The sequence below is a fragment of the Triticum dicoccoides genome, chromosome 3A (genome assembly GCF_002162155.2).
Source record: "Triticum dicoccoides isolate Atlit2015 ecotype Zavitan chromosome 3A, WEW_v2.0, whole genome shotgun sequence".
In the NCBI taxonomy this organism is placed as follows: Eukaryota; Viridiplantae; Streptophyta; class Magnoliopsida; order Poales; family Poaceae; genus Triticum; species Triticum dicoccoides.
In genome coordinates this window covers 256,506,971-256,579,059 of record NC_041384.1, presented here as the reverse complement: position 1 = coordinate 256,579,059, position 72,089 = coordinate 256,506,971, and positions in this window count along the sequence as shown.

The window sequence follows — 72,089 nt, the reverse complement described above, 5'->3', positions numbered from 1 at the left end:
CGGATCTCATGGCCTCCAGCCATGACTCAGAATCTGGGCTCACCATCACTTCTACATACGTGGTCGGCTCGTCGCTTTCTAGCAACAATACATCACACACTTTGTGCAATCTTTCCGACCTCCGTGGTTCTGGTGCCGCTTCCACTACGAGTTCCCTGACCAACTTCGGTATGATCTCATCACCAGCCGAGCCGTCCCCGAGTGGTCCTCGAATTTCTTCGAGTCGGACCGTCCTCCCACTGGCCTCCCAACTAAGAAACTCTTTCTCAAGGAAAACCCCGTTCCGAGCAACAAATGCTTTGTTCTCTTCCCGGTTGTAGAAGCTATATCCCAAGGTTTCCCTCGGATATCCCACGAATATGCATTTATCCGACTTGGGTGTAAGCTTGTTTGACATAAGTTTCTTGACAAATTCTTCACAACCCCAAATCTTTAGAAAGACAAACTGGGACTCTTCCCGGTCCACATCTCATGCGATGTCTTGTCTACGGATTTTGATGGTACCCTGTTAAGTGTGAAAGCTGCAGTTTCTAGAGCGTATCCCCAGAATAACAAGGGTAAATCCGACTTGCTCATCATAGATCGAATCATGTCCAACAAGGTACGATTCCTCCATTCTGATACACCATTTCTCTGTGGCGTACCTGGAGGTGTGAGTTGAGGTATTATACCTCTGCTTTTCAGATGATCATCAAACTCCTGGCTCATGTACTTCGGCGCAGCGGCGGAGGTTACCGTCTCTATGCCCTTTGCCTTAGCCTTTTTCTTAGACCAACTCTTCTTGAACTTAGCCGATATTTGCACCATCAACACTTGATGTGTGCCTTTCTTAATATCCTGCTCTGCCACTTTGGGCATCCCATGCAGTTTAGTGAGCTTCTTATCCATGCCATGCATATGATAGTTCGAGATGAACATCCCATAGTTGGGCGAAAGAGAACCCAGAACTGCATCAGTAGCCAGCTCATCCAAGAGCGGCATGCCCAACGGGTCCAAAGCTTGCACATATCCGATCATCTTGATCACATGCGGGCTCAGTGGATCACCTTCCTTCAGCTTAGAATCCATCAAGGATCGCCAGACGTTGAACCTTTCGGTCCTAGCCTGCACCTGAAACATGCTCTTGAGACTCTCAATCATATCGAAAGCCCCAACGTTTTCGAAATGCTACTGCAAATCGGGGTCCATACAAGCCAGCATGAGGCAGCTGATCTCGTTTCATTCATCAACGAGTTTCTGGTAGGCATTCTTGCTTGTGGTACTAGCATTATCGGCAGGTTCCTCTGGAAGCGGATCCTCTAGAACATGTTCCTTTTTATCATGCTTGAGAACAATTCTCAAATTTCTATACCAAGTAGTAAAGTTTGTTCCATTCAATTTATCCTTTCCCAGAACTGATTTCAATGCAAAGTTTGGTTGAGCAGGTGGTGCCATTGATCTACAACAGAAAACTATGCAATCACTAAGCAATGTGTTTATGTAGAGTAATTCTAGCCTTAAACAGAAATACTCCCACTGAAGTCAGCATCCCTCTGCAAACTCTCAGTGATTCAGGATCTGACTAGCACATGTGACTAGTGAGCTTTAGCATCATTGCTAGACAACATGCCTATCCGGTAAGCAACTCCTTACTAATCGTATCTCTATACGACTCCTGTTGGTCGGGTAGATATCTCATACCCCGGCTCCCGACCTCTTTTGCCACAAGGCCCAAAACCTTTTTGATAGCCTTGTCAAGTTAACCTAATGTAGTGCATGTCCGTGTCTGACACGAACCCTTCAGTTCAAGGACACCTAGCAGCACCCCAATTTTATGAGCCCACTACTAGACGTACTTGACGTGCGAAGGTGCAACATCGGGAATGGCAATTTACTTGATATTCATGAGGGATCTTTCTACCATCCTAATATCCATAGAAACAAATAAGCATAACAATCACAAGTAAAACATATATTGTGAAATAGTATGGCTCCTTCATGGATGTTCTTCCAGGTCGGCTCCAACTCCGATGACCATCTAGAAACTCCATCTTGTATGTCACGCCGGGCCGCCAAGCCACCAACCTAATCTCTATTATCCAAATACTACAACTAGTAGTGAATTTTACATAGAGTCATAAGTCAACACGCAGGTCGTTATACAATAAAATGACAACACTTTGGCTCCTGCCGGCTGACAAACATGACACGCATGCCATGTATAATTTACACACATGCATCTCATACACATGAGCCATACTATTCACATCAAACCCTGCAAAATAAAGTTATGCATAGAATCACATTCTACCGTTTTTGAGTGATCGTGTATGAAAAACAAGGCGCTACGCACATGGCGGTCCCACTAGCCGGTTAGCGCCCGACATTTTCAGAAATCAAAGATCACATCTGAACTCCGATCACGCCAAATTTTCCGATCTGACCGATCTTATCGATCATCGCGAGCCCGATTCAGATTTACGTTTCACTGTTAACCCCGATGGCGGATACCAACCGGTAGGGGTAGGTTGTGTCACGACCTCATCAACTCCGATCATCAAAAAACATAGCCACATCGATCCCCATGCGCAGTTGATCTCATCAACCGTGCACACAACCGATCTTATCAACGACAACAGATCTCATCTATCGCCTCCACATATCTAATATGCATACAATCTGAATCCAAATCATATAACCCGGCTCTGATACCACTGTTGGGTTCTACGGTAGGGTGCGTCGACTAGAAATTATAATTTTCCTATGCGCACAACAACCAAGAACATGCTACGGGAGATGGATCATAGTTGGGTACCACTAGACGCGTAGTGCCGTGCAGCGGAAGAAGAGTTGGGGCAGTGCGTCCGCATGGATCGTCTCCTTCTCGTCCGATCTCCCTCGTACAGCCGGTAGTCGGTTCCAACGTATAGGTTCGCTAGAGCAGCGCAAGTGCATCGCCTCTAACGGTATCCGCGCATGCAGGAGGAACATCGTGCGGTGGACTACTAGGTTCGATCACACAATCGGCGGTGAGTGGAGGTGTCTATTCGCAACACATGCAAACCCTAGTGACAACGCCGAAGCGAACAATCGCGTGAGTGTGCGACACCTCAACTTTATATAGGCGTCCGTCATGGGCTCCACACTTGGGCCTCGCACTTTTGATCGAACTCTTTACCATTGTCGTCGGGACCCAGATGATGTTTGGCTGGCATTGGCGTCGTGAAGCCTTTGCAGTCTTGCATCCCAAATTTCTTCAGGCAATCTTTGAGGTACTTCTCTTGAGATATGAAGATGCCGTTGCGTTGCTGACGTATTTGAAGACCAAGGAAGAACTTCAGCTCACCCATCATGGACATCTGATATTGCTCTTGCATCATATATCCAAACTCATCTGTGTATTTCTGATTGGTGCAGCCGAAGATAATGTCATCCACATATATTTGGCACACAAACAGTTCACCATCATATGTCTTCGTGAAGAGAGTGGGGTCGAGGGAACCAGGTTTGAAGCCTTTGCTCTTCAGGAAGTATTTGAGTGTGTCATACCAAGCCCGAGGGGCTTGTTTGAGGCCATATAGCACCTTGTTGACCTTGTACACCATGTCAGGATGTTTTGGATCTTCAAAGCCAGGCGGTTGTGCAACATACACTTCTTCGTCAATCTTGCCATTGAGAAAAGCGCTCTTCACATCCATTTGATACAGAAGAATGTTATGATGATTTGCATAGGCCAGCAGTATGCGTATGGCTTCAAGTCTAGCCACAGGAGAAAATGTTTCATCGAAGTCAATCCCTTCAACTTGAGTGTACCCTTGAGCAACGAGACGAGCTTTGTTTCTGACAACTTGACCATGCTCATCTTGCTTGTTGCGGTATATCCATTTGGTGCCTATTATATTGTGCTTGCGAGGATCAGGATGCTTAACAAGTTCCCATACATTATTCAGCTCAAACTGTTGAAGCTCTTCTTGCATAGCTTAAATCCATTCAGGTTCCATGAAGGCTTCTTCAACTTTCTTGGGTTTAGATATTGAGACAAATGCGAAGTGCCCACAGAAATTTGCTAGCTGTGTTGCCCTTGAACGAGTGAGTGGACCAGGTGCATTGATGCTATCAATTATTCTCTCAATCTGTACTTCATTTGCGACGCGAGGATGTACAGGACGAAGATTTTGCTCTTGCTGATCATTGTCATCGTTAGAAGGATTGTCTTCAGGCTGAGCATTGTCTTCAGGTTGATCATTGTCTTCAGGTTGATCAGGTGCAGAGATGATAAGTTCCTCTTCAGGCTGAGTTTCAGAAGGTATGATTTCTCCAGTTCCCATAAGTTTAATTGATTCACTGGATGGAACTTCATCTAGCACATTTGGCAGGTGCTCTCTTTGTGAGTCATTAGTCTCATTGAACCGCACATCCACTGTTTCAACCACTTTATAATGAAAGAGGTTGAAGACTCTGTAGGAGTGCAAATCCTTTCCATATCCAAGCATAAAACCTTCATGTGCTTTTGGTGCAAATTTTGAAGTGTTATGTGGATCCTTGATCCAGCACCTGGCACCAAATACTCTGAAGTAACTGACATTTGGCTTCTTGCCAGTAAGGAGCTCATAGGATGTCTTGTTGAGAAGCTTGTGAAGATAAACACGGTTGATGATATGGCATGCAGTATCAATGGCTTCAGGCCAGAACTTTCTTGGAGTCTTGTATTCATCAAGCATCGTCCGGGCCATCTCAATAAGTGTTCTGTTCTTGCGTTCCACGAGGCCATTCTGCTGTGGTGTGTACGGAGCTGAGAATTCATGTGTAATGCCCAAAGTATCAAGATAAGTGTCTAGACCAGTGTTCTTGAATTCAGTGTCGTTGTCACTTTTGATGTGCTTGATCTTGACACCATAGTTGTTCATGGCTCGATTGGCGAAGCGTCTGAAGACATCCTGCACTTCAGTCTTGTAGAGGATTATATGCACCCAAGTATATCTTGAATAATCATCAACGATGACAAAGCCATAGAGACAAGCAGTAGTAGTAAGAGTTGAGTAATGAGTGGGACCAAAAAGGTCCATGTGGAGCAGTTCGAAGGGTTGAGTCGTTGTCATGATTGTCTTCGAGGGATGCTTGGCCCTCGTCATCTTTCCTGCTTCACAGGCACCGCATAAGTGATCCTTCTTGAACTTGACGCCCTCAATGCCTATGCCATGCTTCTTCCTTGCAAGGGTGTGGAGGTTCCTCATGCCAGCATGCCCTAGCCTCCGATGCCAGAGCCAGCATTCAGAAGCTTTTGCTAGAAGACATACGGCAAGTTGTGGTCCTGCTAAGAAATCTACCACGTACAAATCATCTTTCCGATACCCTTCAAACACTAGAGACTTGTCAGATTCCATTAGAACAAGGCAACGATATTTTCCAAACATCACAATCATGTTTAAATCGCAAAGCATTGAGACAGACATTAAGTTGAAACCAAGGGATTCAACAAGCATGACTTTATCCATGTGTTGATCCTTTGAGATTGCAACTCTACCTAGACCCAATACCTTGCTTTTACCAGTGTCAGCAAATGTGATGTGACTTTTGTCAGATGGACGTAAGGTCGAGTCCATGAGAAGGCTTCACTTGCCGGTCATGTGATTAGTACACCCACTATCAATAATCCATTCTGAAGCAGCTGGTGTCGTACCCTATAGTGCAGTTAGGGGGATAGGCTTCACGAAGAGAATTGTGAAGCATAAACATTTGACGAGCAAGTGGATTACGAAAGCTTAGATCGAGGTTAGGACTGATAGGGCAAGTGGCAAGCGACTCAGGAACAAAATGCATAATAAGACCATTTGGGCATTTGATCTTGCGCCCTACAAGATGTTTAAGGTCCCCAGCAATGGCTTCAGACGATTTTGGTTTTCGGCTGGAGACCTTTCCCTGCAAAAGAGAGTTAAGCTTTCTTAGCCACCCACATCTTCAAGGGTGGCTTCGAAGCAATGCGTCTAAGTGCAGCATCTGAGAACTTTGGCTTTGGAGCCCTAGCAAAAAGTCTTGCAGGTGGACAATAGTACTCATAAGAATAAGTTGAATAGTTCTTGGTCTTATGAACATGGTGGTTTGATGAAACGCGCTCATATTCACAGGCCTGAGTACGGTTTCCCTGCAAAACATTTGCGTTAGTGCGACTCAGGTGAGTCCTCTGTCTGTATGAAGCCTTTGGACCGTATGAAGTCTGTGGTCTCTGGTTTGTCTTCTTCACCTGTGGTGTCATGATGACATTCACAGGAAGATTCTCCAAACACCTTTTCAGCACCCAAACCTTCTTCATAGGCGGTCCATTCCTGCAGTTAGTACCAATATATCTGGCAAACACTTCACCATTCTGATTCTTAAACAGTTTATAGTTTGCATCAAAGGATTCATCAATAACAATGGGATTAGCACAAGTGAAGCCAGATAGAGTGGATGGATCCGCTGAAGGTTCCTTTGCAGCAACCCATGTGGTTTTGGGGTACTGCTCAGGTTTCCAGTAAGAGCCATCAGCATTCATTTTCCTTTCGAACCCAACACCATCTTTCCTAGGGTTTTAGTTCAGGATCTGCCTTTTGAGGACATCACATAGTGTCTGATGCCCTTTGAGACTTTTGTACATCCCTATTTCAAGCAATGTCTTCAACCTAGCATTCTCATCAGCAATAGCAGTGCTATCCTCAACAGAGGGGTTAGTTACCACATCAACATTTGAAGATATTGCAATAGTAGCAGTAGTAGAACACTCAGCAACAGAAGTAGCATTGTCATGCTCGATGCATTTAAGACATGGTGGTTCAAATCCTTCCTGACCGGAACTGATCTGTTCGGCGCGAAGTGACTCGTTTTACTTTTGAAGATCTTCATGAGCCGATCTCAATTTCTCAAGATCTTGCTTCCTTTGAAGATAATCATAGGAAAGCTTTTCATGAGTTGTTGAGAGCGTTTCATGACGACTTTCAAGTTCCTCATACTTAACGTGAAGATTTTTTATGTCTTCAATTAAGGACTGAGATCAAGTCATTTCAGCGTCTAACAGATCATCGCTTTTGTCTAACAGTTTTTGAATATGTTCCATAGCTTTCTGTTGTTCAGTTGCAATTTTAGCAAGTGTTTTGTAGCTGGGTTTGGAACCACAATCAGAGTCATCTTCACTAGATGTTTGATAGTGAGTAGTGCGTGTGTTTACCTTGGCACCGCGTGCCATGAAGCAGTAGGTAGGAGCGGAGTAGTCCTTGTCATTTGCATCGGTGTCGGTGATGAAGTCATTGTCATCAGTGTTGAAGATGGACTTGGCAACGTATGCTGTAGCCAGACTTGCAGTGCCAGAATCGGACTCCTCCTCAGACTCCACCTCCGCCTCCTCAAAAGCAGACTCCTCCTCTGAATCCATTTCCTTGCCAACAAACGCACGTGCCTTGCCAGATGAGCTCTTCTTGTGTGATGAAGACTTTGAGGAAGACTTGGAAGAAGACTTTGAGTATTTCTTCTTCTTCTTGTCGTCAGAGTCATATTCCTTGCTCTTCTTCTTCTTGTTCTCATTGTCCCACTGCGGACACTCAGAGATGTAGTGGCCAGGTTTCTTGCACTTGTGGCATGTTCTCTTCTTGTAGTCATGAGCAGAAGCTTCATCATTCCTTGAGCTTGATCGTGAAGACTTTATGAAGCCTTTCTTCTTGGTGAATTTTTGGAACTTCTTCACAAGCATAGCAAGCTCCTTTCCAATGTCTTCAGGATCATCAGAATTGCTGTCAGATTCTTCTTTAGATGAGGAGACAGCTTTTGCCTTCAAGGCACGAGTTCACCCATAGTTGGGACCGTAGATGTCTCTTTTCTCAGAAAGCTGAAACTCATGTGTGTTGAGCCTCTCAAGTATGTCAGATGGATCGAGTGTCTTGAAATCAGGACGTTCTTGAATCATCGGGGCTAGGGTGTCAAACGAGCTGTCAAGTGATCTTAGGAGTGTCTTGACGACTTCATGCTTGGTGATCTCAGTGGCGCCGAGAGCTTGAAGCTCATTTGTGATGTCAGTGAGTCGATCAAACGTAAGCTGGACGTTCTCATTCTCATTTCTCTTGAAGCGGTTGAAGAGGTTGCGAAGGACACTGATTCTCTGATCTCTCTGGGTTGAGACGCCTTCATTGACCTTGGAGAGCCAGTCCCATACTAGCTTAGATTTTCCAAAGCACTCACGCGGCCATACTGTCCTTTGGTCAGATGACCACAGATGATGTTCTTGGCAGTGGAGTCCAGTTGAATGAACTTCTTGACATCAGCAGCAGTGACACCTTCACCAGCCTTGGGAACGCCGTTCTTGACGACATACCATAGGTCGACATCAATGGCTTCAAGATGCATGCGCATCTTATTCTTCCAGTAGGGATATTCAGTTCCATCGAAGACGGGGCAAGCAGCGGAGACTTTAATTATCCCTGCAGTCGACATAGCTAAAACTCGAGGTGGTTAAACCGAATCACACATAACAAGGGAGTACCTTGCTCTGATACCAATTGAAAGTGCTAGTGGTCGACTAGAGGGGGGGGGGTGAGTAGGCGATTTTTATGGAAGTCTTCAAAACATGGAAGTTTCGAAGACAAACGATAGTAATAAACCTATTACCATACAGCGGAAGGTAGACTACACTAGGCAAACCATAGTCAAGTATTCAATGAAGTGAAAGCACAATGACTAATAGCAGCTAGGCAGTAAAGATCAGGTAGGAAGATATTGTGAAGCAAATCAGAACAAGCAGTCACTCAGTGAAGACAAAAGACAAAGCAATCATACAATGACTTCACAAGGACCAACAATAAGCAAAGGGAAGGGAATGATGAAAGAAGTAACTCGTTGAAGACAATGATTTGTTGGACCAGTTCCAGTTGCTGTGACAACTGTACGTTTGGTTAGGGAGGTTGAGATTCAACTCAGAAGACCTCGTCTTCACCTTATTCCCCTTGAGCTAAGGACACCCAGTCCTCGCCCAATCACTCTGGTAAGTCTTCAAGGTAGACTTCCAAACCTTCACAGACTTCATTCTCCGGCGAACCACAATGACTCTTGGATGCTCAGAACGCGATGCCTAACCGGCTGGAGGATTCACAACCCTCAAGTGTAATAAGTCTTCAGATCACATAGACAGGAAGACTTAAGTGATGCCTAACACTCTTTGGCTCTGGGTGTTTAGGGCTTTATCCTCGCAAGGAATTCTCTCTCAAAGGCTTCAAGGTGGGTTGCTCTCAAACAACAAAGGCCGAACTCTAACTCTGAGCAGCCAACCATTTATGGTTGTAGGGGGTGGGCTATTTATAGCCACTAGGCAACCCGACCTGATTTGTCCGAAATGACCCTGGGTCACTAAGGAACTGACACGTGTTCCAATGGTCAGATTTCAAACACACACGGCAACTTTACTTGGGCTACAAGCAAAGCTGACTTATCCAACTCTGGACAAGATTTGCTCTCATAGTCTTCAGACATAGAATTTTGGTTAGGCATCACTTCAGTCATTCTGATTGGTTCTCTTGGACCCCACTTAACAGTACGGTGGTTCCTATGACTCAACAAAGAAGAAAAAGAACGACGAAAGAACTAAGTCTTCGCGCTCCATAGTCTTCACGCGATGTCTTCTCATGTCATAGTCTTCAATGTGAATGTCTTCACATACCACCTTTGACTTCAATGTCTTCATACATTTTTAGGGGTCATCTCTGGTAGGAAAACCGAATCAATGAGGGACTTCTACCTGTGTTATCCTGCAATTCTCACAAACACATTAGTCCCTCAACTAGGTTTGTCGTCAATACTCCAAAACCAACTAGGGGTGGCACTAGATGCACTTACAGCTTTGCATGATGCACGGGGGATCCAGAAACTGGCTTGGACCCAAGATTAATGAAGAAGCAAAGGAGACCTCAAGAGACCAGCCTCTTCAGCACCCCCGTCTTGCACTTATTAGGCCCTACCCCGACGACACTCGGTAACACGTTCGGGGCAGACCTGGGGGCTTCTGTCGGTTCAACAAACCCTGGGTCTGTTGCCCAGACTGTGGACAGGCACGGGAACAAGATCAAGGCTCCAACCCAAGCCAGATTACAAGGAACCAAGAGCTTAGAAGGACCAACATGCAGATCAAAAGGACCAAGATCAAGCCAGAGAAGCAAGACACCTGTTGGGGATATTACCACTAGGCGTAAACCGGCCTACTTGGGCCGGGTTAACTTCATTAGTGGTGTAAACAGATGAAGGCCCAAGGCCTGTAGTCGGTTAGAACATGTAGCCGTAAACCGGCCTGATGTATGACTTGTATTGTAAGTAAGGAATAGAGAGATACCAACCGGAATACGAGTATGAACCGGTTAGGACTCTATGGACCGATGGGCGTCACCCGTGTATATAAGGGGACGACCCGGTGGCGGTTCAAGACAGACAACCACAACTCGAGCCTAGGCGAAGCTTGTTTGCTCCCTAGCCATCGAGATCATATCAATTCCATCACAACTAGACGTAGGCTTTACCTTCATCGAAGGGGCCGAACTAGTATAAAACCCTCGTGTCTTTGTGTCCGCTTTAACCCCTTCAAGTAAACTCGTAGCGATGGCTCCACGACTAAGTCCTTTCGCTAGGACATCTGCCGTGACAAATCCACGACAGTTGGCGCCCACCGTGGGGCTATCGCACGATGGTTTGACGATCTTGGAGGGCAAGCTAAAGGGACTCGAAAGCTATGTTGTGGGCCGGATGACCAAGAGTCGTCGGGGCAGGATCTACATCGATGACGCAGGATGGGGTCCCGAGGCCGATTCAATCGAGCACGGGTACCGGGTCCCCTTTGGTGGCATACACGTTTTCATTGGCAAAATCGGTGAGCCTGGGCCTGAGCCGGACATCTGCACCAACCTCATCGAGACGGCTCAGCGTGCGAGATCTACCCGGGCTAAACCGGCTGTAAAGCGTGTCTTCGTTGGAGTTGTCCACGAAGGAGAGCGTGAGGACAAATCAGAGCACGGTAGCGAGACCGTCGTCTATTCCGACGATGAGTCCTCGACCGGAGAGACCGAATCGCTGTACCAGTTGCAAGACGACCAGATTAGGGGCTGTTCCGATGGCGACAGTATTCCGGACCCCCCGGGCCAGGTCAACCGGGTTGGAATATTCATGGCCGGCACACAGGCGGCGAATCACTCTTCGACCGCCGCAGCAATGCTCTCCGGATCAGCAGCGGCAGCCGCAGCAGGGGCAGGAGGCCTTGTGCACCCGCCGGTTCAAGTTCTGTCTGAGCTGTTTGATGCACTAGCCGCGCTTATGGCAGAGGACAATCCGGCAGAACAAGAGGCCCATAATGCAGATATTGCGAAGGTGAGAGAGCAGATCGTGCAAGCCAAAGCGGATCTGGCAGCAGAAAAAGACCGGATGGCTGCAGAGCGGGCCGCTTTGGACGCCCAGGCCTATAAACTCATGCTTGACCAGAACGCATCACAGGAGGTTTTGAAGCGGAAGCACAGATCACGCCTGCCGTTAGGGTTTGACCCCCGGAATCTCTTTCACACTCCAGGAGCTGGACCCAGTAATCCGCCGCGGTACCCGGAGACAAACCGGATTGAGGCACCAGGGCCAGGAGCGACGGTCCAACCTCGCCTGATGGAACCTCCTCACCAAAACATTGCGGTTCCTCCGCCGGTCCATACACCCCCGGGTCATTATTCGAATCCTATGGACAACCTTGTTGCGGCCGCTGTACGGCTAGAGGCCATCCCAGTCGAAGGGGATTCTCCGCAAGCAATAGAGACGCGCCGGGTTAAGGACCTTCTCCGGACTGCGCTAATTCAGCAGGAGGCATACTCGTACATCCGTGATCGGGTTCATTCTACGCCCCGTCCAAGCCGGAGCTATAGCAGGCGCATGGATGAACCGGCCATATCAAGCAATGCGCGAGGCCGTGAAGCGGCCCATGGTAATGACCCGGCAGGTGGTGTTGGCGATGCTCGGGATATGGTGGACCGGGCCCGGGCACAAAGGGAGGCCGAGTTAGCAGCACAGGATAATGCGGGCCAACTTACACCGGTTCATTCTACAACCTTTGCCGGACCAGGAATCACATCCGCTTTGGGAGTGCCTTGCTTAATCCCAGCTTTACGTAATGTGCGCCTGCCCAAAGATTTCAAGGGTCCACGCAAGGTGCCGAATTACACCACTGATTTACCCCCTGAAGCATGGGTAGAGAGTTATGAGATGGCCATGGAAATGCTGGACGTGGATGAGGCCACATGTGCAAAATACTTCACCATGATGCTTGAGGGCACGGCTCATACTTGGTTAAAGAGCCTGCCACCCAATTCTATCAGCTCATGGGCCCAGTTGCGGGCCCAGTTTATACAGAATTTTAAGGATACCTGTAAGCAGCCCAAGTCCATAGTAGATCTGGCAGCTTGTGTCCAGGAGGAAGGAGAATCAACGACCCGTTGGGTGCGCCGCGTTTCGGAAATTTTGCACTCGTCTGGCAGGATTAATGCCGACTCTGCAATCTTAACTCTGGAGGGCAACTGCCGGTTTGAGCCTCTAAAATTGAAGTTGGGACGCATGAAGCGGTTCTGTAATGACATGGGAACCCTCATGGCCGCTTTAGTGAAGTATGCCGATTCGGACAGTACCAAGGATCCCGAGCCTAATGATGATGAAGCAGGGAAGGGAAGGAAGAACAGCAACTCCAAGCAGCAGCAGTACAAACTAGCGGATCATGGAAACGGAGGCAAGCGCAAAGCGGATGGCAGCATGGACTTTGTGGCCAACACTAATGCACAGGACGGGGGGCAGCGGCGCAGAGGTAAAGCGGCAAATCGTAATGGGGCTCCCAATCCTAACGCAAGCCGTTTGAACTATTTGTTGAATCAGCCTTGCCCGAAGCACGGGACGAAGGAGGCGCCGGCTAACCATCTTTGGAAAGATTGTTATATCATGTAGGAGTTTAAAAACTCTAATGCCTTCCGGTATGACCATGGGTCAGGTGGCGGTTCAGGATCCGGTTTACACGGTCCGGGTCACGATGGAGCTTCCGGTTCAGGTTTCAATCAGGGCGGTCACAATGGCCAGAATAATCGGAGCGGCCAGCAGTAGCAGCAGTCAGGTTATCAGAGCCAGCCAAAGCAGTTGAGCAATGGGCAATATCATGTTTTCACAACTAGTTTGGATAAACGCGACCGAAAGCTCCACAGGCGAGCGGTGAATTCTGTTGAACCGGCCTTACCACGTTACTTGCGCTGGTCGGAGCAGCCTATCGTGTGGAGCAGAGAGGATCACCCGCCCCGGATTGATAATCCGGGCCAGCTAGCATTAGTGGTAGACCCTCAGGTGGGGGGTTATAAATTCACCAAAGTACTCATGGATGGAGGAAGCAGTATTAACATATTGTACTATGAGACATTTCGCCGCATGGGTTTAACAGACAAAGATCTCAGACCGTCGAATACGGTGTTCCATGGTGTGGTGCCTGGCAAATCTGCATATCCTATTGGTAAGATAGCCCTGGATGTGGTCTTTGGGGACGAGCACGACTCCCGGTCGGAAAGCTAACATTTGAGGTGGTGAAGATCCGGAGCCCGTATCACGCCTTATTTGGCCGGCCGGCTTACGCCAAGTTCATGGCGCGGCCTTGTTATATCTACTTGCAGCTCAAGATGCCGGGTTACAAGGGGACCATAACGGTTCATGGGAGCCGTAGGGTCGCTTTGGAATGTGAGGAAGGTGATGCGGCTTATGCGGAGTCAGTCTGTGCCACAGAGGAGTTGAAGTATTATAAGGACAATGTTGATCCGGCGGATATGACCCCTTTAAAGAAGCCAACTACAGAGCATGATTCAGATCTGAAGTTCAAATCGGCAGCTGAGACCAAGCTTGTTGACTTCGTGCCCGGCGATTCGTCCAAGCAGTTCACTATCAGTGCCAACCTGGATCCCAAATAGGAAAGCGCGCTCATCGAGTTCATCCGTGAGAATCGGGACATTTTTGCATGGAAGCCGTCTGACATGCCAGGTGTACCGAGGGAACTCGCTCAGCACACTCTTAATGTGGATCCTAAGTATAAACCGGTGAAACAGTTCCTCCGCTGGTTTAACGAAGAAAGACGCAAAGCCATTGGAGAGGAAGTGGCCAGGCTTTTAGCAGCTGGTTTTATTATTGAGGTGTTCCATCCAGAGTGGCTTGCTAATCCGGTGCTGGTTCTTAAGAAAAACGGCACTTGGCGTATGTGTGTGGATTACACAGATCTTAACAAAGCCTGTCCGGCAGATCCTTTTGCCCTCCCCCGTATTGACCAGATCATTGATGCCACGGCGGGTTGTGAGCGTTTGAGTTTTTTGGATGCATACTCTGGATATCATCAGATCAAGATGGCGGTTAAGGACCAGGAGAAAACAGCATTTATTACTCCCTTTCGAGCCTTCTGCTATGTATCTATGCCCTTCGGGCTCAAGAGTGCCCAAGCCACCTATCAACGGTGTGTACAGAATTGCCTGCATGAGCAGATCGACCGCAATGTGCATGCCTATGTGGATGATATTGTAGTAAAATCAAGACAGAAGGAGACGCTGGTGGATGATTTGAAGGAGACCTTTGACAACTTGCGAGCTTACAGGATGATGTTTAATCCGGCCAAGTGCGTTTTTGGTGTTCCGGCAGGCAAGTTACTGGGTTTCCTGGTGTCTAACAGAGGAATTGAGGCTAATCTGGAGAAGATTACGGCTATTACATCCCTAGCTAAACCGAAGTGTATCAACGATGTTCAGCGTTTGGCGGGCCGAATGGCTGCACTGAGCCGGTTTATCAGCCGCCTCGGGGAGATGGCTATCCCTTTGTACCAAATGCTGAGGAAGACAGACAATTTCGTCTGGAGTCCAGCTGCTGATGAGGCATTTGAGGACCTGAAGCGGCAGTTAGCCAATCCGCCTGTTCTTGCAGCTCCGGTCGACAAGGAGCCACTATTATTATACGTAGCGGCCAATGCTCGGGCAGTTAGCGTGGCTATTGTGGTGGAACGCAAAGAGGCAGGCAAGGAATATCCGGTTCAGCGGCCAGTTTATTATATCAGCGAGGTGCTTATTGAATCCAAGCAAAGGTATCCGCATTGGCAGAAGCTGGTCTATGGTGTTTTTATGGCTAGTCGGAAGTTGAAGCAGTATTTTCAAGGGCACCCCATCACAGTGGTCAGTTCAGCTCCCTTGGGTGATATTATACAGAATCGGGAGGCGACTGGCCGGATTGCCAAGTGGGCTATAGAGCTTGGGCCACACGGACTGAAGTACGTGCCTCAGACGGCAGTGAAGTCTCAAGCACTTGTTGATTTTATCAATGATTGGACGGAGTTACAAGCACCAGAGGAGAAGCCGGATCACACATATTGGACTATTCATTTTGACGGATCCAGGCAATTGGAAGGCTCGGGGGCTGGAGTCGTATTAACTTCCCCACGAGGTGATAAGTTTTGTTATGTTCTCTGCTTAATGTTCCCTTGTACTAATAATGCAGCTAAGTACGAAGCCTTGCTCCATGGTCACCGGATGGCTAAAGAGATGAATTTAAGCCGGGTTAAGTGCTTTGGTGACTCGGACCTAGTGGCTCAACAGGTGTCTGGCACTTGGGATTATAAGGACCCGCTCATGGCTGCATATCGTCGGGAAGTGGATAATATTGCAGGTTGTTTCAAGGGTTATCAAGTGGATCATGTGGACCGTCGGAAGAATGAAGCGGTGGATGCTTTAAGTCGGTTGGGCTCTCAGCGTAAACCGGTCCCGCCTAACATCTTTTTGGACGTGTTGCACAACCCGTCAGTCAAGCTCCCAGGTGAGGTGGATTTGGCTATCCCTGATCCGGAGGCTCAATTGGTGGCAGCCCTGCATGTTATTCCGGATTGGACAGTTCCTTATCTTTCATACATGAACCGGGGGGAGTTACCAGAGGATGAGATTCTGGCTAGGCAGATAGTCCGGCGATCCAAGTCTATGACGATTGTCAATGGTGAATTACATCATTGCAGTGTATCAGGGGCGTTTCAACGTTGTGTTTCTCCTAAGGAAGGCTGTGAAATCTTAAGAGAAATCCATGAAGGGGATTGTGGACACCACGCCGGTTCAAATTCTCTGGTGGCAAAGGCGTTTCGTCACGGGTTCTACTGGTTGACAGCGCATGCTGATGCGGAGGACTTGGTTAAACGGTGTGATGGATGTCAGAAATTTTCAAGGCGTGCTCATGTGCCGGCTCAAGAATTGAGGATGATCCCAATAACATGGCCGTTTGCAACTTGGGGGCTGGATATGGTTGGGCCTTTTAAAAGATCCAAGGATAAGAAAACCCACCTTTTGGTGGCAGTTGACAAATTTACCAAGTGGGTTGAAGCGGAGCCTGTCAGCAAGTGTGATGCAGCAACAGCGGTGCAGTTCATCAAGAAGGTGATTTTCCGGTTTGGTTTTCCACACAGTATCATTACTGACAATGGTACCAATTTATCCAAAGGCGCTATGAAGGAGTTCTGTGAACGTGAGCACATCCGACTTGACGTGTCATCAGTGGCACACCCCCAGTCCAATGGACAGGCAGAACGAACTAATCAGGAAATCTTACGAGGCATCAAACCCCGACTTTTGGTCCCATTGCAAAGAACACCAGGATGTTGGGTTGAAGAGCTACCATCTGTATTATGGAGTATCAATACTACGCCAAACCGGTCCACATGATACACGCCATTTTTTATGGTCTATGGAGCAGAGGCAATTCTCCCTAGTGACATCCGGCACGATTCGCCTCGTGTGGCAGCTTATGTTGAAGCATACAATGAGACAGCACGGCAAGATGCTTTGGACCTATTGGACGAGGAGCGTGATATAGTGGCTGCCCGTTCGGCGATTTACCAGCAAGATCTTCATCGCTATCACAGTCGCCGGGTTAGAACCAGAACTTTTCAAGAAGGAGATTTGGTGCTTCAACTCATCCAAGATCAAACGGATATGCACAAGTTATCCCCACCTTGGGAGGAACCTTTCGTGGTCAGCAAAAATTTGCACAACGGGTCGTACTATCTGATTGATATTCGAGGACATCAAGACTCACGTACATCAGAGGAGGAGACCAACAGGCCGTGGAATATAGCTCATCTTCGGCCTTACTATACTTGAGCCATCGGCTCTATCTATGTACATATCATGACAATGTATATATTATCTTTGATATATCAAACCGGAGCCTCAGCTAAAGCGGGGTCTCTGTCTTTCTCATCATGCGAGGTTACACGGAGTGGTTCTGTTTAAAGCGGCCTCCGGTTTACCCCTTGACATTTGTTTTTTATATATCACTGGGGGCCTTGGTCGTGTCCGAACCAACGAACACCCTTTGATAGGCGACAGCCACCAGATCATTTGGGGACTTGGTCAAGTCTGAACCAGTCACGCCTCTTGGTTGGCCTAAGGCCACAAAATCACTTGGGGGCATGGTCGAACCCGAACCATTGCCACGCCTCTTGATCTGGCATATATGCCACGAGTCATTTGGGGACCTGGCTGACTTGAATCATTGTCACTCCTATTGGGGGCCTTGATCCTGTCCGACCATGGTAATACCATCTGAACAGCTCAGTATAGCATATTTTTGCAAATGGTTTTTATCATTGCTTTTGCTTCCATGTTGTTTTCATGGTTTGTTCGTTCTTTGCTTTTGTTGGATTTTTTTTATGTCAACAAGCATATTTTTTCCGGTTCAGCCAATGATTTTTTTTGATCCCCCTTTAAATCCGGAGGAGTCTGCCTGGTTTACCTTTTCCCTGTTAACATCATGGAGTAACCAGGGGGCTCGTATTAAGTCAGTACGGTCTGTACGGGAGCTACTTTCTCCCTTTTTGACGGTAATGGTTTATAAAACCTCCGCTTCAGGCTTGGCTAAAGCCATCTTTATGATCAAACATGGCAGGTATTTATGTATCATCTATTTGTTGTATTACTGATACACATATCAAGATCATAATCCGGCTGACGGTATAACCGCCACCGAAGTTCAATTTTTTCTGATTGCAGGAAATATGAATTAAGGTTTTTCAAGCAAAAGCTTCAGTACTTATGCACGAAGGCATATTCCAGGCAGAAGTTTTAACTATCCTATTACAAGGCAGCATGGTGCTCAAACAAAATCATTGTTTTCGTGGAAGGATGTTGCAAACAGCTCTTCAAACCGGCTTCCGGTTCAAGCCTGCTCCTCATCCTCCGCCGCTTCAGCTTCCTCGTCTCTACCCATTGGCTGGAAATCAACAGTGGTCCAGTCGATTCCCATTAAAGCTTGGAAAACAGCCTCTTCATGGATCAGGGAAGACGGTTCAATATCAGGGGCGTAAGTGTGCTTACGGATTGGAGGAATCAGATTCTCCGCTTCAACAGTTGGGGCAGGCACTCGCTTATTTTGATTATTATATTGCTCTTGATAATGCGTCAAATCTGCTTCTTCAGCTAGCTGGCAAGCCAGAGGGTGCACTACACGGTTTATGGCCCTTAAATCTTCTTCGTTGAATTCAGAGCCATCTTCTTTCAGACTGGGATAGCCTTGAGCTGCTTCCACAGGATCAAAGTCAGGCACCCATGCCTTTGCCCGGATTAAGGCATTGATGGCTCCGGTTCGGGCAGCGGATTTTTTCAGCTCCTCAATCCGGGCTGGAACCATTGACAACTTGCTAAGAGTGTCCTGGATTAAAGAGGGCTCCGGTTTGTTGTGAGAAGCTGTGGTGATGATCCGTGGGGCTCCGGTATACAATTGTTCCACCAAGGTGTAGGCAGCTTTCAATTTCTTCCGCACATCATTTCCTAAGTGCCCAATACGTGTGCCTACAACAAGATTGGCATGGTCTCAAACCGGATTTACGATACAGCAGATTCAAATTTATCACAGAAGTTACAAGGAGCTTACCAAAGATTGCAACAGTCATGGAGTGTATTTGCCGCTGTACGGCCGTTAGTTCATCCACCACCGGTTTAAGGGCCGCTTCGGCATTTTCCGCTCTTTTGGTTAAACCGGCCTTTTTAGTGGCCCAGTCAGCCCGCTCTTTCTTGAAGCCTTCTTTCAGCCGTTCAGCAGTGCTCAAAGCGCTAGTTAATTCTTGCTTGGCCTTATCTGTCTCAGCCTACTGGGTCTTCAGGGCCTCCTGCAAATCGGCAATCTGGTCCTCCTTGATTTTCACCGCAGCCTGCATACGGATGGTATTTTAAGCTTTGCACAGGCGATCCACGAAATGGAAGTATCAACCACATAACAAAGTTATATGCCTGATACTTGGGGGCTAATGCACCTTCAATTTTTTGTGTATTGCTAGATTACAAAGTCCCAAGCTCAATACAAGTATTCAACTTGGCACTTGGGGGCTAATGGCTATTTGATCAAGTTATGTTCTAAGGACAGCTTTTTATTTTTGAGCCCCGGTTTACTTATGCTAAGTTAGACCGGCCCTCGAGGGTTATGCCGACGGATTTCAAAAAATGTTCAGGATCAAGTCCCGGTTTGACCAAGGTCACAAACCGGCCCTTGGGGCTACAAGGATGAATGCAATGGCAGAAAGGAAAGAAGGAATTTACCTCAAATTTATCCCTCATCATTTTGACCAGGCCAGCTTCACAGTCACGGCTAGTGTAAAGCCGGTTTAAATAGCCAGAGTGAAGATCTTGAGCATTCAGAGCGGCGTATGTCTCTAATTCAACATCCCATTTTCCTTTGTTCAAAGGGGAAGAATCCTCTTTGATGGTATGCCTGGTAAGGGTGGCAGGATTCCCGGGTTCAGAGCGGCCTACGCCGGTAATCACAACATCATCATCTTTTGACTCGCCAGTTTGGGTTGGCGCGGCCGTTTTGTCAGCAGGAGTGTGGGATTTCTCAATCTGGACAGAGCTGGCAGGCGAATCAGCAGAGGCTGGAGTATGAATAAGACCTTCTTCAGGGATAATGTCGTCTTGCAGAGGAGGATCATTGGGGATATCTTCACAAGTAAACACTTCATGATCCGGTGCTTGGTCATGTTCTGGGCTACATCCTCTTCAGCCGCTTTATCCAGGCGGGCCTTCTTGCTTGGTTTCGGTTTAGCCCTGAAAGGAAAACAAAAAATCAAGAAAAAGCATAAGCTATTATGCGGTATACTAGAAGCATATGTTCAGTTTAACTTACCCAGCAACTGTTTTCAAAGGTGGTAGCTGAGTGGCTGACGATTCACCAGATGATGAATGAGAAGTGACCTGATAATCGGAGTCGGATGGATTAAGAGGTTGACGGAAGAAACCCGCTTTACGATTTAAATCAATAAAAAGGTCGGAGACCTCGGAGCGGCGTTTTCAAACCGGACTGTTTGGTAAACCGGCAGAGGTAACTACCTGGCCACTGTGTCGGGTTGTGCGACGAGCTTCGTGTTGCTGGGTCTTCATAAGAAATTGGGAATCCAGATAAGCAAGAGGATGAGAAAATTTAATTTTCCGGTTTGCCCGGCAAAATTTTGGCAAAGGTAGGATTTCTGAATCGGAAGAGAGAATGGTTACCTCAACGAAACCCGCATTGCTGGCTTCAGCGTCATCCTGACAAGCCTTATCATCAATAAGGCGTGTAAAAAGCAAGCCAAGTGAATCAAGTTCTACCTCAAGATCCGGATTACCCACATCGTCATCAATGGCTGGGTCAGATGAAGCGGTGGTTTTTCTCTTATGAGCTGGTTTCTTGATAACCTTGGTCTTGGGCCGGGTTGGCCGTCTTGCCTTCTCCGTTTTGTCTTGAGGAAGTTTCTTACTCCAAAACGGATTATCACCCTGGATCAGCAGTAATTAAATATTGAACATATAAAATAGTAACCGGTTCAACAATAGAGCAATTAAAATATTACCGCTGGCGGTTTGTTGGTGGTGCAGTAAGGAGGCAGACCGGTTTGAGCACAGAGGTGCTCCAGTTCATTCAGCATCTTTTTCACAGATTCTGTGACTTCGTCATCAGGGAGTTGGATTTTAGTGTGTCGGAGTGGGTCATCGACACTATCAGTATACTCGCACATCAAATTTGGGCGCCGGCTTAGAGGCAAAATGCTCCATGATATCCAGCAGCGTGCAAGGTCTATTCCTGTTAAACCATTAGCCATGAAGGCCCGGAGCTTGGACAGTTGAGGAGCATATTTAATTCTCTCCTTGGCGCTTAGCCTTTGTGGAAAAGGGTGAGTGTTGCTGAGCCGTTCCGGACGGAAGCCAGGCAAGGGATTTTCATTGTCAGGAGAGGTATCCTTGCAATAAAACCAAGTTGCATTCCATTCCTTGGGGTGAGTATGGAGTTTGACGTGGGGATAGGTGATTTCTTTCCTTTTCTGAATGGCCATACCGCCCAGTTCGGTATTAGGGCCGTCAGTGAATTCAGTACGGCGGTTCAGATGAAAGAGATCTCTAAATAACTCGACTGAAGGCTCCTCTTGAAGGTATGCCTCAGAAAGTACTTGAAAGTGACATAGATTGGTGACGGAGTTGGGGCCAATATCCTGTGGACGGAGTTGAAAGTTGGCTAACACATCCCGATAAAATTTAGAGCCGGGCGGTTTGAAGCCCCGGGCCATATGATCTGCGAAGACCACGACCTCTCCTTCCTGGGGCGTAGGAGGACATTCATCTCCAGGAACCCTCCAGTGAATCGTATCTTTGCTATCCAAAGCGCCGATCAGGACTAGATCGTTCAGCTGTGATTCTGTGACACGGGAGGGAACCTAGTTGCACTCGTACACTTGTTTGGCCATGACGAGATCTACAAGAAATAAGTGATCCGGTTCAAGGACATGCCGGATAAAAAGGTGTTGATCTAATTACAGTAAACCGGAGGCAGTACCCATAAACCAGTCTTCTACAACGCGGCATCAGATGGATTCTGGCGGTTCAACCAGGGGACTAATGACATATATACCGGTTTAGCAATTTTTTCTCTATGGTGAAGTTAAACCGCCTGGCCTAAGCATCGGAAGCAATTGAAACTATGGATAACTAGTTATGCAGAAACAAATTTCACAAAATCGTGTTACAGCCGCGGATCTACAGCAAGCTCACAAAAACAGGAAATATTTCGAAGACTAAGGCGGAAACAGAAGTGAACCATTGAGCGGATATGTACGGGAGATCTATGCGCTTGGATGAGAAATATCAGGCGGATGTTAAAGGGATCGCTACTAAGCACAGCAAGAGTTCACAGATGCATTCAAGGTCAGAGAACAGCTATGAACGTGCAATGAACGTAGCAAGAACATGGAACCCTAAGAACAAATCTAGGTTAAGAAGGAGAGAGGACTTACCGGGAACGGAGAAGATGCGGAAAGACGCCGCAACACTCTGGTACGTTCAGGTTGATGCAGCGGCCCGAGACGAGGCAGAGGTCGACGGTGGTGGTGGAGCTCCAAAGCCGGCGACGTGAGGAATAAGAAGAAGAAGGGACGAAGGGGAAGAGAAAGCAAATGACCCTTCGGTCTTATTTATAAGGCAATCGAGCTAGGTCAAACGCGCGAATCCAGGAGCTGTCATTAAGAGGGCATTATGAACTTCATAATGACGTCATGCCGGTTGACAGTAACCAAAACTGATGACGTCATACCAGTTTACAACAACTAAAAATAATGACGACATGGAGATTTGCCAATTAACAGAAGATATCCAAGACGCAAGATGGTGTGAAGGATTGACATGAACCAGTTCAAATCAATCTGGGGCCTAATGTTGGGGATATTACCACTAGGCGTAAACCGGCCTACTTGGGCCGGGTTAACTTCATTAGTGGCGTAAACAGATGAAGGCCCAAGGCCTGTAGTCGGTTAGAACATGTAGCCGTAAACCGGCCTGATGTATGACTTGTATTGTAAGTAAGGAATAGAGAGATACCAACCGGAATACGAGTATGAACCGGTTAGGACTCTATGGACCGACGGGCGTCACCCATGTATATAAGGGGACGACCCGGTGGCGGTTCAAGACAGAGAACCACAACTCGAGCCTAGGCGAAGCTTGTTTGCTCCCTAGCCATCGAGATCATATCAATTCCATCACAACTAGACGTAGGCTTTACCTTCATCGAAGGGGCCGAACTAGTATAAAACCCTCGTGTCTTTGTGTCCGCTTTAACCCCTTCAAGTAAACTCGTAGCGATGGCTCCACGACTAAGTCCTTTCGCTAGGACATCTGCCGTGACAAATCCACGACAACACCCCCAGGAGAAAAGCCTCCCATGCCGGGCAGACGAGCTCGCCAAGGATGGGGCCACCCCAGAAAGAACATGTCCGAGGCATCCCGACAGGGCCTACCGAGACTCGTGGAGGCAGAACCACCTCACCCAACCACTCCGCCATGGCCCACATCATCAATCAGTGCGGTGTCAAGCCGCAAAGTGACTAAGTGGCAACCATTCTCCACATGGCGGCCTCTTTCTATAGGAGATGCCTATAGATGACACCCGTCCTGCAACGTGTCAACCAAGCAGGCGTGGAGCTAGCAAGATAGCCCGTCAAGGCTTGCCGGGCACCAAATGACGTGACGTTAAGCGGCGCATTTAATGCGCCCTGTCAGCTTGCAGAGTTAGGTATGATAGCACTATTTTCTATCTTATCAATGCATAATGACTACTTTACCAATGTGGTAACCCCTTAATCTATAAAAGGAGGCCCATGGAAACCGTAGAAAGGGTTAGAAGGTTGGACAACTCAGACCCCCATACGCGCGCGGCCACTGCCGCCCCTGTCGGGCAAGTGTACTAACGCTCCCCCACCTCTCTTCCTCCATCTAACCACCAAAGAAGGAGTAGGGTTTTATGCCTCACGGCGGCCCGATCCTGGCTAAAATTGCTCGTGTGATCTCTGCCGTGCTGCCCCACGCCCGTCTGCTCTTTGTGCAACGCGACTTCACCCCTGCCGGACTAGCAAGGGGCCCTCTAGTCGCATAGGTGGCCGTGGTTTCCCGCGACAAGGTGGATAAGACGTTCCTGGATGACCTCGATTCGGGAAATGTATATATTGTTCTGTTCTTATGAAGTTGAGCTAGCTATATGATGTACTGTGTTGTTTTCAGGTAGCTATCGTACTGTGATGTTAAAATATATTTATGTGCCTGATATGACTTTGGCAAACAATTGTTCGATATGGAATGTGAATTTGTGTAATACTGGAATTATTAATTGTAAACTAATAAACCTACTAAATGGGTCATGGAACTTTGCAAACGGTTCTAGCGGTAAAAGCGCTTGTGATGGATAGCCCAATGCCACACAATTTTCTTCATCAAATCGTGTGTGATGTAGTTGTTAAAAGCAAACGGTTAACCAAGGCAGAGCGTGTGTGATAGTTACACCTTTCACACGCGAGCCTATACATAAAACTGTGTGGGATGTACATACGAACGGAAACATTTTCCCTGGATTGACTGTGTGGGATGTACATAAGAACGGAAACCTATTCCTTGGATTGACTGTGTGTGATATACATACGAACGGAAATGTTTTTCTGGGATTGACCGTGTGGGATGTACATACGAACGGAAATGATTGGGTTTTGATGCCTCGCCCGATCGCACACAAGCTCATTTTTCCCCAGCCTATGTGCCAGGAGGGTCTATCCCCAACGGTTTCTGGGTCGTGTGGGAAAGACCCCCTATCGCCCACACTCACTTGGCAACGGTTCCAAATACCATCGCGGAAAGGGGTTAAAAACTATCTGTATAGCATTGACGCGTACCAGTGATGATTGTTATAGCGTCGTATTTCTTCTCTGATTTATTGGTTTGGTTTGGCCAACTAGATTGATTTATCTTGCCATGGGAAGAGGTGCTTTGTGATGGCTTCGATCTTGTGGTGCTCAATCTCAGTGACAAAAAGAGACATGACACTCATGTGTCGTTTCTATTAAGGGTAACATGATGGGGTTTATTCATACGTGAGTTTATCTTGTCTACATCATGTCATCTTGCCTGTCGGTGTACTAAAGTTTGTCCCTTTGGTACCCCTTACTTGTGCACGGCAGTTGCAGCCGCATCCGTGGCACAACTTGACGGGGGAAGCTGGAGGCGTGGTACAAGATCACCAGAGAAGCGGCCAAGCCAGAGACCAGAGAGCAGAAGAAGAGATGGACCCCCGGCAAGATCCTTGCCGGGACGGCTTGCGAGACCTCGGCAAGGTCCTTGCCGGGACGCCTTTTGAAGCACTGACAAATCCACCACCCTTGAGGTTGGGTGCTCTGACACCATCAACAATGTCGAGACCATGACCCAGGGGCGCATGCATAGTGGCATACAGATCTTTATGAAGACTAAAAGACGAAGTTACCAGCGAGGTCCTTGCCAGGGACGATGGTGAGGCCCCGGCAAGACCCTTGCCGGGGACGGTTGCAAAGCCACTACAAGACTCGGCCGCCCAGTCACTACTCTGGCGCGATGGCTGGCCTGCCAGCCTAGCAAGCACCTACGTGGTGGCATGCAGATCTTCGTGACGACCCTGCCGCCTCTCCAGCGCAGCAGCTGGCCAGCCAACTTGGCGTTGCATGCCTCGTCGTCCTGGACGCGTGTTGAGACGGAGCAGGGAGGCGACGGACGGGGCGAGCTCTGTTCCTGTCCCTGATAAAGCTAAGAGGCACATAAGCAGCACATTTAATGTGTTTGTCCTATGACTCCGATGATAAACATAGACACTGTAGCTACTTTACACCTCATGTATGCCACTATGGCCACCCCTTGGACATATAAAAGGAGGGCCAAGGCATACTGGTGGAGGATTCAGACTTTTAAACCTCTCGGCCCAGCTTGCATGCATAGTAGGGTGCCGAAGCTCAAGAACACATAATATACACTCAAGCAGGACTAGGGTTTCACGCTGCTTAGTGGCCCGAACCTGGGTAAAAATTCCGTCGTGTTGATCATTAGATCTGCTCTTTGCATACCCTCTTCCCTGCCAAATCGTAGAAGGGATCCACATGATCCCGTAGGTGTTGTTTTCACTGTCATCTTTGGCGCACCTGGCAGGGGCGAAGAGTTCGGCAAACCTGATCTAGCGGTTAGCACGTTGTTTCCTTGATCACCATGGCTCCCAAGAAGAAGGGGATTACGGCAATCGGTTTGTCTCAAGCCGATCCGCTCGTGCCACTCCAAGGGCGGGGTCGTGCTACCTACGGGCGGCGCGGCGACCTCCAAGACACCCCCGTCGGTGTCCGTGCTGCGTTCCTCCCAGGTCGTGCGCGACGAGCAGTGCCGCAACGCTGGTGACCCCGGGCGCCGCCGTGGGAAGAGCCATCAGCATCATTCTCGAGATGCGTAGGGCCGGCAAGCACTAATGAACCTCCAAGGTTCCATATTCCTATTTTATCTTCTTTCTTTGTCACAAAGGACAGAAGGTTCCCTCGCATACATGTTTCCCAGGGGGATAGGGAGTGTGGACACCAACAGGCGACGCTCGAAGCAGCGTCTTACGGAAAGGAATACATCGGCGAAAAGCTAAGTCGCAAAAACTTGAGTGAATCTCTGTCAAATTATAAGGTTATTCTCCTTGAATGGCTTTGATTCTTGTATGGAAAACCTGCACGTGAAGGAACTTTGTCGGGATCGGTTGTGCCCTTGTTCTGTTTCGAGCCCACTCAATAGTTCGAGTGGCTGCACTGAGAGCGGGTAGGTGTCTTGCCGGCTGCGGCACCCCCAGCAGGCTGCTAAGGATCCGTCCTCTAAGCGCTCGCGGCAAGGGTGCGCGCACCAGCAAGCTCTTCCCAGTCACACGTAGGGTGTGTACCATGCCAAGAAGAATCATACAAGGAAGATAGCATGCATTCAATATGAAACATAGCCCATCATATTACATTAATAGGTGCCGCCGTTCTAACTTAAGAGGAATGGTTTTGGGTATGGATCCATGGCGGCAGGAAGAAGCGGAGCGCCTAGTCCAGCGATGGCCTTCCACCCTCTTGACTTCATCAAGCATGCTGACGATGGGCATGAAAAGCTCCTCGAGCACCCTGTGGTCTGCATCCGCCGACAAGCTGTCTAGGTGAGCACCTTGAGAAGGATGCCCCAGCAAAGCTTCTGGGACTCGTTGGCGAGGTCGGTCACTCGGCCGTCGTGGAGTAGCTTCAAGGCATCGAGGACGGCCTCAAAGAACGTGGTCACCCTGGCGCTCTCGGCTGTCCTATCATCGTGAGAGAACCTGATGCTTGGCATGCCCATGGTGGCCAGCTGCATGGTGAGCCTCTCCGAGATGTCGACGAGGCGTGCGGTCCAGATCCCCACGCCATCCACGAAGTCGTTGTGCTCAGCGGCAACACTCTTTAGTAGTAGATTCTCATCCTCGAGGTTCTTGGCCAGTATCTTCTTGCGCGCCCTGCTGTCATTAAGGGATCCTTCCAGAGTGGTCAGCTTCAGCTTCAGGTCAGCAATGGAGTCGTTGGCTTCGGAGAGCAGCTTGTTCTTGTTGGATATAGTGACCCGCAAATCCGCCAAGGTGTGGACAGTTTTGTCCCAGGCACTCTTGAGCGTCGAGACCTCCCTGCTGCGCTCCTCTAACTCCACCTCCAGCTTGTCCACCTTGCCGGCCAGTTCATCTTTGGTAGCCTCTGTGGCCTTGGCGGCATCGATGGCCTCCTTCAGCTTGCCGGCAGGATCCAGGACCAGAGCGTCGAGTGCATCCTTGTGCTTCTGCTCTAGTTCCTGGGTCTGTTGCGTGACAAGCTTCTCGATTTCCTCATCTTTGCCATGGAGCATGGCGGCAAGTGCCTTCTCATGCGCAACAAGGTCCTCTTCCTGGGCATCAAGCTGGACACAGCGCTCCCTTAGCTTGCCGTCCTCCTTGGCGGTTTGTGTAGCGACCTCCTCCTGGGCCTTCTCAATATCTGATTGCTTCAGGAGGAGCTCATTCCAGCACTAACTCAGATGCTCCTGGCTAGTCTTCAGATCTTGCCGGGCCTCTTCAAACCAAGCCTGCATCAGCTCGATGCGTTCTTGGAAGCCTGCCTCCGCCGCATGAACAACCGGCATCCTGGAGTCTAGCTTCTCCATGCGGGTACGGTGAAGCGTCTGAAACTTTTGGATGTTGCTTCTCATGGCCTGAAGGAGATGGTCCTCCTTGGAACTGCCACTGCTGACACCTGACTCGTCAACAACCTTGAGCCCGGCAGCAGCGATGACCTCTTCGTCAACGACCTCCCCTCAGTAGGTGCTCCGGTGCTTGCCGTCCCCAGGATGCTGACAAAAAGTCCTTGCCGATCTTCAGGTACCCAGCTTAAGGTGGGGGCTTCGGAGGTGGACGGTTGGTCGTCAGCCACCGTCTCCCCGGCAGTTGAGGACTCTGGAACTGATGTAGCGCCAGGCGCTCCTGAGGCAGGATGCCCTCAGTACGGTCGTCGGCCTCCTCGCTGGCCTCCACGGCAGACCCCTTGGAGGCCTCCTCATGTGTTTCCTTGGCGGCCTCGTCGGCAGCAACCTTGTCGGCCTTGGCGGCGGCATCCTTGGCGGTCTCCTTGATAGTGGCATCGATGTCCATCTGACCCACTGAGGAGAGGTCTGAAAACCAGGGAGGAGAACAAGATTTGACCAAGATTGGAGCTCAAAGAAAAAAGAAAAAGATTGCACTGGGAAACTGATCAAGACCAGGAGGCGGACGGCTTACCCACAACGAGTTGGGGAGGAGTGGTTCCCTCCCCGACAACACTTGTTGTCGGGATGGAGCTGCCGGCGCTTGTGCTTGCCGACTCCCTAGGATCGTCGGTGGGGGCCCTTGCCGGGGATCCCTCCCTTGGCGGCGTGGGCTCGCCGGTGGAAGCGCTTGCCAGGGACCCCTCACTGGGTGATGTGGTGGTTGATGGAGGAGGCATGTTGGGGTGGCCCTTCGCGGCTCCTCCTGTTTCCGCTCTTCCCCCGCAAACCCCGCAAGACTAATGGTGAAAAGACACACCCCTGCGCTCACCAGCGGAAAATGGGAAATGGACTCATGCTGGGGGCTGAGTCGGGGGCTTCGTCGTGGGCTGGGGCCCGGGCTGATCGTGATCACCTCTGGCGCGCTTGAGGTGCTTGCCAGGGGCTCGTCGCCCGTCGAGGTCTTGGCCCTCTTCGCCATCCTCTGTGCCAATGTCTCCGTATCCCTACAGAAGCGAGCCAAGACAAGGTCAAATCAAGCGAGATGACCAAAACAGAGATTCAGGAAATGGAGAAAGCGGTGAGGCACATACTCGTCCTCTTCTTCTTGCCTCCTCCTATTTGGGCTCATGGAAGAGAGGTCATAGTCGGCCTTTGGTATGGTGACCGTCCGGAGGGTTGGTAGAAAAAAGTCTTGATAACCCACAAGTACAGGGATCAATTGTAGCCTATGTCAATAAGTAAGAGTGTCGAACCCAACGAGGAGCTAAAGGTAGAACAAATATTCCCTCATATTCTATCGACAACCGATACAACTCTACACACGCTTAACGTTCGCTTTACCTAGAACAAGTATGAAACTAGAAGTACTTTGTAGGTGTTGTTGGATGGGTTTGCAAGATAATAAAGAGCGCGTAAATAAAAAGTAGGGGCTGTTTAGATGAAGACACAACTAAGTTAGTTTTAGTAGAGAGCTTGTTGTCACACAAGAAAGTTATTTGTCCCTAGGCAATCGATAACTAGAGTGGTAATCATTATTGCAATTTTATTTCAGGGAGAGGCATAAGCTAACATACTTTCTCTTCTTGGATCATATGCACTTATGATTGGAACTCTAGCAAGCATCCGTAACTACTAAAGATCATTAAGGTAAAACCCAACCATAGCATTAAAGTATCAAGTCCTCTTTATTCCCATACGCAAACAACCTACTTACTCGGGTCTGTGTTTCTATCAGTCACGCCACCCACCACAAGCAAATCATGAATATATTGCAAACCCTACAACGGGGATCCCTCATGCTTGCACGACACAGAGATGACCATAGGGCAGCACCAATAATAAAACATGCAACTCAAACCAATCACGATCATCAATTAACCCATAGGACAAAACAGATCTACTCAAACATCATAGAACAGCCATACATCATTGGGAAATAATATATAGGGTTGAGCACCATCTTTAAGTAGAGATTACAGCGGGTAAAATAGGGGTTACACCGCTTCATAGAGGGGGGAAGAGTTGGTGATGATGGCGGTGAAGTTGTTGGTGTAGATTGCGGTGATGATGATGGCCCCGACGGTGTTCCGGCGCCACCGGAAGAGAGGGGGAGAGAGCCCCCTTCTTCTTCTTCTTCTTCTTCTTCTTCCTTGACCTTCTCCTTAGATGGGAGAAGGGTTTTCACTCTAGTCCATGGCCTCCATGGTGGCGGAGGGGTGAGATCCCCTCCAAGATTGGATCTGTCTCTCTGTCTCTCTCTGTTTCTGCGTTTTTTGATTCTGCCCTTTCACCGTTTTTAAATTCCTGGAGATCCGTAACTCCGATTGGGCTAAAATTTTAACACGATCTCTATCCGGATATTAGCTTTCTTGCGGTGAAGGAAGGGAACCAACCGCCTTACGGGGTGGCCACGAGGGCGCAGGGCGCGCCTGACCCCCTAGGACGCGCCCCCTGCCTCGTGGCCCCCTCGGGCATCGTCTCGCGTTGATTCTTCTTCCCAAAAATGACATATATTCCAAAAAAAATCCGTCAGTTTTTACCCCGTTTGGACTCCGTTTGATATGGATTTTCTGCGGAACAAAAAACATGCAACAAACAGGAACTGGCACTGGGCACTGGATCAATATGTTAGTCCCATAAATAGTATAAAAAGTTGCCAAAAGTACATGAAAGTTGTATAATATTGGCATGGAACAATCAAAAATTATAGATACCACGAAGACATATTAGCATCCCCAAGCTTAATTCCTGCTCGTCCTTGAGTAGGTAAATGATAAAAAATAATTTTTGATGTGGAATGCTACCTAGCATAATCTTGATCATGTAATCTAATCATGGCATGAATATTAAGACACAAGTGATTCAAAGTAATAGTCTATCATTTGACATTAAGACAATAGTACTTCAAGCATACTAATAAAGCAATCATGTCTTCTCAAAATGACATGGCCAAAGAGAGTTATCCCTACAAAATCATATAGTCTGGCTATGCTCCATCTTCACCACACAAAATATTCAAATCATGCACAACCTGATGACAAACCAAGCAATTGTTTCATACTTTTGACGTTCTCAAACCTTTTCAACTTTCACGCAATACATGAGCGTGAGCCATGGACATAGAGCTATAGGTGGAATAGAATATGATGGTGGAGGTTGTGTGGAGAAGACAAAAAAGGGAGAAAGTCTCACATCAACGTGGCTAATCAACGGGCTATGGAGATGCCCATGAATTGATGTTAATGTGAGGAGTGGGGATTGCCATGAAACGGATGCACTAAGAGCTATAAGTGTATGAAAGCTCAAACTAAAACTAAGTGGGTGTGCATCCAACTTGCTTGCTCATGAAGACCTAGGGCATTTGAGGAAGCCCATCGTTGGAATATACAAGACAAGTTATATAATGAAAATTCCCACTAGTATATGAAAGTGATAACTCAAGAGACTCTCCATATGAAGAACATGGTGCTACTCTGAAGCACAAGTGTGGTAAAAGGATAGTAACATTGCCCCCTCTCTCTTTTTCTCTCATCATTTTTTGGTTTTGTTTTTTTGGTGGGCTTCTTTGGCCTCTTTTTTATTTGGGCTTCATTGGCCTCTTTTATTTTGGTAACCTCACATGGGACAATGGTCTAACACTTTTATTTACTTACAACTCAATATTACAACTTGATACTAGAACAAAGATATGACTCTATATGAATGCTTCTGGCAGTGTACCAGGATGTGCGATGATCTAGCACAGCAAAGATATCAAAAAACGGACAAGCCATGAAAATAGCATTCTAGCTATCTTATGATCATGCAAAGCAATATGACAATGAATGCTCGAGTCATGTATATGATGATGATGGAAGTTGCATGGCAATATATCTCAGAATGGCTATGTAAATGCCATGATAGGTAGGTATGGTGGCTGTTTTGAGGAAGATATAAGGAGGCTTATGTGTGATAGAGCATATCATATCACGGGGTTTGGATGCACCGGTGAAGTTTGCACCAACTCTCGAGGTGAGAAAGGGCAATGCACAGTACCGAAGAGGCTAGCAATGATGGAAGGGTGATAGTGCGTATAATCCATGGACTCAACATTAGTCATAAAGAACTCACATACTTATTGCAAAATTTTATTAGCTATCGAAACAAAGTACTACGCCCATGCACCTAGGGGGATAGGTTGGTAGGAAAAGACCATCGCTCGTCCCCGACCGCCACTCATAAGGAAGGCAATCAATAAATAAATCATGCTCCGACTTCATCACAGAACAATTCACCATACGTGCATGCTATGGGAATCACAAACTTCAACACAGGTGTCTCTACAATCCACAACTACCCACTAGCATGACTCTAATATCACTATATTTATATCGCAAAACTATTGTAAGGAATCAAACATATCATATTCAGTGATCTACAAGTTTTATGTAGGATTTTTATGACTAACAATGTGAAATGACCAGTTCCTGTAATCTCTCTAAATAAATATATGTGAATCAAGAGAGTTTAATTCTTTCTACAAAATATATTCCCACGCTCTAACAAATATAAGTGAAGCAAAAGAGCATTCTACAAATGGCGGGTTTCTATGTGTAGGGAAACAGGCAATCCAAACTTCAAATAATATAAGTGAAGCACATGAAGCATTCTATAAACCCATACTCAAAAGATATAAGTGAAGTGCAATGAGCATTCTATAAATCAACCATGGACTATCTCATACCAGCATGGTGCATCAAAGAAAAGTGAAAAATAAATGCAAAAGACGCTCCAAGATTTACGCATATCATGTGACGAATAAAAATATAGCTCCAAGTAAAATTACCGATGATCGTTAGAAGAAAGAGGGGATGGCTTCCGTGGAATCCCCAAGCTTGGTTGCTTGGGAGTCCTTAAATATTTCCTTGGGGTGCCTCGGGCATCCTCAAGCTTAGGCTCTTGCCACTCCTTATTCCTTCATCCATCGTGATCTCTCCCAAAAGTTGAAAACCTCAATCACACAAAACTTAACAAAAAGTTTGGTAAGATCCGTTGGTATAATAAAGCAAATCACTACTCTAAGTACTATTGCAAACCAATTCATATTTTGTTTTTGCATTGTAGCTACTGTAATATAACTTTTCCATGGCTTAATCCACTGATAGAAATTGATAATTTCATCAAAACAAGCAAACTATGCATCAAAAACAGAATCTGTCTTAAACATGACAGTCTGTAGTAATCTGAACATTCACCATACTTCTCGTACTCCAAAAATTCTGAAAAAATAGGAAAATAAACAATTTGTATAGAAAGACAGTGCAAATTGTTTCAGAACCGTTTGACGTTCCAGTAAAAAAATCGCGCACTACAGCCAATGTTTCTGTTCTGCACCACACAAACCAACAAGCCATGTAAACACCCTAAAGGCAAATCTTGGCACATTATTTTTATTATACAATGGAATTGTACAAGGGGATAATTATTTTTGTTGAAAAGTTTCTGTAATCAAGATTCACAAAGTTTCCATGAGCATGCACAAAGTTCAAGGAGCTCCCCCACTTCAACAATGCTTGTCTCTCTCACTTTCACTTTCCTTTTTGAAAAGTTTTGGGTTCCCCTCTTTATTTTTTTGTTTTTAAACTATATAAAAGCACTCAACAGAAATAAATGACTCTCTAAAACTTCTGGGTTGTCTCCCTGGCAGCGTTTTCTTTAAAGCCATTAAGCTAGGCATATAGTGCTCAAGTAATGAATCCACCCGGATCCCAAGGTATATCAAAGCCAATTTTTAATTAAAAATGATTTGGAATTTAGTAGTGAGACAAAGCAACATATATAATGTAATGACGAAGTCTAACTCTCTTCCTATGCATCGGCATGTCATAAAAGAACAATTCATGCACACAAAGTAAAGGCTAATGCATAGTATAAACAGTTTCTTGCAATTTTATCATATTGGAAACATGGAGATGCGGAGATGTAGTTCCTCTCTCATAATAATTGCAAGTAGGAGAGCAAGCACATGCATATTATATCTATCAAAATCATCATGTGTAGTAGTGAAACGCAACCCATCAATATAATCCTTAATAAGGGCAAACTTCTCCGATACAGTGTAGTTGGGAGAATTCAAATAGATAATAGGACTATCATGCGTGGGTGCAATAGCAACAATTTCCTGTTTAACATAAGGAACTATAGCAAGTTCATCTCCATAAGCATAATTCATATTAGCATCTTGGCCACAAGCATAGCAAGCATCATCAAAAAGGGATATTTCAAAAGAATCAACGGGATCATAACAATCATCCTTCGATAAATTTGAAGGGAAATTAAACTATGTACGAGTTGAAGAGTTACTATCATTAGAAGGTGGGCACGGGTAGCTAATCCGCTCTTCCTTCTTTTGTTCTTCGCTCTCCTCATCATCTTTTTCATCCAATGAGCCCACAGTTTCATCAATTCCTTCTTCCATAGACTCCTGCAAAATATTAGTCTCTTCTTGGACAGTGGAGGAGTCCTCAATATATGGTTTAACATAGGCATTAAAACCATATTTATCATAACAATATTTAAGTATGGCAAAATTTTCATATTTGTAAAGAGTAGCATAATACTTTCCAATCAAAGAATCAATTTCATAAGCACCCTTAAAAGCAACAAATTCTTCAATTTGTAGAATATCATAGTAATTATAAACACCCTTAGCATACGAAGATACGATTCCATTATCACTAAACTCACATTGGTGGGGAAGGTGTTTCTTAGGGTCTTTAGAACAACAAGTAAAATCATATATTTCACATAAATTCCAAGCATAGCATTGAAAACGATGAATTTGATCCAGTGAAAGTTTCCCTTTTTAAGATAAGCGGTGTCGCACATAACAAGCATGCTCATCTAAAGATTTGCCCTCAACTAAGCTAGTTGGGGTTTCAGCACGAGCACATAGGGATCGAAGATGATCCAAGTAAAAAGTTTCAGGAGTGTGATAGATTTTGAGTGGTTCTACAACCATTGGTTCAGTAGGTACACTAATTTTTTGGTATTTTACATTTCCTACCTATAATTAAAGATATAAAACAAGAGCACAAAATAAAAACTACTTAGTGATAAAGCAAATAGGCACACACGAGAATATCCACCCCACGCTATAACTCCTCGACAACGGCGCTAGAAAAAGGTCTTGATAACCCACATGTATAGGAGATAAATTGTAGCCTCTTTCGATAAGTAAGAGTGTCGAACTGAACGAGGAGCTAAAAACAAATATTCCCTCAAGTTCTATCGACCACCGATACAACTCTACGCACGCTTAACATTCGCTTTACCTAGAACAAGTATGAAACTGGAAGTACTTTGTAGGTGTTGTTGGATGGGTTTGCAAGATAATATAGAGAGTGTAAATAAAAAGTAGGGGCTGTTTAGATGAAGACAAAACTAAGTTAGTTTTAGTAGAGAGCTTGTTGTCACACAAGAAAGTTATTTGTCCCTAGGCAATCGATAACTAGAGCGGTAATAATTATTGCAATTTTATTTGAGGGAGAGGCATAAGCTAACATACTTTCTTTTCTTGGATCATATGCACTTATGATAGGAACTCTAGCAAGCATCTGCAACTACTAAAGATCATTAAGGTAAAACCCAACCATAGCATTAAACTATCAAGTCCTCTTTATTCCCATACGCAAACAGCCTACTTACTCGGGTATGTGTTTCTATCACTCAGGCCACCCACCATAAGCAAATCATGAACATATTGAAAACCCTACAGCGGGGATCCCTCATGCTTGCACGACACTAAGAGCACCATAGGACAGCACCAATAATAAAACATGCAACTCAAACCAATCACGATCATTAATTAACCCATAGGACAAAACGGATCTACTCAAACATCATAGAATAGCCATACATCATTGGGAAATAATATATAGCGTTGAGCACCATGTTTAAGTAGAGATTACAATGGGTAAAAGAGGGGTTACACCGCTGCATAGAGGGGGGAAGAGTTGGTGATGATGGCGGTGAAGTTGTTGGTGTAGATTGCGGTGATGATGATGGCCCCGACGGCGTTCTGGCACCACCGGAAGAGAGGGGGAAAGAGCACCCTTCTTCTTCTTCTTCCTTGACCTTCTCCCTAGATGGTAGAAGGGTTTGCCCTCTGGGCCATGGCCTCCATGGCGGCAGAGGGGCGAGAGCCTCTTCAAGATTGGATCTGTCTCTTTGTCTCTCTATGTTTCTGCGTTTTTTGATTATGCCCTTTCACTGTTTCTTAAATTCCTGGAGATCCGTAACTCCGATTGTGCTGAAATTGTAACACGATCTCTATCCAGATATTAGCTTTCTTGCGGTGAAAGAATGGCACCAACCACATTACGGGGTAGCCACGAGGGCCCATGGCGCGCCTGACCCCCTGGGGCACGCCCCCTGCCTCGTGGCCCCCCTCGGGCATCGTCTCGCGTTGATTCTTCTTCCAAAAAATCATATATATTCCAAAAAAATTCTCTGTCAGGTTTTATCCCGTTTGGACTCCGTTTGATATGGATTTTCTGCGAAACAAAAAACATGCAACAAACAGGAACGAGTTCTGGGCACTGGATCAATATGTTAGTCCCAAAAATAGTATAAGAAGTTGCCAAAAGTACATGAAAGTTGTATAATATTGGCATGGAACAATCAAAAATTATAGATATGATGGAGACGTATCAGTGGCGATGGAGACCTGGGCCGCTTGGCTGCGGCGGAGGATGCAGCCGCTGCTTCCTATGCTGCCGCGGCCGTGCGCCTCGTATGGCACACGGGTTGCGCTTGGGCCTCTTGCCGCTGTGCGGCCTTGCCGGCCGCCCTCTTGGCGGGGACCTCTCCGGGCGAGGAGGCTCGCCGCACTGGCTCGCTGGAGCCCAACTTCCGGAGGACGCGCTTCCTCCTCCCCTGGACTGGGCCCTCATCGTGCAGCTCCTCCTCGTCCATCTTGTCGGCCGCCTCTTCGGCCGCCTCCTCAGCAGAAGGGCCCCCAGTGGTGGCACCACTGTGCTCCCCGATGGGCTCACCCCGCTTGGCGAGGTCATCTTCTATGTCGTCCTCGTCTTCCTGGAAGACGACGCTGCCGGCCTCCTATGCAAGAGCTGCCTCCTCCACCCTACTGGCAATGTACGCAACCTCTTCGTTGGTGGTGTCACAGATGAGCTGCGATTCTTCACGGATGGGCCTCTCCGACAAGTTGTCGAAAAACTCTTGCGCCCACGCCGCATCTGGCTCGGCCCAGGTCTGGTCAAGGATGTGGGCGTTCAACACCGGCATCATGGCAATGACGGAGGTCTGGGCGGAATTGTTGCACAGAGGGACCACGGCGGCCGGCAACCTGAACGGATTGTCGGCCTTCTCAGCCTTGCCAGCCTTCTCAGCCTTGCCAGTCTTGTCGACCTTGAATTGGAACAGCTTCTGGAAAAGAGCTGCATGCTACATCATCGTAAAATTGTGGCTCAAGCTGGGGCGCAGCCTCATGATGTCTGCCGCATTCTGGAAATCCCAAGCCGGCCTCCCCTTGTTATGCAAGGGGGCAATACATGGGCGGAGGAAATCAGCCCCGATCATCTCCAGGGTGAGCCCGACGACCTTGAGGCGATGGATTCTGGTGGTGGCAACTATGACCTTCTTGTCTCGAGGATCGGGATTGCCCCAGTTTCCGCGGCGAACCACTTGTGCTTTTCGGGGCATGCATAATGGCTGCGGTTCCTTCTCCATGATCTAGCACCATCTGCCCCGGCATTTGTCCCACTTCTCCTTGGGACTCCCGCTTGGGTACGTCTCCTTGCACAAGGCCCTCAGGATCCGGGTAGCACAGCCAGACAGAGCCCCTCCTGGCTGGACGTAGGGGACGAAATAGTGGCGGAAGAGCGCCCTGTTGGGGACCACCCCGGCGAAGTTCTCACAGGGGTGGGCAAATATGGACATGCACGCCACGACGTTCGGCGTGAAATCTAGAAGATGGAAGCCGAAGGTATACATAACGTTGATGAAGAAATCCGAGAATGGGGGACAGAGCCCGCAGTAGAGGTAATCAACAAAGAATGGATATTTATCCGGACCCGGTGCAGCGTTGGGATCGGGGATGATGTGAGTGGTAGAGTGCACCGTCGTATCTCTCCCCCACATGCACTGGTACCGGTCCCTGAGCACACGCATATCAAGCGTTAGGGCGAAGACGACGTGCTCCCTCCGCATCTTCACCAACTCGCTCTTCGGCACCTCTTCCCCCTCGCTTGCATTGGGCGCTCCCGTGCTCTTGTTTTTGGGTGCCATAACGGCTGAAGGAGGGCGGGGGATCAAAGGTGGTGAGGGTGTGGTGGCGGCGGGCGGGGGAAGAAAGCGTTGTCTTGGGCTCAAGGAAGAAGAAGGAGACGATAGTTTCCTAGATTGAAATAGGCGAAAGGGGGTAAATGAGCAGCGCCCCTGCGGGTTCCTCTTTTTATGGGGAAGGCGCGGGGCTGCCTCTTTGCTATTCGATGGGAATACATTTGTGCAGGCGCGGATGCGTTGCGACCGTTCCACGCATGACCACCACGCCGTGCACTCAATGCAGATCATGGGGAAGCATGACAGACGAGAACATTACCGCAGTTATCCCCTGCCACGCATGGCTGCGCACTGTTTGGGCCTGGCCCAACGACACTTCACACTCGTGGGTGGCCCAGGCCCAAGGGCTCCTATCGGTGTACTAAAGTTTGGGCCCTTTGGTACCCCTTACTTGGCACAGCTTGACGGGGGAAGCTATAGGCGGGGTACAAGATCACTAGAGAAGCGGCCAAGCCAGAGACTAGAGAGCAGAAGACGAGCTGGACCCCGGCAAGATCCTTGCCGGGATGGATTGCGAGACCCCGGCAAGGTCCTTGCCGGGACGCCTTGCGAAGCATTGCCAAAACCACCACCCTTGAGGTTGGGAGCTCTGACACCATTGACAATGTCGAGACCAAGTCCCAGGGGCCATGCATAGTGGCATACAGATCTTTATGAAGACTAAAAGACGAAGTTTCCAGCAAGGTCCTTGCTGGGGACGACGGTGAGGCCCCGGCAAGACCCTCGCCGGGGACGGTTGCAAAGCCACGACAAGACTCGGCCGCCTAGTCACCACTCCAGCGCGATGGTTGGCCTACCAGCCTAGCAAGCACCTGCGTGGTAGCATGCAGATCTTCGTGAAGACCCTGCCGCCTCTCCAGCGCAGCAGCTGGCCAGCCAACTTGACGTTGCATGCCTCGTCAGCCTGGACGCGTGTTGAGATGGAGCGGGGCGGCAACGGACGGGACGGGCTCTGTTCCCGTCCCTGATAAAGCTAAGGGGCACGTAAGCAGCACATTTAATGCGTTTGTCCTAAGACTCCGATGATAAACATAGACACTGTAGGTACTTTACACCTCCTGTATGCCACTGTGGCCACCCCTTGGACATATAAAAGGAGGCCCACGGTGTACTAGAGGAAGATTCAGACTTTTCAACCTCTCGGCCTAGCTTGCATGCATAGCAGGGAGCCGAAGCTCAAGAACACAGAATATACACTCATGCGGGACTACGGTTTTACGTTGCTGAGCGGCTTGAACCTAGGTGAAAAATCCGTCGTGTTGATCATTGGATCTGCTCTTTGCACACCCCTCTTACCTACCAAACTGTAGAAGGGATCCACGTGATCTCGTAGGTGTCATTTCCACTGACATTGCCTAATGCATTACTCCGTTTTTCCATGAACTTAATACACTAGATGCATGCTGGATAACAGTCAGTGTGTGGAGTAATAGTAGTAGATACATAATCATTTTGGTCTACTAATCTTTGGCATGGTTCCTATATACATTATCGTTGCCTTGGATATCGTCAAAATTATTTGCTTTTCTATCAATTGCCCAATAGTAATTTGTTTAGCCACCGTATGCTATTTTCTGGAGAGAAGCCTCTAGTGAAAACTATGGGTCGCGAGTATTTCCTATATTATATTAAAACCAAAAATACCTTTCTGTAATTTTATTTTATTTATTTTATTTTGTGTTTTAGTTAGATATATTTATCAAATCTCATACAATTTAATCCATCTCAATACCGTTGAGGGATTGACAACCACTTTACGCGTTGGGTTGCAAGTATTTGTTGTTTGTGTGCAGGTGCTGTTTACATAGTGTTGTTTGGTTCTCCTACTGGATTGATAACCTCGGTTTCATAACTGAGGGAAATACTTACCTCTGTTGTGCTGCATCATCCCCTCCTCTTCGGGGAAATACCAGCGGAGATTACAAGTAGTAGGAAGAATTTCTGGCGCCGTTGCTGGGGAGACATCATCAACATGTATCATGTACGTATGCATAAACTTTCATTTCCTTGCAATTTACTTTATTTACCATTTGCCTCACTTCTAAAAAGTTTTTACAAAAATACAAAAATATTTTCCGTTTGCCTTTTTCTCGTTAGATCTTTTTATTTGCTTGCAACCTTGTTGGCTCTCATTATCATGTCTAGATCTGAAAAGAGTAGTGATGTTTTCACCACTAGTGCGAGTTCTTTGGACGATCCGTCCATACCTTTGAAACTTATGAAAAATAAAGAAAATATTCATGAGGTTGCTAAAGAAAAAATTGATGATTTTCTTAATGATGATCCTCATGAAGAGGAAACTACTATCATTCATACAAAAAAACTTCTGATAGGTAGCGGTAATATTATTGGAAAAGGTGTTATCCAAGTTTTCTTTACTTGTGCTAGTATGTTACCTATGGTAGGAGGGTCTATCAAATTTCTAGTCTTGCGGATGCCATATCTTTGCTTATAGTTGAATTTGAAAGAAAATTTTTTCACATGCATCCTATCATGCAAAGGATCCTTTTAGAATTCTCTTATATTTAAGATCCTTTCATTAAACATGTTACCACTATATTTCTAGATTATGAATTTGGGCATATTATGAAAGGAGCACGTGAAATATTTACTCATTACAATATAAATTGTGGTTGCCTTCCTATAGAGGATATCCATTTTCATCAAGAAGAGATTAGGAGACTACAATCTCCGGATTATGCTGCTTACAATGAAAATCTAAGGAAAAAGATTCCCCCATCTGTTTTGATTGATAAAATTTCCAAACAAAATGATAACTTTTTTATACAAAATAATGGACTAGGACTTGTTCTTAAGAAAAGGCTTAGGGACCATAATCAAATGAACGCTTATAATGAAGAGATAGTGATCACTTATAAAGGGCCAAGGGAAGAACCTCCTCCTCCCAAACTTGATCTTATAGATCCATACCCAATTAAATTTAGCTGTTTTGATTATTTGGGCTTGCCACAAAGGAAACTTGCTGCTGGAAGGAGGGAGTATGAGATGTGCATGGATGATCTCCCTCACTTTTATTACAATACTTGAATCTATGCATTATGCCAACTTACAGGCGTAAAAAAATAGCGCTTGTTGGGAGGCAACCCAATAGTTATATTTGAAATTTTTGTTTTCCTTTATATTCTCCAATAAATATACAATTATGCTTGTATTATGCTTGTGTATTTATGTTTTAGTTAGTGTTTGTGCCAAGTAAAGACTCTGGGATGATTTGGGTGATAGTTGATTTGATTTTGTGCATTATCACAAGCTTTTGCGCCGGGTAGTAGAATTGTTCAAAATCACTGGAGTAACAAAAAATTCTGAATTTTTTACACATGATTTATATACAAATTTCCCACGTTGTCCTAATTGGTTAGAATTTTTGGAGTTATGTAAGTATGGTTAAAGTTTAGATTACTACAAACTTTTCTGTTTTTGACAGATTCTGTTTTTGTTGCATTGTGTGCTTATTTAGATTAATCTATGGATTGTATCGGGGGGGGGGGTATAAGCCATGGTAATGTTAGAATACAGTACGTATAATGTAATAATAAAATATGAATGGGTTTTCAACAATACTTAAAGTGGTGATTTGCTTTATTATACTAACAGATCTCACAAAGGTTTTGTTAAGTTTTGTGTGATTGAACCCCAAGGTAATATTCAAGGAGTACAAAGCAACTAGCTTGGGGATGCCCCGGAAGGCATCCCCTCTTTCTTCTAATGACCATCAGTAATTTTACTTGGAGCTATATTTTTATTTGTCACATATCAAGAGTTTTGCTTGGAGCTTCTTGTATTATATGAGTCTTTACTTGTTTTTCTTTTTAGTTTGTCACAATCATCCTTACTGGACACACCTATTTGAGAGAGCCATAATGATGCGATGATTTGTTAGAATTGCTCTATGTGCTTCATTTCAAAAAATTCAACTATGGAATTGCTCTAGTACTTCACTTATATCTTTTTGAGCACGATGGTGGTTTAATTTTTGAAGAAATACTCTCATGCTTCACTTAGATTATTTTGAGAGTTACTAAATTTTTGAAGAAAGATACTCTCATGCTTCACTTATATTAATTTGAGAGTTATAATTTTTTTGAAGAAATATCCTCTCACGCTTCACTTATGTTATTTTGAGAGATGAAAATTTTGAAAAAATATTTATGCTCTTGTGCTTCACTTAGATTTGTATGAGAGCTTGTTATTAGCAATGGTAATTTGCTTAACATATGAATTTGGTCCCAAAGTGATAGATATTCAAGAGGGATATAATAAAAACATTAATGAAGATCATTGGATATTAAAACTTGATTCCTTGCAATAGTTTTGCGATATGGAGATAGTAATATGTGATTCATGTTGGTGAGTACTTATGCTTTAGTAAGAATATTGGTGTTAAGGTTTGTGATTCCCTATGCAAGCACAAAAGTCAATAGTTATGCAACAAATTTACATCCTACTTGTGGTGCATTATTCAGTGTTAGTTATGTTCAATGCTCATTTATGATCGCTTTTTTGGTTGGTTGCTTCTCAATCTATTTGCTAGCCTTCCCTTGTACTAAGCGGGAATACTTCTTGTGCATCCAAATCCTAAACCACGTTGTGCCAAATGAGTCTACCATACCTACCTATATGCGGTATTTCCATGTCATTCCAAGAAAATTTGTTTGTACCAACTATAATTTTCAAAATGAATTTCCTTTTTGTGTGCCCGTACCGCTCATGAAGCGGCAGGGGATGGCCAATATTTTCCATGCTAGGTATGTTACTCTCAAGATGAGTATTTATTCACTTGTCATTGCACGAGAGTGTGGCAGGTAATAGGGATGCCCAGTCCAGAAATGAAAAAATAATTATATGTCGTTCATATTAAATTCCTTGGGAAGTGTTGGTATGGAAGGCACCGATGGATACGGCTAGCCATGGATTGTGCAAGAATGATGGAAAATGAAATAAACTTTGTTTTATGTTTTGGAACTACCTATGATTTATCTAGCATGAAAGATATTGGGAATTCTCGGTCGTTTTTGCTGACTCGAAAAGCATGCCTCTCAAAACAATTTTATCTCTCAATTTAAGCTATGAGCTCTACCACCTCTACAAATCTCTGCTTCCCTCTGCAAAGGGCCTATCTATTTACTTTCATGCAATTTTCATTTTTATTGAGTCTCCATATTCTCTTACAAAGCACCAACTAGGGAACACTATTGTCATACTTGTGCACTGTATGTAGCTAATATTTGAGTGTGTTTCATGAATGGATCAATGATTGAGCATAATGGGCTAGGAATAGCTTTATTTAGCATTGATATTCTAAAAGACATGGTTGCTTGTTGATATGCTTGCGTATTGATGTCTTCATGTCAAAATATAGACTATTGCTTTGAATCACTTAAATTCCAAATGTCTATGCTACATGAGAAAAGAATATGTGATGAACATGACAGGTAGCATTCCACATCAAAAATTCAGTTTTATCATTTACCTACTCGAGGGCGAGCAAGAATTAAGCTTGGGGATGGTTGATACGTCTCCAACGTATGTATAATTTTTTATTAATCCATGCTAATAAAGTATCAATCTTGCATGTTTTATATACATTTACTAGCAAGTTTATCCAACTTTTTGGGACTAACATATTAACCTAGTGCCCAGTGCCAACTGTTGATTTTTTGCTTTGCAGAATATCAATACCAAATGAAGTCTAAATGCCACGAAACTTTTTGTAGATTTTTTCTGGTGATAAGAGACCCTGGAAGCTTTTGGAGTACACAAGAAGAGGCCCATGGGGCCCACTAGACACCAAGGTGCGCCAGGGGCCTCTTGCCTACCCTGATGGGTAGTGGGCGCCATAGGCACCGTCTTGACCTACCTCCACCTCTAGAAATACTCTAAAATCCCAAAAGCTCTAGGGGAGTCCATGAAATACTTTTTTTCACCACCGCAAGTTCCAGAACCACGAGATCCAATCTAGAGGCCTTTTTTGGCACTCTGCCTGAGGGGACAATGATCATATAGGGGTTCTTCATCATCCTTGCTGCCCCTCCAATGATGCGTGAGTAGTTTACACAGTCCTACAGGTCCGTAGTTAGTAGCTAGATGGCTTCTTCTCTCTTTTTGATCTTCAATACAATGTTCTCCTCGATGTTCTTGGAGATCTATTCGATGTAACTCTTTTTTGCGGTGTGTTTGTTGGGATCCGATGAATTGTGTTTATGATCATATCTATCAGTGAATATTATTTGAGTCCCCTATGAACTCTTTTATGCATTATTGTTATAGCCTCGTATTTATTCTCTGATTTATTGGTTTGGTTTGGCCAACTAGATTGATATATCTTGCCATGGGAAGAGGTGCTTTGTGATGGGTTCGATCTTGCGGTGCTCAATCTCAGTGACAGAAAGAGACATGGCACGCATGTATCATTGCTATTAAGGGTAACAAGATGGGGTTTATTCATACGTGAGTTTATATTTTCTACATCATGTCATCTTGCTTAATGCATTACTCCATTTTTCCATGAATTTAATACACTAGATGCATGCTGGATAGTGGTCGATGTGTGGAATAATAGTAGTAGATGCAGAATCATTTAGGTCTACTAATCTTGGACATGGTGCCTATATACTTGATCATTGCCTTGGATATCATCATAATTATTTTCTTTTCTATCAGTTGCCCAATAGTAATTTGGTTACCCACCGTATGCTATTTTCTAGAGAGAAGCCTCTAGTGAAAACTATGGGCCCCGTGTCTATTTCCTATCATATATTAAAACCAAAAATACCTTGTTGGAATTTTATTTTATTTTATTTTATTTTATTTTGTGTTTTAGTTAGATCTATTTATCGAATCGCATACAATTTAATCTATTTGAATACGGTTGAGGGATTGACAACCCCTTTACACATTGTGTTGCAAATATTTGTTGTTTGTGTGCAGGTGTTTTTTACATAGTGTTGCTTGGTTCTCCTACTGGATTGATAACCTTGGTTTTATAACTAAGGGAAATACTTACCTCTGCTGTGCTGCATCATCCCCTCCTCTCCGGGGAAGTACCAATGTAGTACAAGTAGCATATGGGTTGAGGAATAAGCCTTGCAACCCGAGGTATTTGTTGAAGGGATCGATGAAAGACTTTGATATAATGTCCCGTATGTGTGAAATAAAATTTTTAAGTGAAGATGCTTCTTGTCTTGTCCGCGATCTTCATCCGTGCAGGTACCCAGGATCATGGAGATCGAGCACCGGTGGGTCTAGGAGCAAGGAGACCGTGAAGTGTTATACCGAACACCAGGGACAGTAAGGTTAGCACGATAACATGGATCCTATCCTTGGGGAGAAATGAGGTGTAGTCATTAAACACCGAAAGCTCTGGTCTGATTTCATTATCTTAATTATCGAGGTAACCCCGCATGATGGATAGGGCCTTGATAACCCACATGTATAGGGGATCAATTGTAGCTTTTTTGATAATAAGAGTGTCGAACCTAACGACGCGCTAAAGGTAGGATTTATGTTCCCTTCAAGTTCCATCGACCATCGATACAACTCTACGCACACTTAACATTCACTTTACCTAGAACAAGTATGAAACTATTTTCGTAGGGGTAGTGCTAGAACTACTTTGCAGGAATAAAACTAGGAGTACTTTGCGATATAATAAAAGTTAGTTATTTAGTAGTATGCTTTTGTAACACAAGAGAAAGAATTGTCCATATGCAATCGATAACTAGACCGATAATCATCATTACAATTTTATATGAGGGAGAGGCATGTGCTAACATACTTTCCATACTTGGATCATATGCACTTATGATTAGAACTCTCACTACTGCAGGATGCTGCTAACGCGACACTACGATCAGAGACCCTTCGAGAAACTGTGTGCGATGCATTAATCGCAAACGGTGGTGTATGAAAACCGTGAAAAAGGTGCAAAACGTTTGCGATGGAGGATGCATCAAACACGATTCAGATTTTAGTTGCGTGTGTGATTCAGGCCACACGATTAACCTGTTCGAACTGTTTGTGATGAGGCAGAACAACAGAAATGGGCAGCCATATCAATGTGTGTGCAATATACGGCATACCGTTTGCTTTGATGAACCGTTTGCTATTAGGGAGTGCAACATAAACGGTTAGCCATATCAATGTGTGTGTGATATAGGGCATACGGTTCACTCAGAAGAACTGTTTTCGATTAGCGAATGAAACAGAAACGGTTCAACTTAACAAGATGTGTGTGGTACGTGGCGAACAGCCGACTCGGATGAAATGTTTGCGATGAGAATTTACAACACAGACGGTTAATACAGTTAGTTCGTGTGCGATTATGTGTGTACAAAAAACTTTAAAAAATGCAAACTAGTTGCTTGCGGTGGCTAGGAGTAACGCACATGATGCGTCTGCGAGTACTCGTGTGCGATGATTAGTAAGTTACACATGCATTTCCTTATGTTAACACTTGTGTGATAAATAACACGTGGCACCGACTACGGTATTCGGGTTGTGTGTGTGCTCATCTTAGTCTTCCCGTGCTCCACATGGGTGAATTGTAAAATCCATGCCTATTCCCTCACCGTTTTCCCGCCATCAGCTAATGGCTTGCTGCATATAACCTAGGCGACAACGCACTGCCGCGACACTCAGCGAAGATCTAGTTCTCACCCATCTACGATTAGTTATTCCAAGCATGCCAGGCAACGACCAAAGCTTCGACGTCGACGCCTAGCTACGTTACATCTTCGGCGAGTAGAACGAGCTGGAGCAGGTCGGGGAGCAAGAGCTTCATCGGCCGGTGCAGGCACCATGGCCCACCGGCAGCGATATCAGTGTCATAGTCCTTGGGAGCACAATCGACATATTGCAGAGGAGGTGTGATGAGCAGTTTGCCATCCACCATGCAAAAGATCCAGAGCTGCTTGGCGGTATGATCGAATACCCACCCGAAGAACCGCCGTCACTAGTTCTCATCGAGAGCCTGATGCCCCGCAAGGAATGGGCACAGGACCTCTGCGATTCAGTCAAGACAAAGGCAGCCCGCGACTTCATCATTGCCCGCGGTGGCCGTGTCAACCTTGATCCCGATGATGTGGTGGCCAGGCTCGAGCGCATCCTTGGCGGAGGTGACGTCCCCGACGAAGTAGAACATCGCCAACGTGATATCTTGAGGATGCAGGTGATCGACGGAATTTGCTACCAAGCCAGAGACATGGAAATGGAGCGGTTCCGCGGAGTTGTCATGCGCGCGATTGCACGCTGTCAGGCTCTTCTGGAAGAGGCCCAGCAGCCCCAAGAGCCTCCCATCAGCGCCAGCAGCTCCGTAGGCGGAGGCGGGTCGGGACACTCGGAGTGAACGGCCGCAAGGGTGTTATGCTGATCATGGAGTCCGAGAAGACCATCGTCGGAAGGCCGCTAGCTCAGCCTTTTAGCTTATATTTTATTATAATTGTATGCGTATGTAGGTCGTGAGTGTTCTGGGCCTTGCCGCATTTGGCATTTTAAATTATCCTAAATATCTAAGACAATTATTAAGAATTATTAACAGTTGCCATTGTAACTTTGCCTCAACGGTGAGCAGAGCGCGCGCAGGGATGCCAGAGCGGAGCGCACCGCGGCCTCCTCGGCGGCGAGCAACCACATGGTTAACCTTCTGCCATCAATAAATTTTGACCTTGTTTCTCGTCACATTGCTGATTACAATGCAATAAGTAATTGCAAATCTCTTCACACCTCTCAAACTAATATGTGTTCACACTTAGCACCGGGCTATAAAAACTACCCACTTGAAAATTACTTCATAGTTCCTCTCCTCATCACCCACAAATCTGGTTTTCTCTGTCAAGTCGTTCCGCCAAACCGTTTGTTTAGGATCAACGCGCACCAGTGTCTAGCAAGTATCCACAACTACTAAAGATCATTAAGGTAAAACCCAACCACAACATTAAGTAACTAGTCCTCTTTATTCCCATACGCAACAACCCCCTTACTCGGGGGTAAGCTTCTGTTACTCTAGCCACCCACTATAAGAGAATTATGGACATATTGCAACACCCTACATCGGTAATCCCACACGTTTGCGCGACATGGAGGGCACCATAGGACAACACCAAAATAAAACATTCAACTCAAACCTATCATGATCATCAGTCACCCATAGGACAAAACGAATCTACTCAAACATCATAGATGGCCATACATCATTCGATAATAATATATAGCATTAAGCACCATGTTTAAGTAGAGATTACAGCAGGGAGAAGAGGTGTTACAATGCTGCATAGAGGGGGAGAGAATTGGTGATGACGGCGGCAAAGTTGTTGGTGTAGATCACCATCACGATGATTCCCCCGGCGACGAACTGGCGCCACTAGGTGAGAGGGGGAGAGAGCGTCCCCTCCTTATTCTCCCTTGGCCTCCCCCTAGATGGGAGGAGTGTTTCCCCTCTGGTCCTTGATCTCCATGGTGGCGGAGGGGCGAGAGCCCCTCCGACATTGGATCTCTCTCTCTGTTCTCTTCCATTTTGCGTTCCTGTTTTCTGGCCCTCGCCGTTTCTTAAATTCCTGGAGATCCGTAACTCCGATTGGGATGAAATTTTAACATGATTTTCTTCCAGATATTATTTTTCTTATGGAGAAATAAGGGAACCAAACACCTGACGGAGGGGACACAAGCTTTCTAGGCGCGCCTGGGGTAGGGGGCGCGCCCCATGGGCTTATGGGCCCCTCGGGCATTGTCTCGCGTTGATTCTTTTTCCCAAAAACCACATTGTTCGGGAACGCAATATTTCAAATTTTTTCCTATGTTCACGCAAGATCTATCTAGGAGATGCATATCAATGAGGGGGAGAGTGTGTCCACGTACCCTCGTAGACCAAAAGCGAAAGCATTAAGTAACGCGGTTGATGTAGTCGAATGTCTTCGCGATCCAATCGATCAAGTACCGAACACACGTCACCTCCGCGATCTGCACACGTTTAGCTCAGTGACGTCCCTCATACTCTTGATCCAGTTGAGGCCAAGGGAGAGTTTCGTCAGCACGACAGCATGATGACGGGGATGATGAACTTACTGACGCAAGGCTTCGCCTAAGCACTACAATGATTTGACTGAGGTGGACATCTGTGGAGGGGGGCACTGCACACGGCTAAGACAACTATCAACTTGTGTGTTCTAGGGTGCCCCCTACCCTCATATATAAAGGAGCAAGGGGGAGGTCGGCCGGCCCTCATGGGGCGTGCCCCCAAGTAAGATTCCTACTAGGAATAGGAATCCTATTCCTAGTAGGTCTCCAACAAGGGAAGAGAGGGGGAAGGAAGGAGAGGGAGAAGGAAAGGGAGGGGGCGCCGCCCCCTCCTAGTCCAATTCGGACTCCTCAAGGGGGGGCAGACCTAGGGCCCTCTCCTCTCTCTCTCTCACAAGGCCCATGTGGTTTGAGGGAGTCCTGGATTAGGGGGTGTTTGGGTAGCAGAACTATACCTTCAGCCGGACTCCTGGACTATGAAGATACAAGATTGAAGACTTCGTCCCGTGTCCGGATGGGACTTTCCTTGGCGTGGAAGGCAAGCTTGGCGATGCGGATATTCAAGATCTCCTACCATTGTAACCGACTCCATGTAACCCTAACCCTATCCGGTGTCTATATAAGCCAGAGGGTTGTACTCCGTAGGCAATCAACTCCATATACAACAATCATACCATTGGCTAGCTTCTAGGGTTTAGCCTCCTTGATCTCGTGGTAGATCTACTCTTGTACTACCCATATCATCAATATTAATCAAGCAGGACGTAGGGTTTTACCTCCATCGAGAGGGCCCGAACCTGGGTAAAACATCGTGTTCCCTGCCTCCTGTTACCATCCGGCCTAGACGCACAGTTCGGGACCCACTACCCGAGATCCGCCGGTTTTGACACCGACATTGGTGCTTTCATTGAGAGTTCCTCTGTGTCGTCGCCTTTAGGCCCGATGGCTCCTTCGATCATCGACAATGATGCGGTCCAGGGTGAGACTTTTCTCCCCGGACAGATCTCCGTCTTCGGCGGCTTCGCTCTGCGGGCCAATTCGCTCGGCCACCTGGAGCAGATCGAAAGCTATGCCCCTGGCCATCAAGTCAGGTTTGGAAGCTTAAACTACACGGCTGACATCCGCGGAGACTTGATCTTCGACGGGCTCGAGCCATGGCCAAGCACGCCGCACTATCTCGAGGGGCATGATCTAGCTCTGCCCCCGGACAGTGTCCTGGAGGCCGCACACGCATCGGTTCCGACCCCTAACTCGGAGCCTATTGCGTCAATCGAGGATGAGCGGTTGGACGTCACCTCGGGGGCTGCGATCCCAAAAGCGATCGAGCCGAACGCTAGCCCCGCACTCTGCATGACCCGTGACTCCGAGGATCCGGACTCCTCCCCGGACTCCGAACCCCTCGCGCCCCTGCCAATCGAATCCGATTGGGCGCCGATAATGGAGTTCACCGCCGCAGACATCTTTCAGCATTCGCCTTTTTGTGACATCCTGAATTCTTTTAAGTCTCTCTCTTTATCAGGAGAGCCCTGGTCGAACTACGGTTAGCGAGGATGGGATACGGACAATGAATAAATTCAAAGGCCACCCACCACCCACTTGGTAGCCACTTGTCGACAATTTAAACGACGTGCTCAACTTCGACTCCGGAGACATTGACAACATGGATGACGATGCAGGAGATACCGACGAACCATCGCCCATAGGGCATTGGACGGCCACCTCATCTCACGATGTGTACATGGTGGATACCCCTAAAGGAAGCGACAGCGAGGAAAAAGGGGATGGGACGGGAGATCGACCCCCCGAAAAGCAATCAAAGCGTCGGCGTAAACGCCGACCCAAGCCCCGCCTTGACAAAAACCCAGCCATAGAGCAGGATGAGCCGATAGACGACGAGCAGGCCTTAGAGCAACCGTCCGAACATGGCAACACGGATAGAGAAACCGAACATCCCTCCTCCGGCGAAAACGGCATTCCGGACGACCTCACGCCGAATAAACCTATGGAGCAGAAGAATCTCCATGAAAGGCTCATTGCAACTGCACGCAGCCTAAAAAGCAGAAGTGGAAGCTAAAAACAGCGGAAGATGCACTCCGGATTAGATGGAGAAAAGTAATCAATACCGCAGATAAATACGGCGACAGTCGCCGCACTAAAAGCTATCCGAAAAGGAAGCTACTGCCTGAATTCGACGAAGAGGCCCTAGAGCCCTCGCATTCAAAAAAATGAGAAAGCCACACAGTCGGATAGACGACCCCATAAAGTGGCAAGCGGCGCCGCACCTAAATCGGCATGCGACCCACTTAAGGATTCGCATCATGGCCCAGTCAGGTCCATTTATGGGCCAAGAAAGCAAGCTCTCATAAGCAACGCTATGAAGCCATCATCAGAATCTGGCACACCCAAATACAGGGGCGCCGCACACCCCCTATGTTTCACCAATGAGGTCCTGGACTATGAATTTCCAGAGGGATTCAAACCCATAAACATAGAGGCATATGATGGAACAACAGACCCTGGAGTTTGGATCGAGGATTATATCCTCCACATACACATGGCTAGAGGAGATGATCTCCATGCCATAAAATATTTACCCCTTAAGCTTAAAGGGCCAGCCCGGCATTGGCTTAAAAGCCTTCTCGAAAACACAATTGGAAGCTGGGAAGAGCTCGAGGATGCTTTCCGAGCAAACTTTCAAGGGACCTATGTCCGCCCTCCGGATGCAGACGATCTTAGTCACATAACTCAACAACCCGGAGAATCAGCTCGGCAGTTCTGGAATAGATTCCTCACTAAAAAGAATCAGATAGTCGACTGTCCGAACGCTGAAGCCTTAGCAGCTTTCAGGCACAACGTCCGAGACAAATGTCTCACCAGACACCTCGGCCAAGAAAAGCCAAGAATAATGGCCGCACTAACAAGCCTCATGACCCGCTTTTGTGTAGGGGAGGACAGCTGGTTGGCAAGGTGCAGCCCCAGCGACCCAAGTACATCCAAAACTAGGGATGGAAACAGAAAACCGCAATGCAACAAGGACCATCGCTGGACTAAGGACAAAAGTCCAAAGAGCACGGCAGTCAATGCCGGATTCAAAGGCTCACGACAAAATCAGGCAAAATCGCCCCCCCCAGGACAACAGGGACGATCCATCCAACCTAAATAAAATCCTGGACAAGATATGTCAGATACACAGTACTCCTGGGAAGCCTGCTAACCATACCCACAGAGACTGTTGAGTTTTCAAACAATCTGGCAGACTCAATGCCGAACACAAGGGGCTCGACACACCAAGCGAAGACGAGGACGAACCCCAAAAGCAGAGCACCAGGAAACAAAAGAACTTCCCACAAGAAGTAAAAACAGTGAACTCACTTCACATAACAAAACATGCGGCGCCCGTAAAGGTACGCACCACACGGCCCATCCCCAGAGGGTCCTGCCACTGGTTGTCAAAACCGATCATCTTCGATCAGCTAGATTATTCTAGAAATATCAAGAATGTAGGCTGGACTGCCTTGATACTCGATCCAATAATTGGCGGACTCCAGTTTTCAAATGTCCTTATGGACGGCGGCAGTGGACTAAACCTGATATACCAGGATACAATCCAGCACATGGGGATAAACCCAGCAAGAATCCGCCGCAGCAAAACCTCCTTTCAAGGGGTAATACCTGGTCTGGACACCCATTGTATGGGTTTCCTCCGGCTCAAAGTCATATTCGGCTCTGCCGATAACCTCCGCCGTGAAAAGCTGACCTTCCATATCTTCCCGTTCTCAAGTCGCTATCAAGCACTACTGGGACGCGAAGCTTTCGCTCGCTTTAACGCAATACCGCATTATGCATCTCTTACGCTTAAGATGCCCGGTCCACGAGGCATCATATCTTTCAAGGGGAAGCACTAAAGTGCGCCTCCCCAAGCGGAGTACTGTGCGGCCGCTTTGACAGCCCCACAGCAAAATGGCCTCACCGGCCAAAAAAAACTTCGAAATAGGTCATTCAAGACCACGAACGCGGATAGACGAGTTCGGTGCAAAATCATCATTGATGCAGGGCCAGAAGCCATATACCCCCGCACTAGGGGCTCCACGCATATACAATAAGAGACAATAAAGCTCAATCTTATATTTTACTTTATCCATTGTTTATTTTAAACTTTTTTCGGCACGACCCGTTTTCAACTCAGTTTTTCTCTTTTACAGATGAACGTCGTGCGGCGCCCGTCCAGGTTACGGCACAACGGAGACACAGGCGCAGACGTGCAGTAGGGACCCGTCCTAAAGGATTCTTTTTAGATTAAGACCCTGCGTAAACCTTTTTTACTGTCTCTTGTTGCTACACATCCCCTGGTTTTTTCTTTCTGATATAACCAAGGAGGAGGCTGGCGTCTTGGCATGTGGCCACGTCATAATTTTTGCACGTACCTGGACACTAGGGGCTTTTTTAATAATAAAGAGTGTTATTTCGCCCGCACTCATAAAGACCGAACACCTTAGGGAGTGTTCGGCGTCGCGAGTTTTGGCATTATGTGCATCATCTCCGAATCATGTCTTCGGTCAAATGTTGGGTTGCCCGGCTCCTGAGTTTGGCTACCTTATGTTCCGCTCTATCGGCTAAGGTAGCACTAGGAGAACTACTGCGATTGTGCCCCGGTTCTGCCGGGCGAGCACCTCAGTAGAGAAAGCCGAAAACTGACTGTCATGATGTAGTGTGAGACTGGTCAGCCACTCGATGACCTATCGGAATCTATCGGATTCCTCCGCTTTAATGAAGGGCCGCTTCCCGGTGAGGCACATACGCGCCCCGAACTCGGGCGAGCGCAGTCTCCACCAAGGGGCTACCTAAATAGTCTCACTGTCAATCTCCTATGGCTAAGTGAAAGTGTTAAAGCATTATAGTCCAGTTGCCTAGCCCGCTGCGCTATCACCTCCTTTGTAGGACCAAGACGTTGGGTTAAGTGTGAAAATGCGTCTTCCGCGAGCACCCCCGCACTATGTGCATGGGGGCTGAAGCCAACGACTGCCATCTTTCAGATTTTGTATATATCTTAAAACGGCCGCACAGGAGGTGTTCCCAATACTTGAAGGCACAAGTATAAAAAGGCCACTACAGTTTATCAAAATATTACTTTATAATTACATATGCTATCATAATATAGCATCTTTCGAGCACTTCGTCTCTATTACACGAGCGCCTTCAAGGACTTCCTGAAAATAGTGATCGAAGGGTACTCGGCTTTTGTCCGAATCTCGGGACGCAACAACGGTGGTCCCCATCTCTGCCCAGTATGTCTTGACACGGGCAAGAGCCATCCTTGCGCCCTCTATGCATGCTGACCTCTTTATTGCATTAATACGCGGCACCGCGTCAAGGAATTGTTGCACCAAGCTGAAATAACTCTTCGGCTCCGATCTCCCCGGCCACAAATGACCCATGACGTACTCCATGGCGAGTCCGGACAACCTATTCAGTTTGGCCCATTGAGCCAAACGATCGTCCACTGCCAGTGGACGCTCAGGATTGTGAAACTGCGACCAGAAAAGCTTTTCCACTTCGTGATCTTTCTGATCTCGAAAGTGTTCGGTCGCATCAGCGGCACTCGCTACCAAGTCCAGATAGGTATCCTCCACACTCCACATCTGGTCCAATGGAGCAAACTTTGGATCGCAAAATTTCCTTCGCAGCATAAAGGGCTTTCCAGCCGCAATCTGTGCGGCCTGATGCAGCTCCTCCTTTGCAGCTCTCATCGCAGAGCGCGCGTCCTTGGCATTGGCAACGGCCTTCTCTAAGTCCGTCTGTTTCGCCTGGTCTTCTTTTTCAAGAAGTCTGCAACGGTCTGTAGCGCTTTTTAACTTTTCAGCCATCTCGGCCATTTCTTCCGTGCTTCGGCAATGAGCAGCCTGTTCGGCTCTCAGCTCTTCAAGGGCTTTCCTGGTGGCCGCATCACTTTTGCTGGCTTGTTCTTTAGCTCGGGCAAGTTCTGCCCTAAGACTCTCCACGGCGGCTGCACCATCTGCGTCAAGCACACACATCGTAAGACACAGGCATAAAACTGTTCTTACCTGATGCCGCCCGAGGAATTACATACCTTGAGCCTCATCAAGCCGCTTATTGACAAGCATGATGTCGGCATCTGCCACGTCCAGTTGCCGTTTTAGTTCGGCAAAATCGTCAGTTCGGCTCAATTCCAGACACCTTGCCACCTACATTCAAAGGCGACATCTTAGACCTAGGATTATGATCCTCCGCGTGCCGTCATTTCTTGACAACGCACAGAGTCTCAGGGGCTACTATCTACACAGGGCGGATCTTATTCCTGTGCAACTGACAAAAGTATACATTATCTAATGTACCTCGAAACCCGTCAGTAAACTTTTGACGGCCTCATATAATCCGCTCTCTACGGATGATATCCTTTCAATCACCGTGCCCATCAATGCGCGGTGCTCCTCTGAGATAGAAGCTCGCCCCAGCAGAATCTTTAGCTCCTCCGGCCGAGCACTAGACGGTGCCGGGCTCGTCCCATGACCTCTTTCGAAGGCCGGACGCGGAGAAGCTCGGGGGGGCCGCATAGCCACCTTCCGCCCCTGCCGGATTTGGAGAAACCCTCCGCGACGACACCTCAGGGTCGCCCGCCTCGCTAGGCGGCACGGCAGGGGGAGGCGTCCCGCTCTCCATCATCTCCGAAAGGAGATCCCCCGAAGACGAGCTCTGCTGAGAAGGCCTGAGGTCCGAGCTACAAGGTAAAGGTTTGGTTAATCTTCTCAGATACAAATCAAGGATTTCCCTCATCCCTCAAAAGGGAAATCTTTTCTCCACTTACGGCTCGCTGGAGGGCTGATCCCCTTGAGGGCGTAGTCCAGCCGAGGAACTCCCCGGCGTCGGACCCTCTGACGAGGATTTTCTCCCCCGCTTCGAGACCATGGTTTCCGGGTCATCAGAGGCGGCTCTCTTCTGCCCCTTAGGAGAGGAATTGTCGGTTCCTCCCTTCGGAGCAGCCTCCTTCGAGGAGGCCATAGCTTCCTTGTCCTCCCCCTCCAAAGGCATTATCTCTAGCATCCTGACCAGCACGGGATCCGGCCTGGTTTCAGGAAGGGGGGCCGGACACCTGATCATCTTTGCCTTCGCTATCCACTCCTGTTTAAAAGGACGGATCTTTTAGGGGCAAGTTTATGACAATTATACGGATAGAAGGTCCGGGCACAAGGTTGCTTACTTGAGTATCCGGGCGATTGCAGCTTAGGCCTGCGTCCTCGGTTAAATCCGGACACATCTCTTGTGATCCGAAGAACAGTCTATACATCTCCGCGGGCGTTGCGCCCATAAAGTTCTGGAGAGCTCGTGGTCCCTCTAGATTAAACTCCCACAGGCGAAGGGGGCGACGTTTGCCGGGCAATATTCGGCGAATCAGCATGACCTGCATCACTTTGACCAAGCTGAGGTCTCCTTCCAAGAGATCCTTAATTCGGCCCTGTAACAAGGGCACGTCTTTGGGTAAACCCCAATCTAACCCTCTGTTAACCCATGACGCTAGCCGTGGTGGGGGACCCGAGCGAAAGGCAGGAAGCGCCACCTACTTGGTGCTCCAGGGAGTGGTGATATAAAACCACTCTCGTTGCCACAAGCCTAGCTCCTCTTGAAAAGAGCCCTCGGGCCATGGAGCATCAGCATTTTTGCTTATAACAGCGCCTCCGCACTCTGCGTGCCGTCCCTTGATCATCTTCGGCTCCACTTTGAAAGTCTTGAGCCATAATCCGAAGTGAGGGGTAACACGGAGGAATGCTTCACATACAACGATAAACGAGGAGATATGGAGGATGGACTCCGGAGCTAAGTCGCGAAATTCCAGCCCATAATAAAACAGCAGTCCCCTCACAAAGGGATCCATCGGGAAGCCTAACCCCCGAAGGAAGTGAGACACGAACACTACGCTCTCACCGGGCTGGGGACTGGGGATAGCCTGCCTTTGAACAGGCAACCTGTGCAAAATTTCGGTGGTCAAGAACTTAGCCTCTCTCAAATTTAGCACGTCTTCCTCCGTGACGGAGGAGGGCATCCATCGGCCTTGAAGGTTGGAACCGGACATTTTCGAAGGTCTGAGGCGCCCGGAATCTGGAGCCTAGGGGGGGCAGACCTAGGGCCCTCTCCTCTCTCTCTCTCACAAGGCCCATGTGGTTTGAGGGAGTCCTGGATTAGGGGGTGTTTGGGTAGCAGAACTATACCTTCAGCCGGACTCCTGGACTATGAAGATACAAGATTGAATACTTCGTCCCGTGTCCGGATGGGACTTTGCTTGGCGTGGAAGGCAAGCTTGGCGATGCGGATATTCAAGATCTCCTACAATTGTAACCGACTCCATGTAACCCTAACCCTATCCGGTGTCTATATAAGCCGGAGGGTTGTAGTCCGTAGGCAATCAACTCCATATACAACAATCATACCATAGGCTAGCTTCTAGGGTTTAGCCTCCTTGATCTCATGGTAGATCTACTCTTGTACTACCCATATCATCAATATTAATCAAGCAGGACGTAGGGTTTTACCTCCATCGAGAGGGCCCGAACCTGGGTAAAACATCGTGTCCCCTGCCTCCTGTTACCATCCGGCCTAGACGCATAGTTTGGGACCCACTACCCGAGATCCGCCGGTTTTGACACCGACATGGTCCCATTAGTTCCCACGGGGTTCCCGATATCCCCCGGCACTCCGATATTTATCCGGTGACCCCGGAACTCATCCGGTGTCCGAATAACATTGTCCAATATATCAATCTTTATGTCTCGACCATTTAGAGACTCCTCGTCATGTCCGTGATCACATCCGGGACTCCAAACTACCTTCGGTACATCAAAACACATAAACTCATAATACCGATCGTCATCGAACGTTAAGCGTGCGGACCCTACGGGTTAGAGAACTATGTAGACATGACCGAGACTCATCACCGGTCAATAACCAATAGCGGAACCTAGATTCTCATATTGGTTCCTACATATTCTACGAAGATATTTATCGGTCAAACCGCATAACAACATACCTTGTTCCCTTTGTCATCGGCATGTTACTTACCCGAGATTTGATCGTCGGTATCTCAATACCTAGTTCAATCTCGTTACCGGAAAGTCTCTTTACTCGTTCCATAATGCAACATCCTGCAACTAACTCATTAGTCACATTTCTTGCAAGGCTTATAGTGATGTGCATTACCGAGAGGGCCCAGAGATACATCTCCGATACACGGAGTGACAAATCCTAATCTCGATATATGCCAACTCAACAAACACCATTGGAGACACCTGTAGATCATGTTTATAATCACCCAGTTATGTTGTGACATTTGATAGCACACTAAGTGTTCCTCCGGTATTCGGGAGTTGCATAATCTCATAGTCATAGGAACATGTATAAGTCATGAAAAAGCCATAGCAATAAGCTAAACGATCATAGTGCTAAGCTAATGGATGGGTCAAGTCAATCAAATCACTCTCTAATGATGTGATCCCGTTCATCAAATGACAACTCATGTCTATGGTTAAGAAACTTAACCATCTTTGATTAATGAGCTAGTCAAGTAGAGGCATACTAGTGACAGTCTGTTTGTCTATGTATTCGCACATGTACTAAGTTTCCGGTTAATACAATTCTAGCATGAATAATAAACATTTATCATGATATAAGGAAATATAAATAACAACTTTATTATTGCCTCTAGGGCATATTTCCTTCAGTCTGCCACTTGCACTAGAGTCAATAATCTAGATTATATAGTAATGATTCTAACACCCACAGAGTCTTGGTGCTGATCATGTTTTGCTCGTGAGAGGGGCTTAGTCAATGGGTCTGCAACATTCAGATCCGTATGTATGTTGCAAATCTCTATGTCTCCCTCCTTGACTTGATCACAGATGGAATTGAAGTGTCTCTTGATGTGCTTGGTTCTCTTGTGGAATCTGGATTCCTTTGCCAAGGCAATTGCACCAGTATTGTCACAAAAGATTTTGATTGGACCCGATGCACTTGGTATGACACCTAGATCGGATATTAACTCCTTCATTTGCTACTTCCGAAGCAGCTATGTACTATGCTTCGCACATAGATCCCGCCACGATGCTCTGCTTGGAACTGCACCAACTGACAGCTCCACCATTCAATAAAAATACGTATCCGGTTTGTGACTTAGAGTCATCCGGATCAGTGTCAAAGCTTGCATCAACGTAACCATTTACAACGAGCTCTTTGTCACCTCCATATACGAGAAACATAGCCTTAGTCCTTTTCAGGTATTTCAGGATGTTCCTGACCGCTTTCTAGTGATCCACTCCTGGATTGGTACCTCCCTACTAAGCTAATAGCAAGACACACATCGGTTCTGGTACATAGCATTGCATACATGATAGAAGATATGGCTGAAGCATAGGGAATGACTTTCATTTTTTCTCTATCTTCTGCAGTGGTCAGGCATTGAGTCTAACTCAACTTCACACCTTGTAACACAGGCAAGAACCCTTTCTTTTCTTGATCCATTTTGAACTTCTTCAAAACTTTATCAAGGTATGTGCTTTGTGAAAGTCCAATTAAGCGTCTTGATCTATCTCTATAGATCTTGATGCCCAATATATAAGCAACTTCACCAAGGTCTTTCATTAAAAAATTATTATTCAAGTATCTTTTTATGCTATTCAGAAATTCAGTATCATTTCCGATTAACAATATGTCATCCACATATAGTATCAGAAATGCTACAGAGCTCCCACTCACTTTCTTGTAAATACATGCTTCTCCAAAATTCTGTATAAAACCATATGCTTTGATCACACTATCAAAGCGTATATTCCAACTCCGAGATGCTTGCACCAGTCCATAAATGATCGCTGGAGCTTACACACTTTGTTAGCAGCTTTTGGATCGACAAAACCTTCTGGTTGTATCATATACAACTCTTCTTTAAGATATCCATTAAGGAATGCAGTTTTGACCATTTGCCAAATTTCATAATCATAAAATGTGGCAATTTCTAACATGTTTCAGATGGACTTAAGCATCGCTACGGGTGAGAAGGTCTCATCGTAGTCAACTCCTTGAACTTGTCGAAAACCTTTCGCAACAAGTCGAGCTTTGTAGACAGTAACATTACCGTCAGCGTCAGTCTTCTTCTTGAAGATCCATTTATTCTCTATGGCTTGTCGATCGTCGAGCAACTCAACCAAAGTCCATACTCTGTTATCATACATGGATCCCATCTCAGATTTCATGGCCTCAAGCCATTTTGCGGAATTTGGGCTCATCATCACTTCCTCATAGTTCGTAGGTTCGTCATGGTCAAGTAACATGACTTCCAGAACAGGATTACCGTACCACTCCGGTGCAGATCTTACTCTGGTTGACCTACGAGGTTCGGTAGTAACTTGATCAGAAGTTTCATGATCATCATCTTTAGCTTCCTCACTAATTGGTGTAGGAATCACTGGAACTGATTTCTGTGATGAACTACTTTCCAATAAGGGAGCAGGTACAATTACCTCCTCAAGTTCTACTTTCCTCCCACTCACTTCTTTCGAGAGAAACTCCTTCTCTAGAAAGGATCCATTCTTAGCAACGAATATCTTGCCTTCGGATCTGTGATAGAACATGTACCCAACAGTCTCTTTTGGGTATCCTATGAAGACACATTTCTCCAATTTGTGTTCGAGCTTCTCAGGTTGAATCTTTTTCACATAAGCATCGCAGCCCCAAACTTTAAGAAATGACAACTTGGGTTTCTTGCCAAACCACGATTCATAAGGTGTCATCTCAACGGATTTTGATGGTGCCCTATTTAACGTGAATGCAGCCGTCTCCAAAGCATAACCCCAAAATGATAGCGGTAAATCAGTAAGAGACATCATAGATCGCACCATATCTAATAGGGGAAAACTTTGTTTTTGCCACTCTAGTTTTTGCCAACTTTGCTTATGCCACTCTAAAATTTGACATTTCACTTTTGCCACTCTTAGCTTTTGACAATATATCACTTTTGCCATTCCGTGGCAAAAGCAAAAAATTTAGAGTGGCAATTGCGATAGATGTCAAAAGCTAAGAGTGGCAAAAGTGAAATGAAATATTATCGTTTTTGCCACAGAATGGCATTTGTGATTTATTGTCAAAAGCTAAGAGTGGCAAAAGTGAGATGTCAAATTCTAGAGTGGCATAAGCAAAGTTGGCGAAAACTAGAGTGGCAAAAACAAAGTTTTCCCATCTAATAAAGTGCGGTTACGACATCCGGACACACCATTACGCCATGCTATTCCAGGTGGCGTGAGTTTTGAAACTATTCTGCATTGTTTCAAATGAAGACCAAACTCGTAACTCAAATGTTATCCTCCACGATCAGATCATAGAAACTTCATTTTCTTGTTACGATGATTTTCCACTTCACTCTGAAATTCTTTGAACTTTTTAAATATTTCAGACTTATGTTTCATCAAGTAGATATACCCATATCCGCTCAAATCATCTGTGAAGGTCAGAAAATAACGATACCCGCCACGAGCATTAACACTCATCGGACCGCATACATCAGTATGTATTATTTCCAATAAGTCTATTGCTCATTCCGTTGTTCCGGAGAACGAAGTCTTAGTCATCTTGCCCATGAGGCATGGTTCGCAAGCATCAAGTGATTCATAATCAAGTGATTCCAAAATTCCATCAGCATGGAGTTTCTTCATGCGCTTTACACCAATATGACCTAGATGGCAGTGCCACAAATAAGTTGCACTATCATTATTAAACTTATATCTTTTGGCTTCTATACTATGAATATGTGTATCACTACTATCAAGATTTAGTAAAAATAGACCACTCATCAAGGGTGCATGACCATAAAAGATATTACACATATAAATAGAACAAAAATTATTCTCTTATTTAAATGAATAGTCGTCTCGCATCAAACAAGATCCGGATATAATGTTCATGCTTAACGCTGGCACCGAATAATAATTATTCAGGTCTAAAACTAATCCCGAAGGTAAATGTAGAGGTAGCATGCCGACGACGATCACATCGACTTTGGAACCATTTCCGGCGCGCATTGTCACCTCATCCTTAGCCAATCTTCGCTTAATCCGTAGCCCTTGTATCGAGTTGCAAATATTAGCAACAGAACCAGTATCAAATACCCAGGCGCTACTGCGAGCATTAGTAAGGTACACATCAATAACATCTATATCAAATATACCTTTCACTTTGCCATCCTTCTTATCCGCCAAATACTTGGGGCAGTTCCGCTTCCAGTGACCAGTCCCTTTGTAGTAGAAGCACTTAGTCTCAGGTTTAGGTCAAGACTTGGGCTTCTTCACTTCAGCAGCAACTTTCTTGCTGTTCTTCTTGAAGTTCCCCTTCTTCCCTTTGCCCTTCTTCTTGAAACTGGTGGTCTTGTTGACCATCAACACTTGATGCTCCTTCTAGATTTCTACCTCCGCAGCCTTTAGCATTGTGAAGAGCTTAGGAATTGTCTTATCCATCCCTTGCATATTATAGTTCATCACGAAGCTCTTGTAGCTTGGTGGCAATGCTTGAAGAACTCTGTCAATGACACTATCATCAGGAAGATTAACTCCCAGCTGAGTCAAGTGGTTGTGGTACCCAGACATTCTGAGTATATGTTCACTGACAGAACTATTCTCCTCCATTTTACAGTTGTAGAACTTATTGGAGACTTCATATCTCTTAATCCAAGCATTTGCTTGAAATATTAACTTCAACTGCTGGAACATCTCATATGCTCCATGACGTTCAAAACATCGTTGAAGTCCCGGTTCTAAGCTGTAAAGCATGGCACACTGAACTACCGAGTAGTCATCAGCTTTGCTTTGCCAGACGCTCTTAACGTCATCAGCAGCATCTGCAGCAGGCTTGTCACCCAGCGGTGTTTCCATGACATAATTCTTCTATGCATCAATGAGGATAATCCTCAAGTTACAAACCCAGTCCATGTAGTTGCTACCATCATCTTTCAACTTAGCTTTCTCTAGGAACGCATTGAAATTCAATGGAACAACAACACGGGCCATTTATCCACAACAACATAGACATGCAAAATACTATCAGGTACTAAGTTCATGATAAATTAAAGTTCAATTTAATAATATTACTTAAGAAGTCCCACTTAGATAGATATCCCTCTAATCATCTAAGTGATCACGTGATCCATATCAACTAAACCATGTCCGATCATCACGTGAGATGGAGTAGTTTTCAATGATGAACATCACTATGTTGATCATATCTACTATATGATTCACGCTCGACCTTTCGGTCTCAGTGTTCCGAGGCCATATCTGCATATGCTAGGCTCGTCAAGTTTAATCCGAGTATTCTGCTTGTGCAAAACTGGCTTGCACCCATTGAATGTGAACGTAGAGCTTATCACACCCGATCATCACGTGTTGTCTTGGCACGACGAACTGTAGCAGCGGTGCATAATCAGGGAGAACACTTGTACCTTCAAATTTTAGTGAGAGATCATCTTATAATGCTACCGCCGTACTAAGCAAAATAACGTGCATAAGGGATGAACATCACATGCAATCAAATAAGTGATATGATATGGCCATCATCATCTTGTGCCTTTTGATCTCCATCTCCAAAGCACCGTCATGATCACCATCGTCACCGACTTGACACCTTGATCTCCATCGAAGCATCGTTGTCGTCTCGCCAACTATTGCTTCCATGACTATCGCTACCGCTTAGTGATAAAGTAAAGCAATTACATGGCGATTGCATTTCATACAATAAAGCAACAACTATATGGCTCCTGCCAGTTGCCGATAACTGTGTTACAAAACATGATCATCTCATACAACAATTTATATAATCATGTCTTGACCATACCACATCACAACATGCCCTGCAAAAACAAGTTAGACGTTCTCTACTTTGTTGTTGCAAGTTTTACGTGGCTGCTATGGGCTTCTAGCAAGAACCGTTCTTATCTACGCATCAAAACCACAACTTAGTATAGTGATTGCTTTTTGATCTTCAGAAAGAACCCTCTTCATTGAAACCGATTCAACTAAAGTTGGAGAAACAGACACCCACGAGCCACCTGTGTGCGAAGCTCGTCGGTAGAACCAGTAACGCGTAAGCGTACGCATAATGTCGGTCTGAGCCGCTTCATCCAACAATACCACTGAATCAAGAATCAACTAGTGATGGCAAGCATGTAACGCCCTCGATGCGGCTATATCTCCCACGTGTCGAAGCACGACTTAGAGGCATAACTGCATTGAAAGCAATGTCGCAAGTGAGGTAATCTTCACACAACCCATGTAATACATAAGGGAAAGAGATACATAGTTGGCTTACAATCTCCACTTCACACAATTACATGAATAAAGCATTACATCAATAAGATACAATCAAGGTCCGACTACGGAACCAAAATAAAAGAAGACTACCCCAAATACTACACAGATCCCCGATCGACCCCAACTGGGCTCCGCTACTGATCAACTAGAACGAAACAACACAAAGGACAAGATCTTCAACGAGCTCCTCCTTGAGCTTGGTTGTGTCATTTGCACGGTTCAACGGCACCTGCAAGCTGGTTTTGGAAGTATCTGTGAGTCACGGGGACTCAGCAATCTCACACCCTCGCGATCAAGACTATTTAAGCTTATGCGTAAGGTAAAAAGGGTATGAGGTGGAGCTGCAGCAAGTGACTAGCATATTTGGTGGCTAACATACGTAAATGAGAGCGAGAAGAGAAGGCAAAAGCACGGTCGAACAACTATGATCAAGAAGTGATCCTAGAAACAACCTACGTCAAGCATAACTCCAACACCGTGTTCACTTCCCGGACTCCGCCGAGAAGAGACCATCACGGTTACACACGCGGTTGATGTATTTTAATTTAAGATCAACTTTAGGTTTTCTACAACCGGACATTAACAAATTCCCATCTGCCCATAACCGTGGGCACGACTTTCGAAAGTTCAAATCCCTGCAGGGGTGTCCCAACTTAGCCCATCACAAGCTCTCACGGTCAACGAAGGATATTCCTTCTAGCGGGAAGACCCGATCAGACTCGGAATCCCGGTTACAAGACATTTCGACAATGGTAAAACAAGACCAGCAAAGCCACCCAGATGTGCCGACAAATCCCGATAGGAGCTGCACATATCTCGTTCTCGGGGCACACCGGATGAGCCAAACGTCGGGTGGGCCAGCCCAGAGTTGCCCCTGGTAGCTCCGGACGTCGCTCAGTTGGACCAACACTTAGAGAAGCACTGGCCTAGGGGCGGGGTTAAAATAAAGATGACCCTTGAGTCTGCAGAACCCAACGGAAAGAAAAGGCTAGGTGGCGAATGGTAAAACCAATGTTGGGCCTTGCTGGAGGAGTTTTATTCAAGGCGAACTGTCAAGGGGTTCCCATTATAACCCAACCGCGTAAGGAACGCAAAATCCGGGAACATAACACCGATATGACGGAAACTAGGGCGGCAAGAGTGGAACAAAACACCAGGCATAAGGCTGAGCCTTCCACCCTTTACCAAGTATATAGATGCATCAATTAAATAAGAGATATTGTGATATCCCAACAAAATATCCATGTTCCAAACATGGAACAAGCTCCAATCTTCACCTGCAACTAACAATGCTATAAGAGGGGCTGAGCAAAGCGGTAACACAGCCAAACAATGGTTTGCTAGGACAAGGTGGGTTAGAGGCTTGGTTCAACAATATGGGAGGCATGATAAGCAAGTGGTAGGTATCGCAGCATAGGCATAGCAAAAGAGCGAGCAACTAGCAAGCAAAGATAGAAGTGATTTCGAGGGTATGGTCATCTTGCCTGAAATCCCGCAAGGAAGAAGACCGAGTCCATGAAGAAGACAAAGCGGACATAGTCGAACGAATCCTCACAACTCTGGAACGAAACCGAAGCTAACGCGAGAAGCAACCCGGAAAGAAGCACACAACATAGTAAACAACCACCACATAGACATGGCATGATGCACAACCAAGTATGATGCATGTCCGGTTTAATGAGGCATGGCATGGAAAAATGCACAAACAATCCTACAAATTAAATGGAGCTCAATATGCAACTCCATTACATATTGACGAAACACCACATTCAAGTTATTTAGTTTGATCTCGTTTATGTGCCCAACAATATTAAATGTTGGTTAACATGGCAAGAGGTGAAGCATAACAAAACTACACAATCTAAGCAATTTAAATGGGGTCAGAAACATCAAACAACAATTCCGGTAAATCCCCATATGCATTTAGCAAATTAATGCAAACAACCATTTAAACCATTTTAAATGTTATTAACATGATGCGGATGACATGTGCAAGCTTATGCAATTTATGAAAATGTTGACAAGAGTAAAATGAAGCATTTGTCACCATGGTGGAAAGAAAAGGGGTGCCACGGCAACGAATCCGAAAATGATGCCACGACAACATATCGGTTCCGGTAGCTCATGGAGATACCAGTGCAAAGGAAGGGTGGCGGGAGCGTGCCAAAGATGGTGGGGTGATCCCGGTTACCGGGTTCCCACAGATGGACGACATGGCAACGAGGAGGACCGAGCACGTGACAACTCGGACACGATGCAAACATAGGGTGTATCTCATACAACACATCACATGCATACGGTCCACGGGCGGTCATCTCGGGGTTATACCTTTGAAGTATGCGAACAGGACAGTTCTCGCGACGGCGGTAGGGGAAGTAGTCGTTCTCGCATGCTCTAGGGTCAACGGTAGAGGTTCTCGCGATCTCAGCGACGGTAGTGGTACATGTATATCGTTACCCGAGTTTCCATAGATGTTCATGTGATCTGTGTCGTGGTACTTGGGGTCTTCGGACTTTCCGGTCCCGTTCTTGCGATGGTAGTCGTTCACGTTCGTTCGGAGAGGTACTTGATGACTCCGATTCCTTCGGGCGAAAAGCACGTCAACGGTAGTCGTTCTAGGTAGGAAACGGTAGCTGAACACGGTTCGTAGATGTTCATATCACCGTAGTGGTACTTGGTGAATTGCAAAAAGTTCTTAGGCGTCTTTGTGCGTAGGGGTACTTGGCGTTTCCGTGTCGTCGGTCTTGCCGGTTCCGGTCTCGGCAACGTAGTTGTACAAGAGCGTCATCGGACTTGTCGAATCCGAAGTCTTCGAGGGTCATCGTGTTACTTGGCGCTTGCGGTCTTGATAGCTTGAAGGGGTGCTTGGCGTTCTTGGCCTTGCAGGTCGTGGTACTTGGTGTGGAGGTAAACCTCAGGCCGCCATTCATTGGAAACGAGCTGCACCAGGGAAGTTTAAGGCAGCGGTGGTAGCAACTGGGTTGACCAAAGGGGACGGCTCAGACAAGATCTTCTCTGCCCGGGAAGGAGGCACAAGTGATGCAGAGCTGCAGGTGAAGCTTCGACATGAGCAGAGGCGGGCGGTCTTCGTGTGAAGATGGAGCCGGAGTAGGGGTCTGACGAGGTGGGTGTGCGGAGGTGGGCGCACCAGTGTTGCCGCACAAGGACATCAGCGAGCTTGCCGGCGTTAGGGACGAGGGCGGCTCCTCGGGGCTTCCTGTTACAGAGACGAGAGAGGGAGTGATTTGAGTCGGGAGAGAGAGAGAGAGTCAAAGAGGAAGGGAACCAGGGGAAGAAAATGAGAGGTGCAGCAGGGGCGTCCTGGTCCGCTGGGCTACTCCGATGAGGTAGAACGCCGGTGCAGCACCCGGAGGCGATGGTGGTGGAGGAAAACAGAGGTGGGGACGGGGCCCTGCTGGCGGGATCCGGCCGGGAACGGGCAAAGGTGGCGGAGGCCGGCTGGATCGGGTGGCGGAGGCGAGGGACTCCGGCAGGGGCGACATTGGGGAATCAGGCAGGAGGCGCTGCTGCACCACTCCTCTGGCGGCGCTACGGGAGGAAGAGGGAGACGAGTGAGAAAGAGATGGGATCGGGGAGGGAGATGGATCGGGCTAGGTTAGTGAAGTGGACTGCGGGCTGTGAGGCCTCAGGGAGGCTAGGGCCGGGGGCGCGGTTGGGCCTTGGAGGCCGGCCCAATAGAGAGGGGGGCTGCGCCTAGGCGCAGATGGGCTTGCCTGAGATCTAGGCTGGGCTCTCTTTCTCTTTCTCCCTTAGACTAATCTCCTTGTTTAACAAAAAAACAGAGAGTTAAGAAAATGTAGAGAGAAATAGGAGAAGAATTTGAGCAGGATGCCAATTTTCTTGGACTCATAAAAAGGAGCTTGAGCCCAAAAAATAGGAGTGGGCACGAATGAAAAATTAAATTCAAATTCCTTTGAATTTAATTCAAATGGTTTCAACTAGGACGGGTTTGAGAAGTGTCCAAAAATGTTCGGGGATTTTGTGGAGATCGGGAAAACGATGAAAGAAAATTATGGGCAAAGTTTGAGGACCAAACTTGAAGTAGAAAAAATACATGGAATTACTTTGCAAGTGTGTTAGAATATTTATTATAGATCCCTAATATATTGGGAGGATATGTTATATAGAGAAATCACCATGTGAGTTCCCTCAATTTACATAGATCAAAGATCTATGCATTTTTATTTAGTCGAGATGCAAAAGATTTATGACATGATGACATGATATGTAATGCATGAAACGCAAGCAATGACAAGGTAACAACAGCGAATAACTGGAGGATACCTGGCACATCGGTCTCGGGGCGTTACAAAGCAATATGCATATACCCACGCCCACAACTCCTTTGTATTCTACTCGTGCATATAACATGTACGCATAGACCTGACTCAGATGTCACTGTTGGGGAATGCATTATTTAAAAAAAATTCCTACGATCACGCAAGATCTATCTAGGAGATGCATAGCAACGAGGGGGAGAGTGTGTCCACGTACCATCGTAGACTGAAAGGGGAAGCGTTAAGTAATGCGGTTGATGTCGTTGAACATCTTCGCGATCCAACCGATCAAGTACTGAACGCATGGCACCTCCGCGATCTACACACGTTCAACTCGGTGACGTCCTTGTACTCTTGATCCAGTTGAGGCCGAGGGAGAGTTTCGTCAGAACGATGGCGTGATGATGGTGATGACAAAGTTACCGATGCAGGGCTTCGCCTAAGCACTACTACGATATGACCGAGGTGGAAATCTGTGGAGGGGGGCACCGCACACGGCTAAGACAACTGTTAACTTGTGTGTTCTAGGGTGCCCCCTACCCCCGTATATAAAGGAGCAAGGGGGGAGGCCGGCCGGCTCTCATGGGGCGTGCCCCCAAGTAGAATTCCCACTAGGAATAGGAATCCTATTCCTAGTAGGTTTCCAACAAGGGAAGAGCGGGGGAAGGAAGGAGAGGGAGAGAGGTAGAAGGAAAGGGAGGGGGCGCGACCCCCTCCTAGTCCAATTCGGAATCCTCAAGGGGGGGGGGGGCAGACCTAGGGCCCTCACCTCTCTCTCTCTCGCAAGGCCCATGTTGGCCCATTAGTTCCCCCGGGGTTCCCGATAACCCCCGGCACCGATATTTATCCGGTGACCCCAGAACTCATCCGGTGTCCGAATAACATCGTCCAATATATCAATCTTTATGTCTTGACCATTTCAAGACTTCTCGTCATGTCCGTGATCACATCCGGGACTCCGAATTGCCTTCAGTACATCAAAACACATAAACTCATAATACCGATCGTCATCGAACGTTAAGTGTGCGGACCCTACGGGTTCGAGAACTATGTAGACATGACCGAGACTCATCTCCGGTCAATAACCAATAGTGGAACCTGGATGCTCATATTGGTTTCTACATATTCTACGAAGATCTTTATCGGTCAAACTGCATAACAACATACGTTGTTCCCTTTGTCATCGGTATGTTACGTGCCCGAGATTCGATCGTCGGTATCTCAATACCTAATTCAATCTCGTTACCGGCAAGTCTCTTTAATCGTTCTGTAATGCAAGATCCTACAACTAACTCATTAGTCACACTGCTTGCAAGGCTTATAGTGATGTGCATTGCCGAGAGGGCCCAGAGATACCTCTTCGATACACGGAGTGACAAGTCCTAATCTAGATCTATGCCAACTCAAGAAACACCATTGGAGACACCTATAGAGCATGTTTATAGTCACCAGTTACGTTGTGACGTTTAATAGGACACTAAGTGTTCCTCCGGTATTCGGGAGTTGCATAATCTCATAGTCACAGGAACATGTATAAGTCATGAACAAAGCAATAACAATAAACTAAACGATCATAGTGCTAAGCTAACGGATGGGTCAAGTCAATCACATCATTCTCTAATGATGTGATCCCGTTCATCAAATGACAACTCATGTCTATGGTTAGGAAACTTAACCATCTTTGATTAACGAGCTAGTCAAGTAGAGGCATACTAGTGACACTCTGTTTCTCTATGTATTCACACATGTACTAAGTTTCCGGTTAATACAATTCTAGCATGAATAATAAAAATTTATCATGATATAAGGAAATATAAATAACAACTTTATTATTGTCTCTAGGGCATATTTCCTTCACACATATATTCCAAAATAAATATCTGTAAATTTTTTATCGTGTTTGGACTTTGTTTGATATGGGTATTCTGCGAAACAAAAAACTTGCAACAAACATTAACTGGATCAATATGTTAGTCCCAAAAATAATATAAAATGTTGCCAAAATATATGAAAGTTGTAGAATATTGGCATGAAACAACAAAAAATTATAGATATTGGCATGAAACAACAAAAAATTATAGATACAACGGAGACGGATCAACATCCCCAAGGTTAATTCATGCTCGTCCTCGAGTAGGTAAATGGTAAAAAGAAAATATTTTTTAATGTGGAATGCTACGTAGCATTATCTTGATCATATAATATAGTCATGGCATGAATATTAAGACACGAGTGATTCAAATCAATAGTCTATAATTTGACATAAAGACATCAATACTCAGGTATCCCAACAAATAATCATGTCTTTCGAAATATTAATGTGAAAGAACGTTATCCCTACAAAATCATATAGCCTTGTCATGCTCCATCTTCTTAACAGGAAGTAGAAATCATGTACTACCCCGGTGTCAGCCAGGCAATTGGTTCATACTTTTTAACGCACTTCAGTTTTTTCAACCCCCATGCAATACCTGAGCGCAAGACATGAATATAGCACTATGGGTGTCTTGACACCAGTTTCTGGCATGGTCAAGAACTTGATTAAGATGGCCTCAAATGAAGAAGTGATCTACATGAAAAAGTTCCATATTGTCGACATGAACATCTTTGAAGTTTGGGCAATCTCCATTCGATCTCATCTCAAGGACCGAAACTATGCTCAAAGTACTATGATTTTGTATTCAGTGTATTATTCGGCCAATTAAGCCTCCAAGATGGTCTTGTATGAGAAATGTTTCAACACAAAAGTGGTGCGTCTCGTCAAATCGGTCGATTTCGATATAACAATCATATCAATCCAAGTTAGTATACAAAAGTGTAACACCCACGATGCGGCTATATCTCCCAAGTGCCGGAGCACGACTTAGAGGCATAACCGCATTGTAGGCATGTCGCAAGAGGGGTAATCTTTACACATCCCATGTACTGAACAAGAAAAGGATAAAGAGTTGGCTTACAATCACCACTTC